This window comes from Anas platyrhynchos, chromosome 29 (assembly GCF_047663525.1).
Source record: "Anas platyrhynchos isolate ZD024472 breed Pekin duck chromosome 29, IASCAAS_PekinDuck_T2T, whole genome shotgun sequence".
NCBI classification, from domain to species: Eukaryota; Metazoa; Chordata; class Aves; order Anseriformes; family Anatidae; genus Anas; species Anas platyrhynchos.
The window spans coordinates 6,081,398-6,151,226 of record NC_092615.1 but is presented as its reverse complement, the minus strand read 5'-3'; positions in this window follow the sequence as shown (position 1 = coordinate 6,151,226).

Below are 69,829 nucleotides of genomic sequence, written 5' to 3'. Positions count from 1 at the left end.
GAGTTTTCAATCGTCTCCCATGCCGGCTAGGGCTATGTTTAGTGTTGCTCGGAAACAGCGAACCAGGAGGGTCCAGTTGCATGTGGGGCTGCATAAAGGCTCCCCTGGGGAGTTCACTTGTACCCAAAGCCTTGCTTTGGGGGCACTTTTGGATGGTCGAATGGGGCTTGTAGCATGTTTTCTGGGGCCCGATTTTTCAGTCGTCTGCCATGCGGGCCAGGGTTATATTTAGGGTTGCTGTGAAAGAGCGAATACGGAGGGTCCAGTTGCATGTGGGGCTGCATAAAGGCTCCCCTGGGGAGTTCAGATGTACCCAAAGCCTTCCTTTGGGGGCACTTCTGGATGGGTGAATGGGGCATGAAATGCATTTTCTGGAGCCCGAGTTTTCAGTCTTCTGCCATGGTGGCTAGGTGTATATTTAGGGTTGCTGTAAACAGCGAACCCGGAGGGTCCAGTTGCATGTGGGGCTGCGTAAAGGCTCCCCTGGGGAGTTCAGATGTACCCAAAGCCTTCCTTTGGGGGCACTTTTGGATGGGCGAATGGAGCTCGTAACACATTTTCTGTGGCTCAAACTTTCAGTCGACTGCCAGGCGTGCTAGGGTTATATTTAGGCTTGCGGTGAAAGAGTGAACCCGGAGGGTCTAGTTGCATGTGGGGCTGCCTAAAGGCTCCCCTGGGGAGTTCAGTTGTACCCAAAGCCTTCCTTTGGGGGCACTTCTGGATGGGTGAATGGGGCTTGAAACACTTTTTCTGTGGCCCGAGTTTTTAGTCATCTGCCATGCTGGCTAGGGTTATATTTAGTGTTGCTGTAAAGAGCGAAGACGGAGGGTCCAGTTGCATGTGGGGCTGCGTAAAGGCTCCCCTGGGGAGTTCACTTGTACCCAAAGCCTTTCTCTGGGGGCACTTCTGGATGGGCGAATTAAGCTTTTAATGCATTTTCTCTGGCTTGAACTTTCAGTCGACTGCCTGGCGTGCTAGGGCTATATTTAAGCTTGCGGTGAAAGAGTGAACCCGGAGGGTCCAGTTGCATGTGGGGCTGCATAAAGGCTCCCCTGGGGAGTTCACTTGTACCCAAAGCCTTCCTTTGGGGGCACTTCTGGATGGGCGAATGGGGCTCGTAACACATTTTCTGTGGCCCGAGCTTTCAGTCGACTTCCAGGCGTGCTAGGGCTATATTTAAGCTTGCAGTGAAAGAGTGAACCCGGAGGGTCCACTTGCATGTGGGGCTGCATAAAGGCTCCCCTGGGGAGTTCAGCTGTACCCAAAGCCTTCCTTTGGGGGCACTTCTGGATGGGTGAATGGGGATTGAAACGCATTTTCTGGAGCCCGAGTTTTCAGTCTTCTGCCATGGTGACTAGGGGTATATTTAGGGTTGCTCCTAAACAGTGAACAAGGAGGGTCCAGTTGCATGTGGGGCTGCATAAAGGCTCCCCTGGGGTGTTCGGTTGTACCCAAAGCCTTCCTTTGGGGGCACTTCTGGTTGGGCGAAAGGGGCTTGAAACGCTTTTTCTGTGGCCCGAGTTTTCAGTCGACTACCATGCTGGCTAGGGTTATATTTAGGGTTGCTGTAAAGAGCGAACCCGGAGGGTCCAGTTGCATGTGGGGCTGCATAAAGGCTCCCCTGGGGAGTTCAGTTGTACCCAAAGCCTTCCTTTCGGGGCACTTCTGGATGGGTGAATGGGGCTTGAAACGCTTTTTCTGTGGCCCGAGTTTTCAGTTTTCTGCCATGCTGGCTAGTGTTACATTTAGGGTTGCTTGTAAACAGCGAACACGGGGGGTCCAGTTGCGTATGGGCCTGCATAAAGGCTCCCCTGGGGAGTTCAGTTGTACCCAAAGCCTTCCTTTGGGGGCACTTTGGGATGGTCGAATGGGGCTTGTAGCACGTTTTCTGGGGCCCGAGTTTTCAATCGTCTCCCATGCCGGCTAGGGCTATGTTTAGTGTTGCTCGGAAACAGCGAACCAGGAGGGTCCAGTTGCATGTGGGGCTGCATAAAGGCTCCCCTGGGGAGTTCACTTGTACCCAAAGCCTTGCTTTGGGGGCACTTTTGGATGGTCGAATGGGGCTTGTAGCATGTTTTCTGGGGCCCGATTTTTCAGTCGTCTGCCATGCGGGCCAGGGTTATATTTAGGGTTGCTGTGAAAGAGCGAATACGGAGGGTCCAGTTGCATGTGGGGCTCCATAAAGGCTCCCCTGGGGAGTTCACTTGTACCCAAAGCCTTCCTTTGGGGGCACTTCTGGATGGGCGAAAGGGGCTTGAGACGCTTTTTCTGTGGCCCGAGTTTTCAGTCTTCTGCCATGCTGGCTAGGGTTATATTTAGGGTTGCTGTAAAGGGCGAACACGGACGGTCCAGTTGCATGTGGGGCTGCGTAAAGGCTCCCCTGGGGAGTTCAGATGTACCCAAAGCCTTCCTTTGGGGGCACTTCTGGATGGGTGAATGGGGTTGAAACGCATTTTCTGGAGCCCGAGTTTTCAGTCGACTGCCATGGTGGCTAGGGGTATATTTAGGGTTGCTCGGAAACAGCGAACCAGGAGGGTCCAGTTGCATGTGGGGCTGCATAAAGGCTCCCCTGGGGAGTTCACTTGTACCCAAAGCCTTCCTTTGGGGGCACTTTTGGATGGTCGAATGGGGCTTGTAGCATGTTTTCTGGGGCCCGATTTTTCAGTCGTCTGCCATGCGGGCCAGGGTTATATTTAGGGTTGCTGTGAAAGAGCGAATACGGAGGGTCCAGTTGCATGTGGGGCTGCATAAAGGCTCCCCTGGGGAGTTCACTTGTACCCAAAGCCTTCCTTTGGGGGCACTTCTGGATGGGCGAATTAGGCTTTTAACGCATTTTCTGGGGCCCGAGTTTTCAGTCGACTGCCAGGCGGGCCAGGGCTATATTTAGGGTTGCTGTGAAAGAGCGAATACTGAGGGTCCAGTTGCATGTGGGGCTGCGTTAAGGCTCCCCTGGGGAGTCCAGTTGTACCCAAAGCCTTCCTTTGGGGGCACTTTTGGATTGTCCAAGGGGAATCGCAATGCGTTTTCTGAGGCCCGCATTTTCAGTCTTCTGCCATTGCGCCGAGGTCTATATTTAGGCTTGCGGTGAAAGAGTGAACCCGGAGGGTCCAGTTGCATGTGGGGCTGCGTAAAGGCTCCCCTGGGGAGTTCAGATGTACGCAAAGCCTTCCTTTCGGGGCACTTTTGGATGGTCGAATGGGGCTCGTAAGTTATTTTCTATGGCCCGAACTTTCAGTCGACTGCCAGGCGTGCTAGGGCTATATTTAGGCTTGCGGTGAAAGAGTGAACCCGGAGGGTCCAGTTGCATGTGGGGCTGCATAAAGGCTCCCCTGGGGAGTTCAGTTGTACCCAAAGCCTTCCTTTGGGGGCACTTCTGGATGGGTGAATGGGGCTTGAAATGCATTTTCTGGAGCCCGAGTTTTCAGTCTTCTGCCATGGTGGCTAGGTGTATATTTAGGGTTGCTCGTAAACAGTGAACAAGGAGGGTCCAGTTGCATGTGGGGCTGCGTAAAGGCTCCCCTGGGGAGTTCAGTTGTACCCAAAGCCTTCCTCTGGGGGCAATTTTGGATGGGCGAATTAGGCTTTTAACATTTTTTTTGGGGCCCGAGTTTTCAGTCGACTGCCAGGCGGGCAAGGGCTATATTTAGGGTTGCTGTGAAAGAGTGAACCCGGAGGGTCCAGTTGCATGTGGTGCTGCATAAATGCTCCCCTGGGGAGTTCACTTGTACCCAAAGCCTTCCTCTGGGGGCATTTCTGGATGGGTGAATGGGGCTTGAAACGCTTTTTCTGTGGCCCGAGTTTTCAGTTTTCTGCCATGCTGGCTAGTGTTATATATAGGGTTGCTTGTAAACAGCGAACACGGGGGGTCCAGTTGCGTATGGGCCTGCATAAAGGCTCCCCTGGGGAGTTCACTTGTACCCAAAGCCTTCCTTTGGGGGCACTTTTGGATGGGTGAATGGGGCTTGAAACGCATTTTCTGGAGCCCGATTTTTCAGTCGTCTGCCATGCGGGCCAGGGATATATTTAGGGTTGCTGTGAAAGAGCGAATACGGAGGGTCCAGTTGCATGTGGGGCTGCATAAAGGCTCCCCTGGGGAGTTCACTTGTACCCAAAGCCTTCCTCTGGGGACACTTCTGGATGGGCGAATTAATCTTTTAATGCATTTTCTGTGGCTTGAACTTTCAGTCGACTGCCAGGCGTGCTAGGGCTATATTTAAGCTTGCGGTGAAAGAGTGAACCCGGAGGGTCCACTTGCATGTGGGGCTGCATAAAGGCTCCCCTGGGGAGTTCAGCTGTACCCAAAGCCTTCCTTTGGGGGCACTTCTGGATGGGTGAATGGGGCTTGAAACGCATTTTCTGGAGCCCGAGTTTTCAGTCGTCTGCCATGCGGGCCAGGGATATATTTAGGGTTGCTGTGAAAGAGCGAATACGGAGGGTCCAGTTGCATGTGGGGCTGCATAAAGGCTCCCCTGGGGAGTTCAGTTGTACCCAAAGCCTTCCTCTGGGGACACTTCTGGATGGGCGAATTAATCTTTTTATGCATTTTCTGTGGCTTGAACTTTCAGTCGACTGCCAGGCGTGCTAGGGCTATATTTAAGCTTGCGGTGAAAGAGTGAACCCGGAGGGTCCACTTGCATGTGGGGCTGCATAAAGGCTCCCCTGGGGAGTTCAGCTGTACCCAAAGCCTTCCTTTGGGGGCACTTCTGGATGGGTGAATGGGGATTGAAACGCATTTTCTGGAGCCCGAGTTTTCAGTCTTCTGCCATGGTGGCTAGGGGTATATTTAGGGTTGCTCGTAAACAGTGAACAAGGAGGGTCCAGTTGCATGTGGGGCTGCATAAAGGCTCCCCTGGGGAGTTCAGTTGTACCCAAAGCCTTCCTTTGGGGGCACTTCTGGATGGGCGAAAGGGGCTTGAAACGCTTTTTCTGTGGCCCGAGTTTTCAGTCGACTGCCATGCTGGCTAGGGTTATATTTAGGGTTGCTGTAAAGAGCGAACCCGGAGAGTCCAGTTGCATGTGGGGCTGCATAAAGGCTCCCCTGGGGAGTTCAGTTGTACCCAAAGCCTTCCTTTGGGGGCACTTCTGGATGGGTGAATGGGGCTTGAAACGCATTTTCTGTGGCCCGAGTTTTCAGTTTTCTGCCATGCTGGCTAGTGTTACATTTAGGGTTGCTTGTAAACAGCGAACACGGGGGGTCCAGTTGCGTATGGGCCTGCATAAAGGCTCCCCTGGGGAGTTCACTTGTACCCAAAGCCTTGCTTTGGGGGCACTTTTGGATGGTCGAATGGGGCTTGTAGCATGTTTTCTGGGGCCCGATTTTTCAGTCGTCTGCCATGCGGGCCAGGGTTATATTTAGGGTTGCTGTGAAAGAGCGAATACGGAGGGTCCAGTTGCATGTAGGGCTGCATAAAGGCTCCCCTGGGGAGTTCACTTGTACCCAAAGCCTTCCTTTGGGGGCACTTCTGGATGGGCGAATTAGGCTTTTAACGCATTTTCTGGGGCCCGAGTTTTCAGTCGACTGCCAGGCGGGCCAGGGCTATATTTAGGGTTGCTGTGAAAGAGCGAATACTGAGGGTCCAGTTGCATGTGGGGCTGCGTAAAGGCTCCCCTGGGGAGTTCACTTGTACCCAAAGCCTTCCTTTGGGGGCACTTCTGGATGGGCGAAAGGGGCTTGAAACGCATATTTTGGAGCCCGAGTTTTCAGTCTTCTGCCATGGTGGCTAGGGTTATATTTAGGCTTGTTGTAAAGAGCGAACACGGAGGGTCCAGTTGCATGTGGGGCTGCGTAAAGGCTCCCCTGGGGAGTTCAGATGTACGCAAAGCCTTCCTTTCGGGGCACTTTTGGATGGTCGAATGGGGCTCGTAAGTTATTTTCTATGGCCCGAACTTTCAGTCGACTGCCAGGCGTGCTAGGGCTATATTTAGGCTTGCGGTGAAAGAGTGAACCCGGAGGGTCCAGTTGCATGTGGGGCTGCATAAAGGCTCCCCTGGGGAGTTCAGTTGTACCCAAAGCCTTCCTTTGGGGGCACTTCTGGATGGGTGAATGGGGCTTGAAATGCATTTTCTGGAGCCCGAGTTTTCAGTCTTCTGCCATGGTGGCTAGGTGTATATTTAGGGTTGCTCGTAAACAGTGAACAAGGAGGGTCCAGTTGCATGTGGGGCTGCGTAAAGGCTCCCCTGGGGAGTTCAGTTGTACCCAAAGCCTTCCTCTGGGGGCAATTTTGGATGGGCGAATTAGGCTTTTAACATTTTTTTTGGGGCCCGAGTTTTCAGTCGACTGCCAGGCGGGCAAGGGCTATATTTAGGGTTGCTGTGAAAGAGTGAACCCGGAGGGTCCAGTTGCATGTGGTGCTGCATAAATGCTCCCCTGGGGAGTTCACTTGTACCCAAAGCCTTCCTCTGGGGGCATTTCTGGATGGGTGAATGGGGCTTGAAACGCTTTTTCTGTGGCCCGAGTTTTCAGTTTTCTGCCATGCTGGCTAGTGTTATATATAGGGTTGCTTGTAAACAGCGAACACGGGGGGTCCAGTTGCGTATGGGCCTGCATAAAGGCTCCCCTGGGGAGTTCACTTGTACCCAAAGCCTTCCTTTGGGGGCACTTTTGGATGGACGAATGGGGCTTGTAGCACGTTTCCTGGGGCCCGATTTTTCAGTCGTCTGCCATGTGGGCCAGGGATATATTTAGGGTTGCTGTGAAAGAGCGAATACGGAGGGTCCAGTTGCATGTGGGGCTGCATAAAGGCTCCCCTGGGGAGTTCACTTGTACCCAAAGCCTTCCTCTGGGGACACTTCTGGATGGGCGAATTAATCTTTTAATGCATTTTCTGTGGCTTGAACTTTCAGTCGACTGCCAGGCGTGCTAGGGCTATATTTAAGCTTGCGGTGAAAGAGTGAACCCGGAGGGTCCACTTGCATGTGGGGCTGCATAAAGGCTCCCCTGGGGAGTTCAGCTGTACCCAAAGCCTTCCTTTGGGGGCACTTCTGGATGGGTGAATGGGGATTGAAACGCATTTTCTGGAGCCGGGGTTTTCAGTCTTCTGCCATGGTGGCTAGGGGTATATTTAGGGTTGCTCGTAAACAGCGAACAAGGAGGGTCCAGTTGCATGTGGGGCTGCGTAAAGGCTCCCCTGGGGAGTTCAGTTGTACCCAAAGCCTTCCTCTGGGGGCAATTTTGGATGGGCGAATTAGGCTTTTAACATTTTTTTTGGGGCCCGAGTTTTCAGTCGACTGCCAGGCGGGCAAGGGCTATATTTAGGGTTGCTGTGAAAGAGTGAACCCGGAGGGTCCAGTTGCATGTGGTGCTGCATAAATGCTCCCCTGGGGAGTTCACTTGTACCCAAAGCCTTCCTCTGGGGGCATTTCTGGATGGGTGAATGGGGCTTGAAACGCTTTTTCTGTGGCCCGAGTTTTCAGTTTTCTGCCATGCTGGCTAGTGTTATATATAGGGTTGCTTGTAAACAGCGAACACGGGGGGTCCAGTTGCGTATGGGCCTGCATAAAGGCTCCCCTGGGGAGTTCACTTGTACCCAAAGCCTTCCTTTGGGGGCACTTTTGGATGGGTGAATGGGGCTTGAAACGCATTTTCTGGAGCCCGATTTTTCAGTCGTCTGCCATGCGGGCCAGGGATATATTTAGGGTTGCTGTGAAAGAGCGAATACGGAGGGTCCAGTTGCATGTGGGGCTGCATAAAGGCTCCCCTGGGGAGTTCACTTGTACCCAAAGCCTTCCTCTGGGGACACTTCTGGATGGGCGAATTAATCTTTTAATGCATTTTCTGTGGCTTGAACTTTCAGTCGACTGCCAGGCGTGCTAGGGCTATATTTAAGCTTGCGGTGAAAGAGTGAACCCGGAGGGTCCACTTGCATGTGGGGCTGCATAAAGGCTCCCCTGGGGAGTTCAGCTGTACCCAAAGCCTTCCTTTGGGGGCACTTCTGGATGGGTGAATGGGGCTTGAAACGCATTTTCTGGAGCCCGAGTTTTCAGTCGTCTGCCATGCGGGCCAGGGATATATTTAGGGTTGCTGTGAAAGAGCGAATACGGAGGGTCCAGTTGCATGTGGGGCTGCATAAAGGCTCCCCTGGGGAGTTCACTTGTACCCAAAGCCTTCCTCTGGGGACACTTCTGGATGGGCGAATTAATCTTTTTATGCATTTTCTGTGGCTTGAACTTTCAGTCGACTGCCAGGCGTGCTAGGGCTATATTTAAGCTTGCGGTGAAAGAGTGAACCCGGAGGGTCCACTTGCATGTGGGGCTGCATAAAGGCTCCCCTGGGGAGTTCAGCTGTACCCAAAGCCTTCCTTTGGGGGCACTTCTGGATGGGTGAATGGGGATTGAAACGCATTTTCTGGAGCCCGAGTTTTCAGTCTTCTGCCATGGTGGCTAGGGGTATATTTAGGGTTGCTCGTAAACAGTGAACAAGGAGGGTCCAGTTGCATGTGGGGCTGCATAAAGGCTCCCCTGGGGAGTTCAGTTGTACCCAAAGCCTTCCTTTGGGGGCACTTCTGGATGGGCGAAAGGGGCTTGAAACGCTTTTTCTGTGGCCCGAGTTTTCAGTCGACTGCCATGCTGGCTAGGGTTATATTTAGGGTTGCTGTAAAGAGCGAACCCGGAGAGTCCAGTTGCATGTGGGGCTGCATAAAGGCTCCCCTGGGGAGTTCAGTTGTACCCAAAGCCTTCCTTTGGGGGCACTTCTGGATGGGTGAATGGGGCTTGAAACGCATTTTCTGTGGCCCGAGTTTTCAGTTTTCTGCCATGCTGGCTAGTGTTACATTTAGGGTTGCTTGTAAACAGCGAACACGGGGGGTCCAGTTGCGTATGGGCCTGCATAAAGGCTCCCCTGGGGAGTTCACTTGTACCCAAAGCCTTGCTTTGGGGGCACTTTTGGATGGTCGAATGGGGCTTGTAGCATGTTTTCTGGGGCCCGATTTTTCAGTCGTCTGCCATGCGGGCCAGGGTTATATTTAGGGTTGCTGTGAAAGAGCGAATACGGAGGGTCCAGTTGCATGTAGGGCTGCATAAAGGCTCCCCTGGGGAGTTCACTTGTACCCAAAGCCTTCCTTTGGGGGCACTTCTGGATGGGCGAATTAGGCTTTTAACGCATTTTCTGGGGCCCGAGTTTTCAGTCGACTGCCAGGCGGGCCAGGGCTATATTTAGGGTTGCTGTGAAAGAGCGAATACTGAGGGTCCAGTTGCATGTGGGGCTGCGTAAAGGCTCCCCTGGGGAGTTCACTTGTACCCAAAGCCTTCCTTTGGGGGCACTTCTGGATGGGCGAAAGGGGCTTGAAACGCATATTTTGGAGCCCGAGTTTTCAGTCTTCTGCCATGGTGGCTAGGGTTATATTTAGGCTTGTTGTAAAGAGCGAACACGGAGGGTCCAGTTGCATGTGGGGCTGCGTAAAGGCTCCCCTGGGGAGTTCAGATGTACGCAAAGCCTTCCTTTCGGGGCACTTTTGGATGGTCGAATGGGGCTCGTAAGTTATTTTCTATGGCCCGAACTTTCAGTCGACTGCCAGGCGTGCTAGGGCTATATTTAGGCTTGCGGTGAAAGAGTGAACCCGGAGGGTCCAGTTGCATGTGGGGCTGCATAAAGGCTCCCCTGGGGAGTTCAGTTGTACCCAAAGCCTTCCTTTGGGGGCACTTCTGGATGGGTGAATGGGGCTTGAAATGCATTTTCTGGAGCCCGAGTTTTCAGTCTTCTGCCATGGTGGCTAGGTGTATATTTAGGGTTGCTCGTAAACAGTGAACAAGGAGGGTCCAGTTGCATGTGGGGCTGCGTAAAGGCTCCCCTGGGGAGTTCAGTTGTACCCAAAGCCTTCCTCTGGGGGCAATTTTGGATGGGCGAATTAGGCTTTTAACATTTTTTTTGGGGCCCGAGTTTTCAGTCGACTGCCAGGCGGGCAAGGGCTATATTTAGGGTTGCTGTGAAAGAGTGAACCCGGAGGGTCCAGTTGCATGTGGTGCTGCATAAATGCTCCCCTGGGGAGTTCACTTGTACCCAAAGCCTTCCTCTGGGGGCATTTCTGGATGGGTGAATGGGGCTTGAAACGCTTTTTCTGTGGCCCGAGTTTTCAGTTTTCTGCCATGCTGGCTAGTGTTATATATAGGGTTGCTTGTAAACAGCGAACACGGGGGGTCCAGTTGCGTATGGGCCTGCATAAAGGCTCCCCTGGGGAGTTCACTTGTACCCAAAGCCTTCCTTTGGGGGCACTTTTGGATGGACGAATGGGGCTTGTAGCACGTTTCCTGGGGCCCGATTTTTCAGTCGTCTGCCATGCGGGCCAGGGATATATTTAGGGTTGCTGTGAAAGAGCGAATACGGAGGGTCCAGTTGCATGTGGGGCTGCATAAAGGCTCCCCTGGGGAGTTCACTTGTACCCAAAGCCTTCCTCTGGGGACACTTCTGGATGGGCGAATTAATCTTTTAATGCATTTTCTGTGGCTTGAACTTTCAGTCGACTGCCAGGCGTGCTAGGGCTATATTTAAGCTTGCGGTGAAAGAGTGAACCCGGAGGGTCCACTTGCATGTGGGGCTGCATAAAGGCTCCCCTGGGGAGTTCAGCTGTACCCAAAGCCTTCCTTTGGGGGCACTTCTGGATGGGTGAATGGGGATTGAAACGCATTTTCTGGAGCCGGGGTTTTCAGTCTTCTGCCATGGTGGCTAGGGGTATATTTAGGGTTGCTCGTAAACAGTGAACAAGGAGGGTCCAGTTGCATGTGGGGCTGCATAAAGGCTCCCCTGGGGAGTTCAGTTGTACCCAAAGCCTTCCTTTGGGGGCACTTCTGGATGGGCGAAAGGGGCTTGAAACGCTTTTTCTGTGGCCCGAGTTTTCAGTCGACTGCCATGCTGGCTAGGGTTATATTTAGGGTTGCTGTAAAGAGCGAACCCGGAGAGTCCAGTTGCATGTGGGGCTGCATAAAGGCTCCCCTGGGGAGTTCAGTTGTACCCAAAGCCTTCCTTTCGGGGCACTTCTGGATGGGTGAATGGGGCTTGAAACGCATTTTCTGTGGCCCGAGTTTTCAGTTTTCTGCCATGCTGGCTAGTGTTACATTTAGGGTTGCTTGTAAACAGCGAACACGGGGGGTCCAGTTGCGTATGGGCCTGCATAAAGGCTCCCCTGGGGAGTTCACTTGTACCCAAAGCCTTGCTTTGGGGGCACTTTTGGATGGTCGAATGGGGCTTGTAGCATGTTTTCTGGGGCCCGATTTTTCAGTCGTCTGCCATGTGGGCCAGGGTTATATTTAGGGTTGCTGTGAAAGAGCGAATACGGAGGGTCCAGTTGCATGTGGGGCTGCATAAAGGCTCCCCTGGGGAGTTCACTTGTACCCAAAGCCTTCCTTTGGGGGCACTTCTGGATGGGCGAATTAGGCTTTTAACGCATTTTCTGGGGCCCGAGTTTTCAGTCGACTGCCAGGCGGGCCAGGGCTATATTTAGGGTTGCTGTGAAAGAGCGAATACTGAGGGTCCAGTTGCATGTGGGGCTGCATAAAGGCTCCCCTGGGGAGTTCACTTGTACCCAAAGCCTTCCTTTGGGGGCACTTCTGGATGGGCGAAAGGGGCTTGAAACGCATATTTTGGAGCCCGAGTTTTCAGTCTTCTGCCATGGTGGCTAGGGTTATATTTAGGCTTGTTGTAAAGAGCGAACACGGAGGGTCCAGTTGCATGTGGGGCTGCGTAAAGGCTCCCCTGGGGAGTTCAGATGTACGCAAAGCCTTCCTTTCGGGGCACTTTTGGATGGTCGAATGGGGCTCGTAAGTTATTTTCTATGGCCCGAACTTTCAGTCTTCTGCCAGGCGTGCTAGGGCTATATTTAGGCTTGCGGTGAAAGAGTGAACCCGGAGGGTCCAGTTGCATGTGGGGCTGCATAAAGGCTCCCCTGGGGAGTTCAGTTGTACCCAAAGCCTTCCTTTGGGGGCACTTCTGGATGGGTGAATGGGGCTTGAAATGCATTTTCTGGAGCCCGAGTTTTCAGTCTTCTGCCATGGTGGCTAGGTGTATATTTAGGGTTGCTCGTAAACAGTGAACAAGGAGGGTCCAGTTGCATGTGGGGCTGCGTAAAGGCTCCCCTGGGGAGTTAAGTTGTACCCAAAGCCTTCCTCTGGGGGCAATTTTGGATGGGCGAATTAGGCTTTTAACATTTTTTTTGGGGCCCGAGTTTTCAGTCGACTGCCAGGCGGGCAAGGGCTATATTTAGGGTTGCTGTGAAAGAGTGAACCCGGAGGGTCCAGTTGCATGTGGGGCTGCATAAATGCTCCCCTGGGGAGTTCACTTGTACCCAAAGCCTTCCTCTGGGGGCATTTCTGGATGGGTGAATGTGGCTTGAAACGCTTTTTCTGTGGCCCGAGTTTTCAGTTTTCTGCCATGCGGGCCAGGGATATATTTAGGGTTGCTGTGAAAGAGCGAATACGGAGGGTCCAGTTGCATGTGGGGCTGCATAAAGGCTCCCCTGGGGAGTTCACTTGTACCCAAAGCCTTCCTCTGGGGACACTTCTGGATGGGCGAATTAATCTTTTAATGCATTTTCTGTGGCTTGAACTTTCAGTCGACTTCCAGGCGTGCTAGGGCTATATTTAAGCTTGCGGTGAAAGAGTGAACCCGGAGGGTCCACTTGCATGTGGGGCTGCATAAAGGCTCCCCTGGGGAGTTCAGCTGTACCCAAAGCCTTCCTTTGGGGGCACTTCTGGATGGGTGAATGGGGATTGAAACGCATTTTCTGGAGCCCGAGTTTTCAGTCGTCTGCCATGCGGGCCAGGGATATATTTAGGGTTGCTGTGAAAGAGCGAATACGGAGGGTCCAGTTGCATGTGGGGCTGCATAAAGGCTCCCCTGGGGAGTTCACTTGTACCCAAAGCCTTCCTCTGGGGACACTTCTGGATGGGCGAATTAATCTTTTAATGCATTTTCTGTGGCTTGAACTTTCAGTCGACTGCCAGGCGTGCTAGGGCTATATTTAAGCTTGCGGTGAAAGAGTGAACCCGGAGGGTCCACTTGCATGTGGGGCTGCATAAAGGCTCCCCTGGGGAGTTCAGCTGTACCCAAAGCCTTCCTTTGGGGGCACTTCTGGATGGGTGAATGGGGATTGAAACGCATTTTCTGGAGCCCGAGTTTTCAGTCTTCTGCCATGGTGGCTAGGGGTATATTTAGGGTTGCTCGTAAACAGTGAACAAGGAGGGTCCAGTTGCATGTGGGGCTGCATAAAGGCTCCCCTGGGGAGTTCAGTTGTACCCAAAGCCTTCCTTTGGGGGCACTTCTGGATGGGCGAAAGGGGCTTGAAACGCTTTTTCTGTGGCCCGAGTTTTCAGTCGACTGCCATGCTGGCTAGGGTTATATTTAGGGTTGCTGTAAAGAGCGAACCCGGAGAGTCCAGTTGCATGTGGGGCTGCATAAAGGCTCCCCTGGGGAGTTCAGTTGTACCCAAAGCCTTCCTTTGGGGGCACTTCTGGATGGGTGAATGGGGCTTGAAACGCATTTTCTGTGGCCCGAGTTTTCAGTTTTCTGCCATGCTGGCTAGTGTTACATTTAGGGTTGCTTGTAAACAGCGAACACGGGGGGTCCAGTTGCGTATGGGTCTGCATAAAGGCTCCCCTGGGGAGTTCACTTGTACCCAAAGCCTTGCTTTGGGGGCACTTTTGGATGGTCGAATGGGGCTTGTAGCACGTTTTCTCGGGCCCGAATTTTCAGTCTTCTGCCATGGTGGCTAGGGGTATATTTAGGGTTGCTCGTAAACAGTGAACAAGGAGGGTCGAGTTGCATGTGGGGCTGCGTATAGGCTCCCCTGGGGAGTTCAGTTGTACCCAAAGCCTTCCTCTGGGGGCACTTTGGGATGGTCCAAGGGGAATCGCAATGCATTTAATGAGGCCTGCTTTTTCAGTCTTCTCCCTTTGCGCCGAGGGCTATATTTAGGCTTGCGGTGAAAGAGTGAACCCGGAGGGTCCAGTTGCATGTGGGGCTGCATAAAGGCTCCCCTGGGGAGTTCACTTGTACCCAAAGCCTTCCTTTGGGGGCACTTCTGGATGGGCGAATGGGGCTTGTAGCATGTTTTCTGGGGCCCGATTTTTCAGTCGTCTGCCATGCGGGCCAGGGTTATATTTAGGGTTGCTGTGAAAGAGCGAATACGGAGGGTCCAGTTGCATGTGGGGCTGCATAAAGGCTCCCCTGGGGAGTTCAGTTGTACCCAAAGCCTTCCTTTGGGGGCACTTCTGGATGGGCGAAAGGGGCTTGAAACGCTTTTTCTGTGGCCCGAGTTTTCAGTCTTCTACCATGGTGGCTAGGGTTATATTTAGGGTTGCTGTAAAGGGCGAACACGGACGGTCCAGTTGCATGTGGGGCTGCGTAAAGGCTCCCCTGGGGAGTTCACTTGTACCCAAAGCCTTCCTTTGGGGGCACTTCTGGATGGGTGAATGGGGCTTGAAACGCATTTTCTGGAGCCTGAGTTTTCAGTCTTCTGCCATGCTGGCTAGGGGTATATTTAGGGTTGCTCGTAAATAGTGAACAAGGAGGGTCCAGTTGCATGTGGGGCTGCATAAAGGCTCCCCTGGGCAGTTCAGTTGTACCCAAAGCCTTCCTCTGGGGGCACTTTTGAATAGGCGAATTAGGCTTTTAATGCATTTTCTGGGGCCCGAGTTTTCAGTCGACTGCCAGGCGGGCCAGGGCTATATTTAGGGTTGCTGTGAAAGAGTGAACCCGGAGGGTCCAGTTGCATGTGGAGCTGCGTTAAGGCTCCCCTGGGGAGTTCAGTTGTACCCAAAGCCTTCCTTTGGGGGCACTTCTGGATGGTCCAAGGCTAATCGCAATGCGTTTTCTGAGGCCCGCTTTTTCAGTCTTCTCCCATTGTGCAGAGGGCTATATTTAGGCTTGCGGTGAAAGAGCGAACCCGGAGAGTCCAGTTGCATGTGGGGCTTCATAAAGGCTCCCCTGGGGAGTTCAGTTGTACCCAAAGCCTTCCTTTGGGGGCACTTCTGGATGGGTGAATGGGGCTTGAAACGCATTTTCTGGAGCCCGAGTTTTCAGACTTCTGCCATGGTGGCTAGGGGTATATTTAGGGTTGCTCGTAAACAGTGAACCCGGAGGGTCCAGTTGCATGTGGGGCTGCGTAAAGGCTCCCCTGGGGAGTTCAGATGTACCCAAAGCCTTCCTTTGGGGGCACTTTTGGATGGGCGAATGGGGCTCGTAACACATTTTCTGTGGCCCGAGCTTTCAGTCGACTGCCAGGCGTGCTAGGGCTATATTTAGGCTTGCGGTGAAAGAGTGAACCCGGAGGGTCCAGTTACATGTGGGGCTGCATAAAGGCTTCCCTGGGGAGTTCACTTGTACCCAAAGCCTTCCTTTGGGGGCACTTCTGGGTGGGTGAAAGGGGCGTGAAACACATTTTATGGAGCCCGAGTTTTCAGTCTTCTGCCATGGTGGCTAGGTTTATATTTAGGGTTGCTCGTAAACAGTGAACAAGGAGGGTCGAGTTGCATGTGGGGCTGCGTTAAGGCTCCCCTGGGGAGTTCACTTGTACCCAAAGCCTTCCTTTGGGGTAACTTCTGGATGGTCCAAGGGGAATCGCAATACATTTTCCGAGGCCCGCTTTTTCAGTCTTCTCCCATTGCGCCGAGGGCTATGTATAGGCTTGCGGTGAAAGAGTGAACCCGGAGGGTCCAGTTGCATGTGGGGCTGCATGAAGGCTCCCCTGGGGAGTTCAGTTGTACCCAAAGCCTTCCTTTGGGGGCACTTCTGGATGGGCGAAAGGGGCTTGAAACGCTTTTTCTGTGGCCCGAGTTTTCAGTCTTCTGCCATGCTGGCTAGGTTTATATTTAGGGTTGCTGTGAAAGGGCGAATATGGAGGGTCCAGTTGCATGTGGGGCTGCATAAAGGCTCCCCTGGGGAGTTCAGATGTACCCAAAGCCTTCCTTTGGGGGCACTTCTGGATGGGTGAATGGGGCATGAAATGCATTTTCTGGAGCCCGAGTTTTCAGTCTTCTGCCATGGTGGCTAGGTGTATATTTAGGGTTGCTGTAAACAGCGAACCCGGAGGGTCCAGTTGCATGTGGGGCTGCGTAAAGGCTCCCCTGGGGAGTTCAGATGTACCCAAAGCCTTCCTTTGGGGGCACTTTTGGATGGGCGAATGGAGCTCGTAACACATTTTCTGTGGCTCAAACTTTCAGTCGACTGCCAGGCGTGCTAGGGTTATATTTAGGCTTGCGGTGAAAGAGTGAACCCGGAGGGTCTAGTTGCATGTGGGGCTGCCTAAAGGCTCCCCTGGGGAGTTCAGTTGTACCCAAAGCCTTCCTTTGGGGGCACTTCTGGATGGGTGAATGGGGCTTGAAACACTTTTTCTGTGGCCCGAGTTTTTAGTCATCTGCCATGCTGGCTAGGGTTATATTTAGTGTTGCTGTAAAGAGCGAAGACGGAGGGTCCAGTTGCATGTGGGGCTGCGTAAAGGCTCCCCTGGGGAGTTCACTTGTACCCAAAGCCTTTCTCTGGGGGCACTTCTGGATGGGCGAATTAAGCTTTTAAGCATTTTCTCTGGCTTGAACTTTCAGTCGACTGCCTGGCGTGCTAGGGCTATATTTAAGCTTGCGGTGAAAGAGTGAACCCGGAGGGTCCAGTTGCATGTGGGGCTGCATAAAGGCTCCCCTGGGGAGTTCAGTTGTACCCAAAGCCTTCCTTTGGGGGCACTTCTGGATGGGCGAATGGGGCTCGTAACACATTTTCTGTGGCCCGAGCTTTCAGTCGACTGCCAGGCGTGCTAGGGCTATATTTAAGCTTGCAGTGAAAGAGTGAACCCGGAGGGTCCACTTGCATGTGGGGCTGCATAAAGGCTCCCCTGGGGAGTTCAGCTGTACCCAAAGCCTTCCTTTGGGGGCACTTCTGGATTGGTGAATGGGGATTGAAACGCATTTTCTGGAGCCCGAGTTTTCAGTCTTCTGCCATGGTGACTAGGGGTATATTTAGGGTTGCTCGTAAACAGTGAACAAGGAGGGTCCAGTTGCATGTGGGGCTGCATAAAGGCTCCCCTGGGGAGTTCAGTTGTACCCAAAGCCTTCCTTTGGGGGCACTTCTGGATGGGCGAAAGGGGCTTGAAACGCTTTTTCTGTGGCCCGAGTTTTCAGTCGACTACCATGCTGGCTAGGGTTATATTTAGGGTTGCTGTAAAGAGCGAACCCGGAGGGTCCAGTTGCATGTGGGGCTGCATAAAGGCTCCCCTGGGGAGTTCAGTTGTACCCAAAGCCTTCCTTTCGGGGCACTTCTGGATGGGTGAATGGGGCTTGAAACGCTTTTTCTGTGGCCCGAGTTTTCAGTTTTCTGCCATGCTGGCTAGTGTTACATTTAGGGTTGCTTGTAAACAGCGAACACGGGGGGTCCAGTTGCGTATGGGCCTGCATAAAGGCTCCCCTGGGGAGTTCAGTTGTACCCAAAGCCTTCCTTTGGGGGCACTTTGGGATGGTCGAATGGGGCTTGTAGCACGTTTTCTGGGGCCCGATTTTTCAGTCGTCTGCCATGGTGGCTAGGGGTATATTTAGGGTTGCACGTAAACAGTGAACAAGGAGGGTCGAGTTGCATGTGGGGCTGCGTATAGGCTCCCCTGGGGAGTTCAGTTGTACCCAAAGCCTTCCTCTGGGGGCACTTTGGGATGGTCCAAGGGGAATCGCAATGCATTTAATGAGGCCTGCTTTTTCAGTCTTCTCCCTTTGCGCCGAGGGCTATATTTAGGCTTGCGGTGAAAGTGTTAACCCGGAGGGTCCAGTTGCATGTGGGGCTGCGTAAAGGCTCCCCTGGGGAGTTCAGATGTACCCAAAGCCTTCCTTTGGGGGCACTTCTGGATGGGTGAATGGGGCATGAAACGCATTTTCTGGAGCCCGAGTTTTCAGTCTTCTGCCATGCTGGCTAGGGCTATATTTAGGCTTGCGGTGAAAGAGTGAACCCGGAGGGTCCAGTTGCATGTGGGGCTGCGTAAAGGCTCCCCTGGGGAGTTCAGTTGTACCCAAAGGCTTCCTCTGGGGGCACTTTTGGATGGGCAAAATGGGATCGGAAAGCGTTTTCTGGGGCCCGAGTTTTCAATCGTCTCCCATGCCGGCTAGGGCTATGTTTAGTGTTGCTCGGAAACAGCGAACCAGGAGGGTCCAGTTGCATGTGGGGCTGCATAAAGGCTCCCCTGGGGAGTTCACTTGTACCCAAAGCCTTCCTTTGGGGGCACTTTTGGATGGTCGAATGGGGCTTGAAGCATGTTTTCTGGGGCCCGATTTTTCAGTCGTCTGCCATGCGGGCCAGGGTTATATTTAGGGTTGCTGTGAAAGAGCGAATACGGAGGGTCCAGTTGCATGTGGGGCTCCATAAAGGCTCCCCTGGGGAGTTCACTTGTACCCAAAGCCTTCCTTTGGGGGCACTTCTGGATGGGCGAATTAGGCTTTTAACGCATTTTCTGGGGCCCGAGTTTTCAGTCGACTGCCAGGCGGGCCAGGGCTATATTTAGGGTTGCTGTGAAAGAGCGAATACTGAGGGTCCAGTTGCATGTGGGGCTGCGTTAAGGCTCCCCTGGGGAGTCCAGTTGTACCCAAAGCCTTCCTTTGGGGGCACTTCTGGATGGGCGAATTAGGCTTTTAACGCATTTTCTGGGGCCCGAGTTTTCAGTCGACTGCCAGGCGGGCCAGGGCTATATTTAGGCTTGCGGTGAAAGAGTGAACCCGGAGGGTCCAGTTGCATGTGGGGCTGCGTAAAGGCTCCCCTGGGGAGTTCAGATGTACGCAAAGCCTTCCTTTCAAGGCACTTTTGGATGGTCGAATGGGGCTCGTAAGTTATTTTCTATGGCCCGAACTTTCAGTCGACTGCCAGGCGTGCTAGGGCTATATTTAGGCTTGCGGTGAAAGAGTGAACCCGGAGGGTCCAGTTGCATGTGGGGCTGCATAAAGGCTCCCCTGGGGAGTTCAGTTGTACCCAAAGCCTTCCTTTGGGGGCACTTCTGGATGGGTGAATGGGGCTTGAAATGCATTTTCTGGAGCCCGAGTTTTCAGTCTTCTGCCATGGTGGCTAGGTGTATATTTAGGTTTGCTCGTAAACAGTGAACAAGGAGGGTCCAGTTGCATGTGGGGCTGCGTAAAGGCTCCCCTGGGGAGTTCAGTTGTACCCAAAGCCTTCCTCTGGGGGCAATTTTGGATGGGCGAATTAGGCTTTTAACATTTTTTTTGGGGCCCGAGTTTTCAGTCGACTGCCAGGCGGGCAAGGGCTATATTTAGGGTTGCTGTTAAAGAGTGAACCCGGAGGGTCCAGTTGCATGTGGTGCTGCATAAATGCTCCCCTGGGGAGTTCACTTGTACCCAAAGCCTTCCTCTGGGGGCATTTCTGGATGGGTGAATGGGGCTTGAAACGCATTTTCTGTGGCCCGAGTTTTCAGTTTTCTGCCATGCTGGCTAGTGTTATATATAGGGTTGCTTGTAAACAGCGAACACGGGGGGTCCAGTTGCGTATGGGCCTGCATAAAGGCTCCCCTGGGGAGTTCACTTGTACCCAAAGCCTTCCTTTGGGGGCACTTCTGGATGGGTGAATGGGGCTTGAAACGCATTTTCTGGAGCCCGAGTTTTCAGTCGTCTGCCATGCGGGCCAGGGATATATTTAGGGTTGCTGTGAAAGAGCGAATACGGAGGGTCCAGTTGCATGTGGGGCTGCATAAAGGCTCCCCTGGGGAGTTCACTTGTACCCAAAGCCTTCCTCTGGGGACACTTCTGGATGGGCGAATTAATCTTTTAATGCATTTTCTGTGGCTTGAACTTTCAGTCGACTGCCAGGTGTGCTAGGGCTATATTTAAGCTTGCGGTGAAAGAGTGAACCCGGAGGGTCCACTTGCATGTGGGGCTGCATAAAGGCTCCCCTGGGGAGTTCAGCTGTACCCAAAGCCTTCCTTTGGGGGCACTTCTGGATGGGTGAATGGGGATTGAAACGCATTTTCTGGAGCCCGAGTTTTCAGTCTTCTGCCATGGTGGCTAGGGGTATATTTAGGGTTGCTCGTAAACAGTGAACAAGGAGGGTCCAGTTGCATGTGGGGCTGCATAAAGGCTCCCCTGGGGAGTTCAGTTGTACCCAAAGCCTTCCTTTGGGGGCACTTCTGGATGGGCGAAAGGGGCTTGAAACGCTTTTTCTGTGGCCCGAGTTTTCAGTCGACTGCCATGCTGGCTAGGGTTATATTTAGGGTTGCTGTAAAGAGCGAACCCGGAGAGTCCAGTTGCATGTGGGGCTGCATAAAGGCTCCCCTGGGGAGTTCAGTTGTACCCAAAGCCTTCCTTTGGGGGCACTTCTGGATGGGTGAATGGGGCTTCAAACGCATTTTCTGTGGCCCGAGTTTTCAGTTTTCTGCCATGCTGGCTAGTGTTACATTTAGGGTTGCTTGTAAACAGCGAACACGGGGGGTCCAGTTGCGTATGGGCCTGCATAAAGGCTCCCCTGGGGAGTTCACTTGTACCCAAAGCCTTGCTTTGGGGGCACTTTTGGATGGTCGAATGGGGCTTGTAGCATGTTTTCTGGGGCCCGATTCTTCAGTCGTCTGCCATGCGGGCCAGGGTTATATTTAGGGTTGCTGTGAAAGAGCGAATACGGAGGGTCCAGTTGCATGTAGGGCTGCATAAAGGCTCCCCTGGGGAGTTCACTTGTACCCAAAGCCTTCCTTTGGGGGCACTTCTGGATGGGCGAATTAGGCTTTTAACGCATTTTCTTGGGCCCGAGTTTTCAGTCGACTGCCAGGCGGGCCAGGGCTATATTTAGGGTTGCTGTGAAAGAGCGAATACTGAGGGTCCAGTTGCATGTGGGGCTGCGTAAAGGCTCCCCTGGGGAGTTCACTTGTACCCAAAGCCTTCCTTTGGGGGCACTTCTGGATGGGCGAAAGGGGCTTGAAACGCATATTTTGGAGCCCGAGTTTTCAGTCTTCTGCCATGGTGGCTAGGGTTATATTTAGGCTTGTAGTAAAGAGCGAACACGGAGGGTCCAGTTGCATGTGGGGCTGCGTAAAGGCTCCCCTGGGGAGTTCAGATGTACCCAAAGCCTTCCTTTCGGGGCACTTTTGGATGGTCGAATGGGGCTCGTAAGTTATTTTCTATGGCCCGAACTTTCAGTCGACTGCCAGGCGTGCTAGGGCTATATTTAGGCTTGCGGTGAAAGAGTGAACCCGGAGGGTCCAGTTGCATGTGGGGCTGCATAAAGGCTCCCCTGGGGAGTTCAGTTGTACCCAAAGCCTTCCTTTGGGGGCACTTCTGGATGGGTGAATGGGGCTTGAAATGCATTTTCTGGAGCCCGAGTTTTCAGTCTTCTGCCATGGTGGCTAGGTGTATATTTAGGGTTGCTCGTAAACAGTGAACAAGGAGGGTCCAGTTGCATGTGGGGCTGCGTAAAGGCTCCCCTGGGGAGTTCAGTTGTACCCAAAGCCTTCCTCTGGGGGCAATTTTGGATGGGCGAATTAGGCTTTTAACATTTTTTTGGGGGCCCGAGTTTTCAGTCGACTGCCAGGCGGGCAAGGGCTATATTTAGGGTTGCTGTGAAAGAGTGAACCCGGGGGGTCCAGTTGCATGTGGGGCTGCATAAATGCTCCCCTGGGGAGTTCACTTGTACCCAAAGCCTTCCTCTGGGGGCATTTCTGGATGGGTGAATGTGGCTTGAAACGCTTTTTCTGTGGCCCGAGTTTTCAGTTTTCTGCCATGCTGGCTAGTGTTATATATAGGGTTGCTTGTAAACAGCGAACACGGGGGGTCCAGTTGCGTATGGGCCTGCATAAAGGCTCCCCTGGGGAGTTCACTTGTACCCAAAGCCTTCCTTTGGGGGCACTTTTGGATGGACGAATGGGGCTTGTAGCACGTTTCCTGGGGCCCGATTTTTCAGTCGTCTGCCATGCGGGCCAGGGATATATTTAGGGTTGCTGTGAAAGAGCGAATACGGAGGGTCCAGTTGCATGTGGGGCTGCATAAAGGCTCCCCTGGGGAGTTCACTTGTACCCAAAGCCTTCCTCTGGGGACACTTCTGGATGGGCGAATTAATCTTTTAATGCATTTTCTGTGGCTTGAACTTTCAGTCGACTTCCAGGCGTGCTAGGGCTATATTTAAGCTTGCGGTGAAAGAGTGAACCCGGAGGGTCCACTTGCATGTGGGGCTGCATAAAGGCTCCCCTGGGGAGTTCAGCTGTACCCAAAGCCTTCCTTTGGGGGCACTTCTGGATGGGTGAATGGGGATTGAAACGCATTTTCTGGAGCCCGAGTTTTCAGTCGTCTGCCATGCGGGCCAGGGATATATTTAGGGTTGCTGTGAAAGAGCGAATACGGAGGGTCCAGTTGCATGTGGGGCTGCATAAAGGCTCCCCTGGGGAGTTCACTTGTACCCAAAGCCTTCCTCTGGGGACACTTCTGGATGGGCGAATTAATCTTTTAATGCATTTTCTGTGGCTTGAACTTTCAGTCGACTGCCAGGCGTGCTAGGGCTATATTTAAGCTTGCGGTGAAAGAGTGAACCCGGAGGGTCCACTTGCATGTGGGGCTGCATAAAGGCTCCCCTGGGGAGTTCAGCTGTACCCAAAGCCTTCCTTTGGGGGCACTTCTGGATGGGTGAATGGGGATTGAAACGCATTTTCTGGAGCCCGAGTTTTCAGTCTTCTGCCATGGTGGCTAGGGGTATATTTAGGGTTGCTCGTAAACAGTGAACAAGGAGGGTCCAGTTGCATGTGGGGCTGCATAAAGGCTCCCCTGGGGAGTTCAGTTGTACCCAAAGCCTTCCTTTGGGGGCACTTCTGGATGGGCGAAAGGGGCTTGAAACGCTTTTTCTGTGGCCCGAGTTTTCAGTCGACTGCCATGCTGGCTAGGGTTATATTTAGGGTTGCTGTAAAGAGCGAACCCGGAGAGTCCGTTTGCATGTGGGGCTGCATAAAGGCTCCCCTGGGGAGTTCAGTTGTACCCAAAGCCTTCCTTTGGGGGCACTTCTGGATGGGTGAATGGGGCTTGAAACGCATTTTCTGTGGCCCGAGTTTTCAGTTTTCTGCCATGCTAGCTAGTGTTACATTTAGGGTTGCTTGTAAACAGCGAACACGGGGGGTCCAGTTGCGTATGGGCCTGCATAAAGGCTCCCCTGGGGAGTTCACTTGTACCCAAAGCCTTGCTTTGGGGGCACTTTTGGATGGTCGAATGGGGCTTGTAGCACGTTTTCTCGGGCCCGAATTTTCAGTCTTCTGCCATGGTGGCTAGGGGTATATTTAGGGTTGCTCGTAAACAGTGAACAAGGAGGGTCGAGTTGCATGTGGGGCTGCGTATAGGCTCCCCTGGGGAGTTCAGTTGTACCCAAAGCCTTCCTCTGGGGGCACTTTGGGATGGTCCAAGGGGAATCGCAATGCATTTAATGAGGCCTGCTTTTTCAGTCTTCTCCCTTTGCGCCGAGGGCTATATTTAGGCTTGCGGTGAAAGAGTGAACCCGGAGGGTCCAGTTGCATGTGGGGCTGCATAAAGGCTCCCCTGGGGAGTTCACTTGTACCCAAAGCCTTCCTTTGGGGGCACTTTTGGATGGGCGAATGGGGCTCGTAACACATTTTCTGTGGCCCGATTTTTCAGTCGTCTGCCATGCGGGCCAGGGTTATATTTAGGGTTGCTGTGAAAGAGCGAATACGGAGGGTCCAGTTGCATGTGGGGCTGCATAAAGGCTCCCCTGGGGAGTTCAGTTGTACCCAAAGCCTTCCTTTGGGGGCACTTCTGGATGGGCGAAAGGGGCTTGAAACGCTTTTTCTGTGGCCCGAGTTTTCAGTCTTCTACCATGGTGGCTAGGGTTATATTTAGGGTTGCTGTAAAGGGCGAACACGGACGGTCCAGTTGCATGTGGGGCTGCGTAAAGGCTCCCCTGGGGAGTTCAGATGTACCCAAAGCCTTCCTTTGGGGTCACTTTTGGATGGGCGAATGGGGCTCGCAACACATTTTCTGTGGCCTGAGCTTTCAGTCGACTGCCATGGTGGCTAGGGGTATATTTAGGGTTGCTTGTAAACAGTGAACAAGGAGGGTCCAGTTGCATGTGGGGCTGCATAAAGGCTCCCCTGGGGAGTTCACTTGTACCCAAAGCCTTCCTTTGGGGGCACTTCTGGATGGGTGAATGGGGCTTGAAACGCATTTTCTGGAGCCCGAGTTTTCAGTCTTCTGCCATGGTGGCTAGGGGTATATTTAGGGTTGCTTGTAAACAGTGAACAAGGAGGGTCCAGTTGCATGTGGGGCTGCATAAAGGCTCCCCTGGGGAGTTCACTTGTACCCAAAGCCTTCCTTTGGGGGCACTTCTGGATGGGCGAAAGGGGCTTGAAACGCTGTTTCTGTGGCCCGAGTTTTCAGTCTTCTGCCATGCTGGCTAGGGTTATATTTAGGGTTGCTGTAAAGAGTGAACACGGAGGGTCCAGTTGCATGTGGGGCTGCGTAAAGGCTCCCCTGGGGAGTTCACTTGTACCCAAAGCCTTCCTCTGGGGGAACTTTTGGATGGGCGAATTGGGCTTTTAATGCATTTTCTGGGGCCCGAGTTTTCAGTCGACTGCCAGGCAGGCCAGGGCTATATTTAGGGTTGCTGTGAAAGAGCGAATACGGAGGGTCCAGTTGCATGTGGGGCTGCGTTAAGGCTCCCCTGGGGAGTCCAGTTGTACCCAAAGCCTTCCTTTGGGGGCACTTTGGGATGGTTCAAGGGGAATCGCAATGCGTTTTCTGAGGCCCGCTTTTTCAGTCTTCTCCCATTGTGCAGAGGGCTATATTTAGGCTTCCGGTGAAAGAGTGAACCCGGAGGGTCCAGTTGCATGTGGGGCTGCATAAAGGCTCCCCTGGGGAGTTCAGATGTACCCAAAGCCTTCCTTTGGGGGCAGTTTTGGATGGGCGAATGGGGCTCGTAACACATTTTCTGTGGCCCGAGCTTTCAGTCGACTGCCAGGCGTGCTAGGGCTATATTTAGGCTTGCGGTGAAAGAGTGAACCCGGAGGGTCCAGTTGCATGTGGGGCTGCATAAAGGCTCCCCTGGGGAGTTCAGTTGTACCCAAAGCCTTCCTTTGGGGGCACTTCTGGATGGGCGAAAGGGGCTTGAAACGCTTTTTCTGTGGCCCGAGTTTTCAGTCGACTGCCATGCTGGCTAGGGTTATATTTAGGGTTGCTGTAAAGAGCGAACCCGGAGAGTCCAGTTGCATGTGGGGCTGCATAAAGGCTCCCCTGGGGAGTTCACTTGTACCCAAAGCCTTCCTTTGGGGGCACTTTGGGATGGTCGAATGGGGCTTGTAGCACGTTTTCTGGGGCCCGATTTTTCAGTCGTCTGCCATGGTGGCTAGGGGTATATTTAGGGTTGCACGTAAACAGTGAACAAGGAGGGTCGAGTTGCATGTGGGGCTGCGTATAGGCTCCCCTGGGGAGTTCAGTTGTACCCAAAGCCTTCCTCTGGGGGCACTTTGGGATGGTCCAAGGGGAATCGCAATGCATTTAATGAGGCCTGCTTTTTCAGTCTTCTCCCTTTGCGCCGAGGGCTATATTTAGGCTTGCGGTGAAAGAGTGAACCCGGAGGGTCCAGTTGCATGTGGGGCTGCATAAAGGCTCCCCTGGGGAGTTCACTTGTACCCAAAGCCTTCCTTTGGGGGCACTTCTGGATGGGCGAATGGGGCTTGTAGCATGTTTTCTGGGGCCCGATTTTTCAGTCGTCTGCCATGCGGGCCAGGGTTATATTTAGGGTTGCTGTGAAAGAGCGAATACGGAGGGTCCAGTTGCATGTGGGGCTGCATAAAGGCTCCCCTGGGGAGTTCACTTGTACCCAAAGCCTTCCTTTGGGGGCACTTCTGGATGGGCGAAAGGGGCTTGAAACGTTTTTTCTGTGGCCCGAGTTTTCAGTCTTCTACCATGGTGGCTAGGGTTATATTTAGGGTTGCTGTAAAGGGCGAACAAGGACGGTCCAGTTGCATGTGGGGCTGCATAAAGGCTCCCCTGGGGAGTTCAGATGTACCCAAAGCCTTCCTTTGGGGGCACTTTTGGATGGGCGAATGGGGCTCGTAACACATTTTCTGTGGCCTGAGCTTTCAGTCGACTGCCATGGTGGCTAGGGGTATATTTAGGGTTGCTTGTAAACAGTGAACAAGGAGGGTCCAGTTGCATGTGGGGCTGCATAAAGGCTCCCCTGGGGAGTTCACTTGTACCCAAAGCCTTCCTTTGGGGGCACTTCTGGATGGGTGAATGGGGCTTGAAACGCATTTTCTGGAGCCCGAGTTTTCAGTCTTCTGCCATGGTGGCTAGGGGTATATTTAGGGTTGCTTGTAAACAGTGAACAAGGAGGGTCCAGTTGCATGTGGGGCTGCATAAAGGCTCCCCTGGGGAGTTCACTTGTACCCAAAGCCTTCCTTTGGGGGCACTTCTGGATGGGCGAAATGGGCTTGAAACGCTGTTTCTGTGGCCCGAGTTTTCAGTCTTCTGCCATGCTGGCTAGGGTTATATTTAGGGTTGCTGTAAAGAGTGAACACGGAGGGTCCAGTTGCATGTGGGGCTGCGTAAAGGCTCCCCTGGGGAGTTCACTTGTACCCAAAGCCTTCCTCTGGTGGCACTATTGGATGGGCGAATTGGGCTTTTAATGCATTTTCTGGGGCCCGAGTTTTCAGTCGACTGCCAGGCGGGCCAGGGCTATATTTAGGATTGCTGTGAAAGATCGAATACGGAAGGTCCAGTTGCATGTGGAGCTGCGTTAAGGATCCCCTGGGGAGTCCAGTTGTACCCAAAGCCTTTCTTTTGGGGGCACTTTGGGATGGTCCAAGGGGAATCACAATGCTTTTTCTGAGGCCCGCTTTTTCAGTCTTCTCCCATTGTGCAGAGGGCTATATTTAGGCTTGCGGTGAAAGAGTGAACCCGGAGGGTCCAGTTGCATGTGGGGCTGCATAAAGGCTCCCCTGGGGAGTTCAGATGTACCCAAAGCCTTCCTTTGTGGGCACTTTTGGATGGGCGAATGGGGCTCGTAACACATTTTCTGTGGCCCGAGCTTTCAGTCGACTGCCAGGCGTGCTAGGGCTATATTTAGGCTTGCGGTGAAAGAGTGAACCCGGAGGGTCCAGTTGCATGTGGGGCTGCATAAAGGCTCCCCTGGGGAGTTCACTTGTACCCAAAGCCTTCCTTTGGGGGCACTTCTGGATGGGTGAATGGGGCGTGAAACGCATTTTCTGGAGCCCGAGTTTTCAGTCTTCTGCCATGGTGCCTAGAGGTATATTTAGGGTTGCTTGTAAACAGTGAACAAGGAGGGTCCAGTTGCATGTGGGGCTGCGTAAGGGCTCCCCTGGGGAGTTCAGTTGTACCCAAAGCCTTCCTCTGGGGGCACTTTTGGGTGGGCGAATTAGGCTTTTAACGCATTTTCTGGGGCCCGAGTTTTCAGTCGACTGCCAGGCGGGCCAGGGCTATATTTAGGGTTGCTGTGAAAGAGCGAATACGGAGGGTCCAGTTGCATGTGGGGCTGCATAAAGGCTCCCCTGGGGAGTTCACTTGTACCCAAAGCCTTCCTTTGGGGGCACTTCTGGATGGTCGAATGGGGCTTGTAGCACGTTTTCTGGGGCCCGATTTTTCAGTCGTCTTCCATGCGGGCCAGGGCTATATTTAGGGTTGCTGTGAAAGAGCGAATACAGAGGGTCCAGTTGCATGTGGGGCTGCATAAAGGCTCCCCTGGGGAGTTCAGATGTACCCAAAGCCTTCCTTTGGGGGCACTTTTGGATGGGTGAATGGGGCTCGTAACACATTTTCTGTGGCCTGAGCTTTCAGTCGACTGCCAGGCGTGCTAGGGCTATATTTAGGCTTGCGGTGAAAGAGTGAACCCGGAGGGTCCAGTTGCATGTGGGGCTGCATAAAGGCTCCCCTGGGGAGTTCACTTGTACCCAAAGCCTTCCTCTGGGGGCACTTTTGGATGGGCAAAATGGGCTCGGAAAGCGTTTTCTGGGGCCCGAGTTTTCAATCGTCTCCCATGCCGGCTAGGGCTATGTTTAGTGTTGCTCGGAAAGAGCGAACCCGGAGGGTCCAGTTGCATGTGGGGCTGCATAAAGGCTCCCCTGGGGAGTTCACTTGTACCCAAAGCCTTCGTTTGTGGGCACTTTTGGATGGTCGAATGGGGCTTGTAGCACGTTTTCTGGGGCCCGATTTTTCAGTCGTCTTCCATGCGGGCCAGGGCTATATTTAGGGTTGCTGTGAAAGAGCGAATACGGAGGGTCCAGTTGCATGTGGGGCTGCCTAAAGGCTCCCCTGGGGAGTTCAGATGTACCCAAAGCCTTCCTTTGGGGGCACTTTTGGATGGGCGAATGGGGCTCGTAACACATTTTCTGTGGCCTGAGCTTTCAGTCGACTGCCAGGCGTGCTAGGGCTATATTTAGGCTTGCGGTGAAACAGTGAACCCGGAGGGTCCAGTTGCATGTGGGGCTGCATAAAGGCTCCCCTGGGGAGTTCACTTGTACCCAAAGCCTTCCTTTGGGGCACTTCTGGATGGGTGAATGTGGCTTTTAACGCATTTTCTGTGGCCCGAGTTTTCAGTTTTCTGCCATGCTGGCTAGTGTTATATTTAGGGTTGCTTGTAAACAGCGAACACGGGGGGTCCAGTTGCGTATGGGCCTGCATAAAGGCTCCCCTGGGGAGTTCACTTGTACCCAAAGCCTTCCTTTGGGGGCACTTCTGGATGGGTGAATGGGGCTTGAAACGCATTTTCTGGAGCCCGAGTTTTCAGTCTTCTGCCATGGTGGCTAGGGGTATATTTAGGGTTGCTTGTAAACAGTGAACAAGGAGGGTCCAGTTGCATGTGGGGCTGCATAAAGGCTCCCCTGGGGAGTTCAGCTGTACACAAAGCCTTCCTTTGGGGGCACTTCTGGATGGGTGAATGGGGATTGAAACGCATTTTCTGGAGCCCGAGTTTTCAGTCGTCTGCCATGCGGGCCAGGGATATATTTAGGGTTGCTGTGAAAGAGCGAATACGGAGGGTCCAGTTGCATGTGGGGCTGCATAAAGGCTCCCCTGGGGAGTTCACTTGTACCCAAAGCCTTCCTCTGGGGACACTTCTGGATGGGCGAATTAATCTTTTAATGCATTTTCTGTGGCTTGAACTTTCAGTCGACTGCCAGGCGTGCTAGGGCTATATTTAAGCTTGCGGTGAAAGAGTGAACCCGGAGGGTCCACTTGCATGTGGGGCTGCATAAAGGCTCCCCTGGGGAGTTCAGCTGTACCCAAAGCCTTCCTTTGGGGGCACTTCTGGATGGGTGAATGGGGATTGAAACGCATTTTCTGGAGCCCGAGTTTTCAGTCTTCTGCCATGGTGGCTAGGGGTATATTTAGGGTTGCTCGTAAACAGTGAACAAGGAGGGTCCAGTTGCATGTGGGGCTGCATAAAGGCTCCCCTGGGGAGTTCAGTTGTACCCAAAGCCTTCCTTTGGGGGCACTTCTGGATGGGCGAAAGGGGCTTGAAACGCTTTTTCTGTGGCCCGAGTTTTCAGTCGACTGCCATGCTGGCTAGGGTTATATTTAGGGTTGCTGTAAAGAGCGAACCCGGAGAGTCCAGTTGCATGTGGGGCTGCATAAAGGCTCCCCTGGGGAGTTCAGTTGTACCCAAAGCCTTCCTTTGGGGGCACTTCTGGATGGGTGAATGGGGCTTGAAACGCATTTTCTGTGGCCCGAGTTTTCAGTTTTCTGCCATGCTAGCTAGTGTTACATTTAGGGTTGCTTGTAAACAGCGAACACGGGGGGTCCAGTTGCGTATGGGCCTGCATAAAGGCTCCCCTGGGGAGTTCACTTGTACCCAAAGCCTTGCTTTGGGGGCACTTTTGGATGGTCGAATGGGGCTTGTAGCACGTTTTCTCGGGCCCGAATTTTCAGTCTTCTGCCATGGTGGCTAGGGGTATATTTAGGGTTGCTCGTAAACAGTGAACAAGGAGGGTCGAGTTGCATGTGGGGCTGCGTATAGGCTCCCCTGGGGAGTTCAGTTGTACCCAAAGCCTTCCTCTGGGGGCACTTTGGGATGGTCCAAGGGGAATCGCAATGCATTTAATGAGGCCTGCTTTTTCAGTCTTCTCCCTTTGCGCCGAGGGCTATATTTAGGCTTGCGGTGAAAGAGTGAACCCGGAGGGTCCAGTTGCATGTGGGGCTGCATAAAGGCTCCCCTGGGGAGTTCACTTGTACCCAAAGCCTTCCTTTGGGGGCACTTTTGGATGGGCGAATGGGGCTCGTAACACATTTTCTGTGGCCCGATTTTTCAGTCGTCTGCCATGCGGGCCAGGGTTATATTTAGGGTTGCTGTGAAAGAGCGAATACGGAGGGTCCAGTTGCATGTGGGGCTGCATAAAGGCTCCCCTGGGGAGTTCAGTTGTACCCAAAGCCTTCCTTTGGGGGCACTTCTGGATGGGCGAAAGGGGCTTGAAACGCTTTTTCTGTGGCCCGAGTTTTCAGTCTTCTACCATGGTGGCTAGGGTTATATTTAGGGTTGCTGTAAAGGGCGAACACGGACGGTCCAGTTGCATGTGGGGCTGCGTAAAGGCTCCCCTGGGGAGTTCAGATGTACCCAAAGCCTTCCTTTGGGGTCACTTTTGGATGGGCGAATGGGGCTCGCAACACATTTTCTGTGGCCTGAGCTTTCAGTCGACTGCCATGGTGGCTAGGGGTATATTTAGGGTTGCTTGTAAACAGTGAACAAGGAGGGTCCAGTTGCATGTGGGGCTGCATAAAGGCTCCCCTGGGGAGTTCACTTGTACCCAAAGCCTTCCTTTGGGGGCACTTCTGGATGGGTGAATGGGGCTTGAAACGCATTTTCTGGAGCCCGAGTTTTCAGTCTTCTGCCATGGTGGCTAGGGGTATATTTAGGGTTGCTTGTAAACAGTGAACAAGGAGGGTCCAGTTGCATGTGGGGCTGCATAAAGGCTCCCCTGGGGAGTTCACTTGTACCCAAAGCCTTCCTTTGGGGGCACTTCTGGATGGGCGAAAGGGGCTTGAAACGCTGTTTCTGTGGCCCGAGTTTTCAGTCTTCTGCCATGCTGGCTAGGGTTATATTTAGGGTTGCTGTAAAGAGTGAACACGGAGGGTCCAGTTGCATGTGGGGCTGCGTAAAGGCTCCCCTGGGGAGTTCACTTGTACCCAAAGCCTTCCTCTGGGGGAACTTTTGGATGGGCGAATTGGGCTTTTAATGCATTTTCTGGGGCCCGAGTTTTCAGTCGACTGCCAGGCAGGCCAGGGCTATATTTAGGGTTGCTGTGAAAGAGCGAATACGGAGGGTCCAGTTGCATGTGGGGCTGCGTTAAGGCTCCCCTGGGGAGTCCAGTTGTACCCAAAGCCTTCCTTTGGGGGCACTTTGGGATGGTTCAAGGGGAATCGCAATGCGTTTTCTGAGGCCCGCTTTTTCAGTCTTCTCCCATTGTGCAGAGGGCTATATTTAGGCTTCCGGTGAAAGAGTGAACCCGGAGGGTCCAGTTGCATGTGGGGCTGCATAAAGGCTCCCCTGGGGAGTTCAGATGTACCCAAAGCCTTCCTTTGGGGGCAGTTTTGGATGGGCGAATGGGGCTCGTAACACATTTTCTGTGGCCCGAGCTTTCAGTCGACTGCCAGGCGTGCTAGGGCTATATTTAGGCTTGCGGTGAAAGAGTGAACCCGGAGGGTCCAGTTGCATGTGGGGCTGCATAAAGGCTCCCCTGGGGAGTTCAGTTGTACCCAAAGCCTTCCTTTGGGGGCACTTCTGGATGGGCGAAAGGGGCTTGAAACGCTTTTTCTGTGGCCCGAGTTTTCAGTCGACTGCCATGCTGGCTAGGGTTATATTTAGGGTTGCTGTAAAGAGCGAACCCGGAGAGTCCAGTTGCATGTGGGGCTGCATAAAGGCTCCCCTGGGGAGTTCACTTGTACCCAAAGCCTTCCTTTGGGGGCACTTTGGGATGGTCGAATGGGGCTTGTAGCACGTTTTCTGGGGCCCGATTTTTCAGTCGTCTGCCATGGTGGCTAGGGGTATATTTAGGGTTGCACGTAAACAGTGAACAAGGAGGGTCGAGTTGCATGTGGGGCTGCGTATAGGCTCCCCTGGGGAGTTCAGTTGTACCCAAAGCCTTCCTCTGGGGGCACTTTGGGATGGTCCAAGGGGAATCGCAATGCATTTAATGAGGCCTGCTTTTTCAGTCTTCTCCCTTTGCGCCGAGGGCTATATTTAGGCTTGCGGTGAAAGAGTGAACCCGGAGGGTCCAGTTGCATGTGGGGCTGCATAAAGGCTCCCCTGGGGAGTTCACTTGTACCCAAAGCCTTCCTTTGGGGGCACTTCTGGATGGGCGAATGGGGCTTGTAGCATGTTTTCTGGGGCCCGATTTTTCAGTCGTCTGCCATGCGGGCCAGGGTTATATTTAGGGTTGCTGTGAAAGAGCGAATACGGAGGGTCCAGTTGCATGTGGGGCTGCATAAAGGCTCCCCTGGGGAGTTCACTTGTACCCAAAGCCTTCCTTTGGGGGCACTTCTGGATGGGCGAAAGGGGCTTGAAACGTTTTTTCTGTGGCCCGAGTTTTCAGTCTTCTACCATGGTGGCTAGGGTTATATTTAGGGTTGCTGTAAAGGGCGAACAAGGACGGTCCAGTTGCATGTGGGGCTGCATAAAGGCTCCCCTGGGGAGTTCAGATGTACCCAAAGCCTTCCTTTGGGGGCACTTTTGGATGGGCGAATGGGGCTCGTAACACATTTTCTGTGGCCTGAGCTTTCAGTCGACTGCCATGGTGGCTAGGGGTATATTTAGGGTTGCTTGTAAACAGTGAACAAGGAGGGTCCAGTTGCATGTGGGGCTGCATAAAGGCTCCCCTGGGGAGTTCACTTGTACCCAAAGCCTTCCTTTGGGGGCACTTCTGGATGGGTGAATGGGGCTTGAAACGCATTTTCTGGAGCCCGAGTTTTCAGTCTTCTGCCATGGTGGCTAGGGGTATATTTAGGGTTGCTTGTAAACAGTGAACAAGGAGGGTCCAGTTGCATGTGGGGCTGCATAAAGGCTCCCCTGGGGAGTTCACTTGTACCCAAAGCCTTCCTTTGGGGGCACTTCTGGATGGGCGAAAGGGGCTTGAAACGCTTTTTCTGTGGCCCGAGTTTTCAGTCGACTGCCATGCTGGCTAGGGTTATATTTAGGGTTGCTGTAAAGAGCGAACCCGGAGAGTCCAGTTGCATGTGGGGCTGCATAAAGGCTCCCCTGGGGAGTTCACTTGTACCCAAAGCCTTCCTTTGGGGGCACTTTGGGATGGTCGAATGGGGCTTGTAGCACGTTTTCTGGGGCCCGATTTTTCAGTCGTCTGCCATGGTGGCTAGGGGTATATTTAGGGTTGCACGTAAACAGTGAACAAGGAGGGTCGAGTTGCATGTGGGGCTGCGTATAGGCTCCCCTGGGGAGTTCAGTTGTACCCAAAGCCTTCCTTTGGGGGCACTTTGGGATGGTCCAAGGGGAATCGCAATGCATTTAATGAGGCCTGCTTTTTCAGTCTTCTCCCTTTGCGCCGAGGGCTATATTTAGGCTTGCGGTGAAAGAGTGAACCCGGAGGGTCCAGTTGCATGTGGGGCTGCATAAAGGCTCCCCTGGGGAGTTCACTTGTACCCAAAGCCTTCCTTTGGGGGCACTTCTGGATGGGCGAATGGGGCTTGTAGCATGTTTTCTGGGGCCCGATTTTTCAGTCGTCTGCCATGCGGGCCAGGGTTATATTTAGGGTTGCTGTGAAAGAGCGAATACGGAGGGTCCAGTTGCATGTGGGGCTGCATAAAGGCTCCCCTGGGGAGTTCACTTGTACCCAAAGCCTTCCTTTGGGGGCACTTCTGGATGGGCGAAAGGGGCTTGAAACGTTTTTTCTGTGGCCCGAGTTTTCAGTCTTCTACCATGGTGGCTAGGGTTATATTTAGGGTTGCTGTAAAGGGCGAACAAGGACGGTCCAGTTGCATGTGGGGCTGCATAAAGGCTCCCCTGGGGAGTTCAGATGTACCCAAAGCCTTCCTTTGGGGGCACTTTTGGATGGGCGAATGGGGCTCGTAACACATTTTCTGTGGCCTGAGCTTTCAGTCGACTGCCATGGTGGCTAGGGGTATATTTAGGGTTGCTTGTAAACAGTGAACAAGGAGGGTCCAGTTGCATGTGGGGCTGCATAAAGGCTCCCCTGGGGAGTTCACTTGTACCCAAAGCCTTCCTTTGGGGGCACTTCTGGATGGGTGAATGGGGCTTGAAACGCATTTTCTGGAGCCCGAGTTTTCAGTCTTCTGCCATGGTGGCTAGGGGTATATTTAGGGTTGCTTGTAAACAGTGAACAAGGAGGGTCCAGTTGCATGTGGGGCTGCATAAAGGCTCCCCTGGGGAGTTCACTTGTACCCAAAGCCTTCCTTTGGGGGCACTTCTGGATGGGCGAAATGGGCTTGAAACGCTGTTTCTGTGGCCCGAGTTTTCAGTCTTCTGCCATGCTGGCTAGGGTTATATTTAGGGTTGCTGTAAAGAGTGAACACGGAGGGTCCAGTTGCATGTGGGGCTGCGTAAAGGCTCCCCTGGGGAGTTCACTTGTACCCAAAGCCTTCCTCTGGTGGCACTATTGGATGGGCGAATTGGGCTTTTAATGCATTTTCTGGGGCCCGAGTTTTCAGTCGACTGCCAGGCGGGCCAGGGCTATATTTAGGATTGCTGTGAAAGATCGAATACGGAAGGTCCAGTTGCATGTGGAGCTGCGTTAAGGATCCCCTGGGGAGTCCAGTTGTACCCAAAGCCTTTCTTTTGGGGGCACTTTGGGATGGTCCAAGGGGAATCACAATGCTTTTTCTGAGGCCCGCTTTTTCAGTCTTCTCCCATTGTGCAGAGGGCTATATTTAGGCTTGCGGTGAAAGAGTGAACCCGGAGGGTCCAGTTGCATGTGGGGCTGCATAAAGGCTCCCCTGGGGAGTTCAGATGTACCCAAAGCCTTCCTTTGTGGGCACTTTTGGATGGGCGAATGGGGCTCGTAACACATTTTCTGTGGCCCGAGCTTTCAGTCGACTGCCAGGCGTGCTAGGGCTATATTTAGGCTTGCGGTGAAAGAGTGAACCCGGAGGGTCCAGTTGCATGTGGGGCTGCATAAAGGCTCCCCTGGGGAGTTCACTTGTACCCAAAGCCTTCCTTTGGGGGCACTTCTGGATGGGTGAATGGGGCGTGAAACGCATTTTCTGGAGCCCGAGTTTTCAGTCTTCTGCCATGGTGCCTAGAGGTATATTTAGGGTTGCTTGTAAACAGTGAACAAGGAGGGTCCAGTTGCATGTGGGGCTGCGTAAGGGCTCCCCTGGGGAGTTCAGTTGTACCCAAAGCCTTCCTCTGGGGGCACTTTTGGGTGGGCGAATTAGGCTTTTAACGCATTTTCTGGGGCCCGAGTTTTCAGTCGACTGCCAGGCGGGCCAGGGCTATATTTAGGGTTGCTGTGAAAGAGCGAATACGGAGGGTCCAGTTGCATGTGGGGCTGCATAAAGGCTCCCCTGGGGAGTTCACTTGTACCCAAAGCCTTCCTTTGGGGGCACTTCTGGATGGTCGAATGGGGCTTGTAGCACGTTTTCTGGGGCCCGATTTTTCAGTCGTCTTCCATGCGGGCCAGGGCTATATTTAGGGTTGCTGTGAAAGAGCGAATACAGAGGGTCCAGTTGCATGTGGGGCTGCATAAAGGCTCCCCTGGGGAGTTCAGATGTACCCAAAGCCTTCCTTTGGGGGCACTTTTGGATGGGTGAATGGGGCTCGTAACACATTTTCTGTGGCCTGAGCTTTCAGTCGACTGCCAGGCGTGCTAGGGCTATATTTAGGCTTGCGGTGAAAGAGTGAACCCGGAGGGTCCAGTTGCATGTGGGGCTGCATAAAGGCTCCCCTGGGGAGTTCACTTGTACCCAAAGCCTTCCTCTGGGGGCACTTTTGGATGGGCAAAATGGGCTCGGAAAGCGTTTTCTGGGGCCCGAGTTTTCAATCGTCTCCCATGCCGGCTAGGGCTATGTTTAGTGTTGCTCGGAAAGAGCGAACCCGGAGGGTCCAGTTGCATGTGGGGCTGCATAAAGGCTCCCCTGGGGAGTTCACTTGTACCCAAAGCCTTCGTTTGTGGGCACTTTTGGATGGTCGAATGGGGCTTGTAGCACGTTTTCTGGGGCCCGATTTTTCAGTCGTCTTCCATGCGGGCCAGGGCTATATTTAGGGTTGCTGTGAAAGAGCGAATACGGAGGGTCCAGTTGCATGTGGGGCTGCCTAAAGGCTCCCCTGGGGAGTTCAGATGTACCCAAAGCCTTCCTTTGGGGGCACTTTTGGATGGGCGAATGGGGCTCGTAACACATTTTCTGTGGCCTGAGCTTTCAGTCGACTGCCAGGCGTGCTAGGGCTATATTTAGGCTTGCGGTGAAACAGTGAACCCGGAGGGTCCAGTTGCATGTGGGGCTGCATAAAGGCTCCCCTGGGGAGTTCACTTGTACCCAAAGCCTTCCTTTGGGGCACTTCTGGATGGGTGAATGTGGCTTTTAACGCATTTTCTGTGGCCCGAGTTTTCAGTTTTCTGCCATGCTGGCTAGTGTTATATTTAGGGTTGCTTGTAAACAGCGAACACGGGGGGTCCAGTTGCGTATGGGCCTGCATAAAGGCTCCCCTGGGGAGTTCACTTGTACCCAAAGCCTTCCTTTGGGGGCACTTCTGGATGGGTGAATGGGGCTTGAAACGCATTTTCTGGAGCCCGAGTTTTCAGTCTTCTGCCATGGTGGCTAGGGGTATATTTAGGGTTGCTTGTAAACAGTGAACAAGGAGGGTCCAGTTGCATGTGGGGCTGCATAAAGGCTCCCCTGGGGAGTTCACTTGTACCCAAAGCCTTCCTTTGGGGGCACTTCTGGATGGGCGAAAGGGGCTTGAAACGCTGTTTCTGTGGCCCGAGTTTTCAGTCTTCTGCCATGCTGGCTAGGGTTATATTTAGGGTTGCTGTAAAGAGTGAACACGGAGGGTCCAGTTGCATGTGGGGCTGCGTAAAGGCTCCCCTGGGGAGTTCACTTGTACCCAAAGCCTTCTTCTGGGGGAACTTTTGGATGGGCGAATTGGGCTTTTAATGCATTTTCTGGGGCCCGAGTTTTCAGTCGACTGCCAAACAGGCCAGGGCTATATTTAGGGTTGCTGTGAAAGAGCGAATACGGAGGGTCCAGTTGCATGTGGGGCTGCGTTAAGGCTCCCCTGGGGAGTCCAGTTGTACCCAAAGCCTTCCTTTGGGGGCACTTTGGGATGGTTCAAGGGGAATCGCAATGCGTTTTCTGAGGCCCGCTTTTTCAGTCTTCTCCCATTGTGCAGAGGGCTATATTTAGGCTTCCGGTGAAAGAGTGAACCCGGAGGGTCCAGTTGCATGTGGGGCTGCATAAAGGCTCCCCTGGGGAGTTCAGATGTACCCAAAGCCTTCCTTTGGGGGCAGTTTTGGATGGGCGAATGGGGCTCGTAACACATTTTCTGTGGCCCGAGCTTTCAGTCGACTGCCAGGCGTGCTAGGGCTATATTTAGGCTTGCGGTGAAAGAGTGAACCCGGAGGGTCCAGTTGCATGTGGGGCTGCATAAAGGCTCCCCTGGGGAGTTCAGTTGTACCCAAAGCCTTCCTTTGGGGGCACTTCTGGATGGGCGAAAGGGCCTTGAAACGCTTTTTCTGTGGCCCGAGTTTTCAGTCGACTGCCATGCTGGCTAGGGTTATATTTAGGGTTGCTGTAAAGAGCGAACCCGGAGAGTCCAGTTGCATGTGGGGCTGCATAAAGGCTCCCCTGGGGAGTTCACTTGTACCCAAAGCCTTCCTTTGGGGGCACTTTGGGATGGTCGAATGGGGCTTGTAGCACGTTTTCTGGGGCCCGATTTTTCAGTCGTCTGCCATGGTGGCTAGGGGTATATTTAGGGTTGCACGTAAACAGTGAAGAAGGAGGGTCGAGTTGCATGTGGGGCTGCGTATAGGCTCCCCTGGGGAGTTCAGTTGTACCCAAAGCCTTCCTCTGGGGGCACTTTGGGATGGTCCAAGGGGAATCGCAATGCATTTAATGAGGCCTGCTTTTTCAGTCTTCTCCCTTTGCGCCGAGGGCTATATTTAGGCTTGCGGTGAAAGAGTGAACCCGGAGGGTCCAGTTGCATGTGGGGCTGCATAAAGGCTCCCCTGGGGAGTTCACTTGTACCCAAAGCCTTCCTTTGGGGGCACTTCTGGATGGGCGAATGGGGCTTGTAGCATGTTTTCTGGGGCCCGATTTTTCAGTCGTCTGCCATGCGGGCCAGGGTTATATTTAGGGTTGCTGTGAAAGAGCGAATACGGAGGGTCCAGTTGCATGTGGGGCTGCATAAAGGCTCCCCTGGGGAGTTCACTTGTACCCAAAGCCTTCCTTTGGGGGCACTTCTGGATGGGCGAAAGGGGCTTGAAACGCTTTTTCTGTGGCCCGAGTTTTCAGTCTTCTACCATGGTGGCTAGGGTTATATTTAGGGTTGCTGTAAAGGGCGAACAAGGAGGGTCCAGTTGCATGTGGGGCTGCATAAAGGCTCCCCTGGGGAGTTCACTTGTACCCAAAGCCTTCCTTTGGGGGCACTTCTGGATGGGTGAATGGGGCTTGAAACGCATTTTCTGGAGCCCGAGTTTTCAGTCTTCTGCCATGGTGGCTAGGGGTATATTTAGGGTTGCTTGTAAACAGTGAACAAGGAGGGTCCAGTTGCATGTGGGGCTGCATAAAGGCTCCCCTGGGGAGTTCACTTGTACCCAAAGCCTTCCTTTGGGGGCACTTCTGGATGGGCGAAATGGGTTTGAAACGCTGTTTCTGTGGCCCGAGTTTTCAGTCTTCTGCCATGCTGGCTAGGGTTATATTTAGGGTTGCTGTAAAGAGTGAACACGGAGGGTCCAGTTGCATGTGGGGCTGCGTAAAGGCTCCCCTGGGGAGTTCACTTGTACCCAAAGCCTTCCTCTGGTGGCACTATTGGATGGGCGAATTGGGCTTTTAATGCATTTTCTGGGGCCCGAGTTTTCAGTCGACTGCCAGGCGGGCCAGGGCTATATTTAGGATTGCTGTGAAAGATCGAATACGGAAGGTCCAGTTGCATGTGGAGCTGCGTTAAGGATCCCCTGGGGAGTCCAGTTGTACCCAAAGCCTTCCTTTGGGGGCACTTTGGGATGGTCCAAGGGGAATCACAATGCTTTTTCTGAGGCCCGCTTTTTCAGTCTTCTCCCATTGTGCAGAGGGCTATATTTAGGCTTGCGGTGAAAGAGTGAACCCGGAGGGTCCAGTTGCATGTGGGGCTGCATAAAGGCTCCCCTGGGGAGTTCAGATGTACCCAAAGCCTTCCTTTGGGGGCAGTTTTGGATGGGCGAATGGGGCTCGTAACACATTTTCTGTGGCCCGAGCTTTCAGTCGACTGCCAGGCGTGCTAGGGCTATATTTAGGCTTGCGGTGAAAGAGTGAACCCGGAGGGTCCAGTTGCATGTGGGGCTGCATAAAGGCTCCCCTGGGGAGTTCACTTGTACCCAAAGCCTTCCTTTGGGGGCACTTCTGGATGGGTGAATGGGGCGTGAAACGCATTTTCTGGAGCCCGAGTTTTCAGTCTTCTGCCATGGTGCCTAGAGGTATATTTAGGGTTGCTTGTAAACAGTGAACAAGGAGGGTCCAGTTGCATGTGGGGCTGCGTAAGGGCTCCCCTGGGGAGTTCAGTTGTACCCAAAGCCTTCCTCTGGGGGCACTTTTGGGTGGGCGAATTAGGCTTTTAACGCATTTTCTGGGGCCCGAGTTTTCAGTCGACTGCCAGGCGGGCCAGGGCTATATTTAGGGTTGCTGTGAAAGAGCGAATACGGAGGGTCCAGTTGCATGTGGGGCTGCATAAAGGCTCCCCTGGGGAGTTCAGATGTACCCAAAGCCTTCCTTTGGGGGCACTTTTGGATGGGTGAATGGGGCTCGTAACACATTTTCTGTGGCCTGAGCTTTCAGTCGACTGCCAGGCGTGCTAGGGCTATATTTAGGCTTGCGGTGAAAGAGTGAACCCGGAGGGTCCAGTTGCATGTGGGGCTGCATAAAGGCTCCCCTGGGGAGTTCACTTGTACCCAAAGCCTTCGTTTGTGGGCACTTTTGGATGGTCGAATGGGGCTTGTAGCACGTTTTCTGGGGCCCGATTTTTCAGTCGTCTTCCATGCGGGCCAGGGCTATATTTAGGGTTGCTGTGAAAGAGCGAATACAGAGGGTCCAGTTGCATGTGGGGCTGCATAAAGGCTCCCCTGGGGAGTTCAGATGTACCCAAAGCCTTCCTTTGGGGGCACTTTTGGATGGGTGAATGGGGCTCGTAACACATTTTCTGTGGCCTGAGCTTTCAGTCGACTGCCAGGCGTGCTAGGGCTATATTTAGGCTTGCGGTGAAAGAGTGAACCCGGAGGGTCCAGTTGCATGTGGGGCTGCATAAAGGCTCCCCTGGGGAGTTCACTTGTACCCAAAGCCTTCCTCTGGGGGCACTTTTGGATGGGCAAAATGGGCTCGGAAAGCGTTTTCTGTGGCCCGAGTTTTCAATCGTCTCCCATGCCGGCTAGGGCTATGTTTAGTGTTGCTCGGAAAGAGCGAACCCGGAGGGTCCAGTTGCATGTGGGGCTGCATAAAGGCTCCCCTGGGGAGTTCACTTGTACCCAAAGCCTTCGTTTGTGGGCACTTTTGGATGGTCGAATGGGGCTTGTAGCACGTTTTCTGGGGCCCGATTTTTCAGTCGTCTTCCATGCGGGCCAGGGCTATATTTAGGGTTGCTGTGAAAGAGCGAATACGGAGGGTCCAGTTGCATGTGGGGCTGCCTAAAGGCTCCCCTGGGGAGTTCAGATGTACTCAAAGCCTTCCTTTGGGGGCACTTTTGGATGGGCGAATGGGGCTCGTAACACATTTTCTGTGGCCTGAGCTTTCAGTCGACTGCCAGGCGTGCTAGGGCTATATTTAGGCTTGCGGTGAAACAGTGAACCCGGAGGGTCCAGTTGCATGTGGGGCTGCATAAAGGCTCCCCTGGGGAGTTCACTTGTACCCAAAGCCTTCCTTTGGGGCACTTCTGGATGGGTGAATGTGGCTTTTAACGCATTTTCTGTGGCCCGAGTTTTCAGTTTTCTGCCATGCTGGCTAGTGTTATATTTAGGGTTGCTTGTAAACAGCGAACACGGGGGGTCCAGTTGCGTATGGGCCTGCATAAAGGCTCCCCTGGGGAGTTCACTTGTACCCAAAGCCTTCCTTTGGGGGCACTTCTGGATGGGTGAATGGGGCTTGAAACGCATTTTCTGGAGCCCGAGTTTTCAGTCTTCTGCCATGGTGGCTAGGGGTATATTTAGGGTTGCTTGTAAACAGTGAACAAGGAGGGTCCAGTTGCATGTGGGGCTGCATAAAGGCTCCCCTGGGGAGTTCACTTGTACCCAAAGCCTTCCTTTGGGGGCACTTCTGGATGGGCGAAAGGGGCTTGAAACGCTGTTTCTGTGGCCCGAGTTTTCAGTCTTCTTCCATGCTGGCTAGGGTTATATTTAGGGTTGCTGTAAAGAGTGAACACGGAGGGTCCAGTTGCATGTGGGGCTGCGTAAAAGCTCCCCTGGGGAGTTCACTTGTACCCAAAGCCTTCCTCTGGGGGAACTTTTGGATGGGCGAATTGGGCTTTTAATGCATTTTCTGGGGCCCGAGTTTTCAGTCGACTGCCAAACAGGCCAGGGCTATATTTAGGGTTGCTGTGAAAGAGCGAATACGGAGGGTCCAGTTGCATGTGGGGCTGCGTTAAGGCTCCCCTGGGGAGTCCAGTTGTACCCAAAGCCTTCCTTTGGGGGCACTTTGGGATGGTTCAAGGGGAATCGCAATGCGTTTTCTGAGGCCCGCTTTTTCAGTCTTCTCCCATTGTGCAGAGGGCTATATTTAGGCTTGCGGTGAAAGAGTGAACCCGGAGGGTCCAGTTGCATGTGGGGCTGCATAAAGGCTCCCCTGGGGAGTTCAGATGTACCCAAAGCCTTCCTTTGGGGGCAGTTTTGGATGGGCGAATGGGGCTCGTAACACATTTTCTGTGGCCCGAGCTTTCAGTCGACTGCCAGGCGTGCTAGGGCTATATTTAGGCTTGCGGTGAAAGAGTGAACCCGGAGGGTCCAGTTGCATGTGGGGCTGCATAAAGGCTCCCCTGGGGAGTTCAGTTGTACCCAAAGCCTTCCTTTGGGGGCACTTCTGGATGGCGAAAGGGGCTTGAAACGCTTTTTCTGTGGCCCGAGTTTTCAGTCGACTGCCATGCTGGCTAGGGTTATATTTAGGGTTGCTGTAAAGAGCGAACCCGGAGAGTCCAGTTGCATGTGGGGCTGCATAAAGGCTCCCCTGGGGAGTTCACTTGTACCCAAAGCCTTCCTTTGGGGGTACTTTGGGATGGTCGAATGGGGCTTGTAGCACGTTTTCTGGGGCCCGATTTTTCAGTCGTCTGCCATGGTGGCTAGGGGTATATTTAGGGTTGCTCGTAAACAGTGAACAAGGAGGGTCGAGTTGCATGTGGGGCTGCGTATAGGCTCCCCTGGGGAGTTCAGTTGTACCCAAAGCCTTCCTCTGGGGGCACTTTGGGATGGTCCAAGGGGAATCGCAATGCATTTAATGAGGCCTGCTTTTTCAGTCTTCTCCCTTTGCGCCGAGGGCTATATTTAGGCTTGCGGTGAAAGAGTGAACCCGGAGGGTCCAGTTGCATGTGGGGCTGCATAAAGGCTCCCCTGGGGAGTTCACTTGTACCCAAAGCCTTCCTTTGGGGGCACTTCTGGATGGGCGAATGGGGCTTGTAGCATGTTTTCTGGGGCCCGATTTTTCAGTCGTCTGCCATGCGGGCCAGGGTTATATTTAGGGTTGCTGTGAAAGAGCGAATACGGAGGGTCCAGTTGCATGTGGGGCTGCATAAAGGCTCCCCTGGGGAGTTCACTTGTACCCAAAGCCTTCCTTTGGGGGCACTTCTGGATGGGCGAAAGGGGCTTGAAACGCTTTTTCTGTGGCCCGAGTTTTCAGTCTTCTACCATGGTGGCTAGGGTTATATTTAGGGTTGCTGTAAAGGGCGAACAAGGACGGTCCAGTTGCATGTGGGGCTTCGTAAAGGCTCCCCTGGGGAGTTCAGATGTACCCAAAGCCTTCCTTTGGGGGCACTTTTGGATGGGCGAATGGGGCTCGTAACACATTTTCTGTGGCCTGAGCTTTCAGTCGACTGCCATGGTGGCTAGGGGTATATTTAGGGTTGCTTGTAAACAGTGAACAAGGAGGGTCCAGTTGCATGTGGGGCTGCATAAAGGCTCCCCTGGGGAGTTCACTTGTACCCAAAGCCTTCCTTTGGGGGCACTTCTGGATGGGTGAATGGGGCTTGAAACGCATTTTCTGGAGCCCGAGTTTTCAGTCTTCTGCCATGGTGGCTAGGGGTATATTTAGGGTTGCTTGTAAACAGTGAACAAGGAGGGTCCAGTTGCATGTGGGGCTGCATAAAGGCTCCCCTGGGGAGTTCACTTGTACCCAAAGCCTTCCTTTGGGGGCACTTCTGGATGGGCGAAATGGGCTTGAAACGCTGTTTCTGTGGCCCGAGTTTTCAGTCTTCTGCCATGCTGGCTAGGGTTATATTTAGGGTTGCTGTAAAGAGTGAACACGGAGGGTCCAGTTGCATGTGGGGCTGCGTAAAGGCTCCCCTGGGGAGTTCACTTGTACCCAAAGCCTTCCTCTGGTGGCACTTTTGGATGGGCTAATTGGGCTTTTAATGCATTTTCTGGGGCCCGAGTTTTCAGTCGACTGCCAGGCGGGCCAGGGCTATATTTAGGATTGCTGTGAAAGATCGAATACGGAAGGTCCAGTTGCATGTGGAGCTGCGTTAAGGATCCCCTGGGGAGTCCAGTTGTACCCAAAGCCTTCCTTTGGGGGCACTTTGGGATGGTCCAAGGGGAATCACAATGCTTTTTCTGAGGCCCGCTTTTTCAGTCTTCTCCCATTGTGCAGAGGGATATATTTAGGCTTGCGGTGAAAGAGTGAACCCGGAGGGTCCAGTTGCATGTGGGGCTGCATAAAGGCTCCCCTGGGGAGTTCAGATGTACCCAAAGCCTTCCTTTGTGGGCACTTTTGGATGGGCGAATGGGGCTCGTAACACATTTTCTGTGGCCCGAGCTTTCAGTCGACTGCCAGGCGTGCTAGGGCTATATTTAGGCTTGCGGTGAAAGAGTGAACCCGGAGGGTCCAGTTGCATGTGGGGCTGCATAAAGGCTCCCCTGGGGAGTTCACTTGTACCCAAAGCCTTCCTTTGGGGGCACTTCTGGATGGGTGAATGGGGCGTGAAACGCATTTTCTGGAGCCCGAGTTTTCAGTCTTCTGCCATGGTGCCTAGAGGTATATTTAGGGTTGCTTGTAAACAGTGAACAAGGAGGGTCCAGTTGCATGTGGGGCTGCATAAAGGCTCCCCTGGGGAGTTCACTTGTACCCAAAGCCTTCCTTTGGGGGCACTTCTGGATGGGCGAAAGGGGCTTGAAACGCTTTTTCTGTGGCCCGAGTTTTCAGTCTTCTGCCATGCTGGCTAGGGCTATATTTAGGGTTGCTGTAAAGAGCGAACACGGAGGGTCCAGTTGCATGTGGGGCTGCGTAAGGGCTCCCCTGGGGAGTTCAGTTGTACCCAAAGCCTTCCTCTGGGGGCACTTTTGGGTGGGCGAATTAGGCTTTTAACGCATTTTCTGGGGCCCGAGTTTTCAGTCGACTGCCAGGCGGGCCAGGGCTATATTTAGGGTTGCTGTGAAAGAGCGAATACGGAGGGTCCAGTTGCATGTGGGGCTGCATAAAGGCTCCCCTGGGGAGTTCAGATGTACCCAAAGCCTTCCTTTGGGGGCACTTTTGGATGGGTGAATGGGGCTCGTAACACATTTTCTGTGGCCTGAGCTTTCAGTCGACTGCCAGGCGTGCTAGGGCTATATTTAGGCTTGCGGTGAAAGAGTGAACCCGGAGGGTCCAGTTGCATGTGGGGCTGCATAAAGGCTCCCCTGGGGAGTTCACTTGTACCCAAAGCCTTCGTTTGTGGGCACTTTTGGATGGTCGAATGGGGCTTGTAGCACGTTTTCTGGGGCCCGATTTTTCAGTCGTCTTCCATGCGGGCCAGGGCTATATTTAGGGTTGCTGTGAAAGAGCGAATACAGAGGGTCCAGTTGCATGTGGGGCTGCATAAAGGCTCCCCTGGGGAGTTCAGATGTACCCAAAGCCTTCCTTTGGGGGCACTTTTGGATGGGTGAATGGGGCTCGTAACACATTTTCTGTGGCCTGAGCTTTCAGTCGACTGCCAGGCGTGCTAGGGCTATATTTAGGCTTGCGGTGAAAGAGTGAACCCGGAGGGTCCAGTTGCATGTGGGGCTGCATAAAGGCTCCCCTGGGGAGTTCACTTGTACCCAAAGCCTTCCTCTGGGGGCACTTTTGGATGGGCAAAATGGGCTCGGAAAGCGTTTTCTGGGGCCCGAGTTTTCAATCGTCTCCCATGCCGGCTAGGGCTATGTTTAGTGTTGCTCGGAAAGAGCGAACCCGGAGGGTCCAGTTGCATGTGGGGCTGCATAAAGGCTCCCCTAGGGAGTTCAGTTGTACCCAAAGCCTTCGTTTGTGGGCACTTTTGGATGGTCGAATGGGGCTTGTAGCACGTTTTCTGGGGCCCGATTTTTCAGTCGTCTTCCATGCGGGCCAGGGCTATATTTAGGGTTGCTGTGAAAGAGCGAATACGGAGGGTCCAGTTGCATGTGGGGCTGCATAAAGGCTCCCCTGGGGAGTTCACTTGTACCCAAAGCCTTACTTTGGGGGCACTTTTGGATGGTCGAATGGGGCTTGTAGCACGTTTTCTGGGGCCCGAGCTTTCAGTCGTCTGCCATGCGGGCCAGGGTTATATTTAGGGTTGCTTTGAAAGAGCGAATACGGAGGGTCCAGTTGCATGTGGGGCTGCATAAAGGCTCCCCTGGGGAGTTCAGTTGTACTCAAAGCCTTCCTTTGGGGGCACTTCTGGATGGGCGAAAGGGGCTTGAAACGCTTTTTCTGTGGCCCGAGTTTTCAGTCTTCTGCCATGCTGGCCAGGGTTATATTTAGGGTTGCTGTAAAGAGCGAACACGGAGGGTCCAGTTGCATGTGGGGCTGCGTAAAGGCTCCCCTGGGGAGTTCAGTTGTACCCAAAGCCTTCCTTTGGGGGCACTTCTGGATGGTCCAAGGAGAATCACAATGCTTTTTCTGAGGCCCGCTTTTTCAGTCTTCTCCCATTGTGCAGAGGGCTATATTTAGGCTTGCGGTGAAAGAGTGAACCCGGAAGGTCCAGTTGCATGTGGGGCTGCATAAAGGCTCCCCTGGGGAGTTCAGATGTACCCAAAGCCTTCCTTTGGGGGCAGTTTTGGATGGGCGAATGGGGCTCGTAACACATTTTCTGTGGCCCGAGCTTTCAGTCGACTGCCAGTCGTGCTAGGGCTATATTTAGGCTTGCGGTGAAAGAGTGAACCCGGAGGGTCCAGTTGCATGTGGGGCTGCATAAAGGCTCCCCTGGGGAGTTCAGTTGTACCCAAAGCCTTCCTCTGGGGGCACTTTTGGATGGGCAAAATGGGCTCGGAAAGCGTTTTCTGGGGCCCGAGTTTTCAATCGTCTCCCATGCCGGCTAGGGCTATGTTTAGTGTTGCTCGGAAACAGCGAACCAGGAGGGTCCAGTTGCATGTGGGGCTGCATAAAGGCTCCCCTGGGGAGTTCACTTGTACCCAAAGCCTTCGTTTGTGGGCACTTTTGGATGGTCGAATGGGGCTTGTAGCACGTTTTCTGGGGCCCGATTTTTCAGTCGTCTGCCATGCGGGCCAGGGCTATATTTAGGGTTGCTGTGAAAGAGCGAATACGGAGGGTCCAGTTGCATGTGGGGCTGCATAAAGGCTCCCCTGGGGAGTTCACTTGTACCCAAAGCCTTCCTTTGGGGGCACTTCTGGATGGGCGAATGGGGCTCGTAACACATTTTCTGTGGCCCGAGCTTTCAGTCGACTGCCAGGCGGGCCAGGGCTATATTTAGGGTTGCTGTGAAAGAGTGAACCCGGAGGGTCCAGTTGCATGTGGGGCTGCATAAAGGCTCCCCTGTGGAGTTCACTTGTACCCAAAGCCTTCCTTTAGGGGCACTTCTGGATGGGTGAATGGGGCTTGAAAAGTATTTTCTGGAGCCCGAGTTTTCAGCCTTCTGCCATGGTGCCTAGGGGTATATTTAGGGTTGCTTGTAAACAGTGAACAAGGTGGGTCCAGTTGCATGTGGGGCTGCATAAAGGCTCCCCTGGGGAGTTCACTTGTACCCAAAGCCTTCCTTTGGGGGCACTTCTGGATGGGCGAAATGGGCTTGAAACTCTTTTTCTCTGGCCCGAGTTTTCAGATTTCTGCCATGCTGGCTAGTGTTATATTTAGGGTTGCTTGTAAACAGCGAACACGGGGGGTCCAGTTGCGTATGGGCCTGCATAAAGGCTCCCCTGGGGAGTTCATTTGTACCCAAAGCCTTCCTTTGGGGGCACTTCTGGATGGTCGAATGGGGCTTGTAACACGTTTTCTGGGGCCCGATTTTTCAGTCGTCTGCCATGGGGGCCAGGGTTATATTTAGGGTTGCTGTGAAAGAGCGAATACGGAGGGTCCAGTTGCATGTGGGGCTGCATAAAGGCTCCCTTGGGGAGTTCAGATGTACCCAAAGCCTTCCTCTGGGGGCATTTTTGAATGGGCGAATTAGGCTTTTAATGCATTTTCTGGGGCCCGAGTTTTCAGTCGACTGCCAGGCGGGCCAGGGCTATATTTAGGGTTGCTGTGAAAGAGCGAATACTGAGGGTCCAGTTGCATGTGTAGCTGCGTTAAGGCTCCCCTGGGGAGTCCAGGTGTACCCAAAGTCTTTTTTTGGGGGCACTTTTGGATGGTCCAAGGGGAATCGCATTGCGTTTTCTGAGGCCCGCTTTTTCAGTCTTCTCCCATTGTGCAGAGGGCTATATTTAGGCTTGCGGTGAAAGAGTGAACCCGGAGGGTCCAGTTGCATGTGGGGCTGCATAAAGGCTCCCCTGGGGAGTTCAGTTGTACCCAAAGCCTTCCTTTGGGGGCACTTCTGGATGGGTGAATGGGGCTTGAAACGCTTTTTCTGTGGCCCGAGTTTTTAGTTTTCTTCAATGTTGGCTAGTGTTATATTTAGGGTTGCTTGTAAACAGCGAACACGGGGGGTCCAGTTTCGTATGGGCCTACATAAAGGCTCCACTGGGGAGTTGATTTGTACCCAAAGCCTTCCTTTGGGGGCACTTTTGGATGGGTGAATGGGGCTTGTAGCACGTTTTCTGGGGCCCGATTTTTCAGTCGTCTTCCATGCGAGCCAGGGATATATTTAGGGTTGCTGTAAACGAGCGAATACGGAGGGTCCAGTTGCATGTGTGGCTGCATAAAGGCTCCCCTGGGGAGTTCAGTTGTACCCAAAGCCTTCCTCTGGGGGCCCTTTTGGATGGGCGAATTAGGCTTTTAACGCATTTTCTGGGGCCCGTGTTTTCAGTTTTCTGCCATGTCGGCTAGTGTTATATTTAGGGTTGCTGTGAAAGAGCGAATACGGAGGGTCCAGTTGCATGTGGGGCTGCGTAAAGGCTCCCCTGGGGAGTTCAGTTGTACACAAAGCCTTCCTTTGGGGGCACTTCTGGATGGGCGAAAGGGGCTTGAAACGCTTTTTCTGTGGCCCGAGTTTTCAGTCTTCTGCCATGGTGGCTAGGGGTATATTTAGGGTTGCTGTAAAGTGCGAACACGGAGGGTCCAGTTGCATGTGGGGCTGCGTAAAGGCTCCCCTGGGGAGTTCAGATGTACCCAAAGCCTTCCTCTGGTGGCACTTTTGGATGGGCGAATTAGGCTTTTAATGCATTTTCTGGGGCCCGAGTTTTCAGTCGACTGCCAGGCGGGCCAGGGCTATATTTAGGTTTGCTGTGAAAGAGCGAATACGGAGGGTCCAGTTGCATGTGGGGCTGCGTTAAGGCTCCCCTGGGGAGTTCAGTTGTACCCAAAGCCTTCCTTTGGGGGCACTTCTGGATGGTCCAAGGGGAATCGCAATGCGTTTTCTGAGGCCCGCTTTTTCAGTCTTCTCCCATTGCGCCGAGGGCTATATTTAGGCTTGCGGTGAAAGAGTGAACCCGGAGAGTCCAGTTGCATGTGGGGCTGCATAAAGGCTCCCCTGGGGAGTTCAGTTGTACCCAAAGCCTTCCTTTGGGGGCACTTTTGGATGGGCGAATGGGGCTCGTAACACATTTTCTGTGGCCCGAGCTTTCAGTCTTCTGCTATAGTGGCTAGGGGTATATTTAGGGTTGCTCGTAAACAGTGAACAAGGAGGGTCCAGTTGCATGTGGGGCTGCATAAAGGCTCCCCTGGGGAGTTCAGTTGTACCCAAAGCCTTCCTCTGGGGGCACTTTTGAATGGGCGAATTAGGCTTTTAACGCATTTTCTGGGGCCCGAGTTTTCAGTCGACTGCCAGGCGGGCCAGGGTTATATTTAGGGTTGCTGTGAAAGAGTGAACCCGGAGGGTCCAGTTGCATGTGGGACTCCATAAAGGCTCCCCTGGGGAGTTCAGTTGTACCCAAAGCCTTCCTTTCGGGGCACTTCTGGATGGGTGAATGTGGCTTGAAACGCTTTTTCTGTGGCCCGAGTTTTCAGTTTTCTGCCATTCTGGCTAGTGTTATATTTAGGGTTGCTGTGAAAGAGCGAATACGGAGGGTCCAGTTGCATGTGGGGCTGCGTAAAGGCTCCCCTGGGGAGTTCAGTTGTACCCAAAGCCTTCCTTTGGGGGCACTTCTGGATGGGCGAATGGGGCTCGTAACACATTTTCTGTGGCCCGAGCTTTCAGTCGACTGCCAGGCGTGCTAGGGTTATATTTAGGCTTGCGGTGAAAGAGTGAACCCGGAGGGTCCAGTTGCATGTGGGGCTGCATAAAGGCTCCCCTGGGGAGTTCAGTTGTACCCAAAGCCTTCCTTTGGGGGCACTTCTGGATGGGCGAAAGGGCCTTGAAACGCTTTTTCTGTGGCCCGAGTTTTCAGTCTTCTGCCATGGTGGCTAGGGGTATATTTAGGGTTGCTCGTAAACAGTGAACAAGGAGGGTCCAGTTGCATGTGGGGCTGCGTAAAGGCTCCCCTGGGGAGTTCAGTTGTACCCAAAGCCTTCCTCTGGGGGCACTTTTGGATGGACGAATTAGGCTTTTAATGCATTTTCTGGGGCCCGAGTTTTCAGTCGACTGCCAGGCGGGACAGGGCTATATTTAGGGTTGCTGTGAAAGAGCGAATACGGAGGCTCCAGTTGCATGTGGGGCTGCGTTAAGGCTCCCCTGGGGAGTTCCGTTGTACCCAAAGCCCATCTTTCGTGCAGGGGACTCTCCAGGGGAGCCTTTACGCAGCCCCACATGCAACTGGACCCTCCGTATTCATGCTTTCCGAGCAAGCCTATACATAGCTCTAGCTGGCATCGGAGATGACTGAAAAATCGGGTCCCTGAAAACGCGTTCTGAGCCGCTTTGGACCATCCAAGAGTGCCCCCAAAAGGAAGGCTTTGGGTACCAGTGAATCCCCAGAGGATTCTTCACACAGCCCCACATACCACTGAACCCTCTGTGTTCGCTCTTTCTGAGCAACCCGAAACATTCCCCTACCTGGAATCTGAGACGAATTCAAAACAGGGCCTCAGAAAACGCATTGAAAGACCCTTTTACCCAACCAATAATGCCCCCAAAGGAAGGCTCTGGGTAGAACTGAACTCCCCTGGGGAGCCTTCTCGCAGCCCCACATGATACTGGACCCTTTCTGTTTCCTGTTTCTGAACTTCCCGAAACATATCCCTACCCGGCATGGGAGAGGAATTTAAAATATGCTCCGAGAAAATGCGTTCAATGCCCCTTTCACCCGTCCAAACGTGTGCCCTTAGAAAGGCTTTGGGTATAACTAAACTCCTCAGGGGAGCCTTCACACAGCCCCACATGCAACTGGACCCTCTGTGTTCGATCTTTCAGAGCAACCCGAATCATAGCCCTAGTCGGTATGGGAGAGGATTTGAAAATACGGCCCCAGAAAACGCATTCAAAGACATTTTCGCCTATCCAAAAGTGCCCCCAAAAGAAGGCTTTTGGTACAACTGAACTCCCCAGGGGACCTTCACACAGCCTGAAAAATTGGGCCCCAGAAAACGCGTTCATTTAAGGATATGGTGAGTGGGTTAGGTTAATGTTTTGGGTTCTGGTTAGGTTTAGATTAGGGTGAGAGTATTAGCGTTAGGTTAAGGGATAGTGTTAGAGAATTAGGTTCAGTGTAAGGGTAAGTTTTAGGTTTAGTGTAACTTTTTTTAGCGTAAGGTTAAAGGTTATATTTTGGATAAGAGTAAGGGTTAGAGTTAGGGTAAGTGTTAAAGGGAGAGAAAGGGGAAGAGAAAGGGGAATGGAAAGGGGAAGGGGAAGGAGAAGGGTAACGGGAATGGGAATAGGAACGGGAATGGTTAATGTAGTGGCCGTCCCGGGCCGGGGTTCAGTCCCATGCGGATGGGAGGCTTGCCGTCCCGAGCTCCCGGGTGCCTCCGTACGGAGGCGAGGAAGCAGACCGTCCCGAGAACCTTGACGCAGGTCGTGGGCAACGTGTGTGCTAGCCGCACCGGGGTCCGCGTCCCGTCTCGGGCGGACTGGGGACAACGATCCCAAGACACGGTTGTCCGGCCACGAGCGGCATGAAAGCCAGACTTGCCGCGAAGCGTCAGGCTGTCGTTCAACGGGTCGGAGTTACGCCGTCCCTGGGACCGGGGATTCAGACAGTCCAGAGCGACAGTCGTCCGGATATGGTCCGTGGGCTCCGGTCCTGGGTGTCGTGTGTGCTAGCCGCGCCGGGGTCCGGGTCCCGTCTCGGGCGGACTGGGGACAACGATCCCAAGACACGGTTGTCCGGCCACGAGCGGCATGAAAGCCAGACTTGCCGCGAAGCGTCAGGCTGTCGTTCCCCGGGTCGGAGTTACGCCGTCCCTGGGACCGGGGATTCAGAGAGTCCAGAGCGGCAGTCGTCCGGATGTGGTCCGTGGGCTCCGGTCCTGGGTGACGTGTGTGCTAGCCGCGCCGGGGTCCGGGTCCCGCCTTGGGCGACTCGACGAAAGTGACCACAAGACACGGGTGACCGGCCACAAGCGGTTTGGGTGCCAGCCTTGCCACGAAGCAGGAGGCTGTGTTCCGTTCGCTCGGCAACTGTCCGTCCCGGAGCGTCCGCCGTCCTTCCCGAACGCTAAGACTCCGGTCCTGGGAGACGTGTATGCTAGCCGCGCAAGGGTAAGAATCCCGTTTCGGGTGAATTGGGGACAACGATCCCATGACACGGTTGTCCGGCCACGAGCGGCATGGGAGCCAGACTTCCCGCGAAGCGTCAGGCTGTCCTACGCCGGCTCGTGAGCTGGCAGTCGCGGGGACATGGGGTTCTGTCCTCTCCGGAGCAGCAGCCGTCCATCCCGAACAGCCACGCTCCGGTCCTGGGCGACGTTTGTGCTAGCCGCACCGGGGTCCGGGTCCTGCCTTAGGCGGCTGGACTAAAGTGATCGCAAGACACGGGTGACCGGCCACAACCGTTGTGGGTGCCAGCCTTGCCGCGAAGCAGGAGGCTGTCCTCCGCCGGCTCGTGGGCTGGCAGTTGCGGGGACATGGGGTTCTGTCCTCTCCGGAGCGGCAGCCGTCCATCCCGAACACCCACGCTCCTATCCTGGGCCACGTGTGTGCTAGTCGCACCGGGGTCCGGGTCCCGCCTTGGGCGGCTGGACTAAAGTGATCGCAAGACACGGGTGACCGGACACAAGCGCGGTGGCTGCCAGCCGTGTCGAGAAGTGGAGGCTGTCGTTCAGCGGCTCGGCGTTACGCCGTCCCGGGGACCGGGGATTCAGACAGTCCAGAGCGGCAGTCGTCCGGATATGGTCCGTGGGCTCCGGTCCTGGGTGTCGTGTGTGCTAGCCGCGCCGGGGTCCAGGTCCCGTCTCGGGCGGACTGGGGACAACGATCCCAAGACACGGTTGTCCGGCCACGAGCGGCATGAAAGCCAGACTTGCCGCGAAGCGTCAGGCTGTCGTTCCCCGGGTCGGAGTTACGCCGTCCCTGGGACCGGGGATTCAGAGAGTCCAGAGCGGCAGTCGTCCGGATGTGGTCCGTGGGCTCCGGTCCTGGGTGACGTGTGTGCTAGCCGCGCCGGGGTCCGGGTCCCGCCTTGGGCGACTCGACGAAAGTGACCACAAGACACGGGTGACCGGCCACAAGCGGTTTGGGTGCCAGCCTTGCCGCGAAGCAGGAGGCTGTGTTCCGTTCGCTCGGCAACTGTCCGTCCCGGAGCGTCCGCCGTCCTTCCCGAACGCTAAGACTCCGGTCCTGGGAGACGTGTATGCTAGCCGCGCAAGGGTAAGAATCCCGTTTCGGGTGAATTGGGGACAACGATCCCATGACACGGTTGTCCGGCCACGAGCGGCATGGGAGCCAGACTTGCCGCGAAGCGTCAGGCTGTCCTACGCCGGCTCGTGAGCTGGCAGTCGCGGGGACATGGGGTTCTGTCCTCTCCGGAGCAGCAGCCGTCCGTCCCGAACAGCCACGCTCCTATCCTGGGCGACGTGTGTGCTAGCCGAACTAGGACCCGGTCGTACCTCTGTCGGCTCCGCAATTTCGATCGCAGGACACGAGTGTCCCTCCACGGGCAGCGTGGGTCCGGCTTCCCGAGCCCTTTGGCTCCATCCTGGGTGTCGTGTTTGCTAGCCGCGCCGGGGTCCGGGTCCCATTTCGGGCGCCTCGGGAAGGAGATCGTACGACACGGTTGTCCGGCCACAAGCGCTGTGGCTGCCAGCCGTGTCGAGAAGTGGAGGCTGTCGTTCAGCGGCTAGGCGTTACGCCGTCCCGGGGACCGGGGATTCAGACAGTCCAGAGCGGCAGTCGTCCGGATGTGGTCCGTGGGCTCCGGTCCTGGGTGTCGTGTGTGCACCGGGGTGAGACACCCCAAACGGGGGGTGGACCCCTTGCCCTGTCGCCGTCGGGCTGAGGGAGGGGATCTGGGAGCTGAGGAGGAGTGGAGACAGGTCCCTGTGCGACGTGGCAGGCGATGCCCTCCCCCTCCGGCCCCACCTTCCCAGGTGCCCTTACAAAACAGGTTTGAGGCCCTGGAGATTGAGAGACCGGTAGCTGAGGAAGAGATAGAAAGTGTTCCCAGGAGGATGCCTAGGGCGAGGAGGTCGACTCCACGCATCAGAACTGCCTCCACCAAGAAAGAAAGAAGGGTGATTGTCGTGGGAGACTCTGTCCTTAGGGGGACAGAGGGCCCTATTTGTCGGCCTGACCCTACCCGTAGGGAAGTCTGCTGCCTCCCTGGGGCCAGGGTCAGGGACGTGGCCAGGAAGCTCCCCAACCTGGTGCGCCCCTCTGATTATTATCCGCTCCTGATAATCCAGGCGGGCACTGATGACATTGACAACAGAAGCCTGAAGGCTATCAAAAGAGACTTTAGGGGACTGGGACGGTTAGTGGACGGAGCAGGAGTGCAAGTAGTTTTTTCGTCCGTCCCTACGTTGACAGGAAGGGGTACGGAGAGGACAACGAAAGCCCACCTGTTAAACACGTGGCTCCGGGGCTGGTGCCTACGCAGAAATCTTGGGTTTTTCGACCATGGGGCAGTTTACTCAGCACCTGGTCTGGTGGCCGTAGACGGGTCCCTATCCTTTAGGGGAAAAAGGATCCTGGGCCAGGAGCTGGCGGGGCTCATTGATAGGGCTTTAAACTAGGTAAGAAGGGGGATGGGGCTGGAGCGAGGACTGTTGGGGCTGTACCAGGGGGAGCAGTGGCAAGGCCGGAGGATAAGGTAAAGGCCCAGCTGAAGTGCATCTACACCAATGCACGCAGCATGGGTAACAAACAGGAGGAGCTGGAAGCCATCGTGCAGCGGGCAGGCTACGACTTGGTTGCCATCACGGAAACGTGGTGGGACCAGTCTCATGACTGGAGTGCTGCGATGCCTGGCTATAGGCTCTTCAGAAGGGACAGGCAGCATGGAAGGGGTGGCGGTGTGGCTCTCTATATTAGAGAGTCTTTCGATGTTGTAGAACTCGAGGCTAGGAATGACAAGATCGAGTCCCTTTGGGTTAGGATCGGCAAGGACAACAAGGCTAGTGTCCTGGTCGGGGTCTGCTATAGACCGCCGAACCAGGATGAGGAGACGGATGAGGAGTTCTACAGGCAGCTGACAGAAGTTGCGAAATCGTCAGCGCTTGTACTCGTGGGGGACTTCAACTTCCCAGACATATCCTGGAAGCACAACACAGCCCAGAGGAAGCAGTCTAGGAGGTTTCTGGAGAAAGTGGAAGATAGCTTCCTGACGCAGCTGATTAGTGAACCTACCAGGGGTGGTGCCCTGCTAGACCTTCTCTTCACAAACAGAGAAGGACTGGTGGAGGATGTGATTGTCGGGAACAGTCTTGGGCAGAGTGACCACGAAATGGTGGAGTTCTCTATTCTTGGCGGGGCCAGGAAGGGAACCAGTAAAACCACTGTATTGGACTTTCGGAGGGCTGACTTTAGGCTGCTCAGGACACTGGTTGGTGGAGTCCCATGGGAGGCGGTTCTGAAGGGCAGAGGGGTTCAGGAAGGCTGGGTGCTATTCAAGAGGCAAATCCTAATGGCACAGGAGCGGTCTATCCCCATGTGCCCAAAGATGAGCCAGCGGGGAAGACGACCAGCCTGGCTCAACAGAGAATTGTGGCTTGAGCTTAGGAGGAAAAAGAGGGTTTATAATCTTTGGAAAATTGGGCAGGCCACCAGGGAGGACTATAAGGATGTAGCGAGGCTGTGCAGGGACAAAATTAGGAAGGCCAAAGCTCATCTGGAGCTCAAGCTGGCTACTGCCGTTAAAGATAACAAAAAACGCTTTTATAAATACATCAACACAAAAAGGAGGACTAAGGAGAATCTCCATCCTTTACTGGATGCGGGGGGAAACTTAGTTACAAGAGATGAGGAAAAGGCGGAGGTGCTCAATACCTTCTTTGCCTCAGTCTTTAGTGGTAAAACCGGTTGCTCTCTGGATACCCAGTACCCAGAACTGGTGCAAGGGGACGGGGAGCAGGATGTGGCCCTCACCATCCACGAAGAACTGGTTGGTGACCTGCTACGGCACTTGGATGTGCACAAGTCGATGGGGCCGGATGGGATCCACCCAAGAGTACTGAGAGAACTGGCAGAGGAGCTGGCCAAGCCCCTATCCATCATTTATCAGCAGTCCTGGCTATCGGGGGAGGTCCCAGCTGACTGGCGGCTAGCAAACGTGACGCCCATCTACAAGAAGGGCTGGAGGGCAGACCCGGGGAACTACAGGCCGGTCAGTTTGACCTCAGTACCAGGGAAGCTCATGGAGCAGATCCTCTTGGGAGTCATCATGCGGCACTTGAAGGGCAAGCAGGCGATCAGGCCCAGTCAGCATGGGTTTATGGAAGGCAGATCCTGCTTGACGAACCTGATCTCCTTCTACGACAAAGTGACGCGCTGGGTGGACGAGGGAAAGGCTGTGGATGTGGTCTACCTTGACTTCAGCAAGGCTTTTGACACCGTTTCCCACAGCATTCTCCTCAAGAAACTGGCTGCTCTTGGCTTGGACTGGCGCACGCTTCGTTGGGTTAGAAACTGGCTGGATAGCCGGGCCCAGAGAGTTGTGGTAAATGGAGCCAAGTCCAGTTGGAGGCCAGTCACTAGTGGCGTCCCCCAGGGCTCGGTGCTGGGGCCGGTCCTCTTTAACATCTTCATCAATGATCTGGATGAGGGCATTGAGTGCACCCTCAGTAAGTTTGCAGATGACACCAAGCTAGGTGCGTGTGTCGATCTGCTCGAGGGTAGGAAGGCTCTGCAGGAGGATCTGGATAGGCTGCACCGATGGGCTGAGGTCAACTGTATGAAGTTTAACAAGGCCAAGTGCCGGGTCCTGCACCTGGGGCGCAATAACCCCAAGAAGAGCTACAGGCTGGGAGAGGAATGGCTGGAGAGCTGCCAGGCAGAGAAGGACCTGGGAGTGATGGTGGACAGTCGGCTGAATATGAGCCAGCAGTGTGCTCAGGTGGCCAAGAAGGCCAACGGCATCCTGGCTTGTATCAGAAACACCGTGACCAGCAGGGCTGGGGAGGTGATCGTCCCCCTGTACTCGGCTCTGGTGAGGCCGCACCTCGAGTACTGTGTTCAGTTCTGGGCCCCTCGCTACAAGAAGGACATCGAGGTGCTTGAGCGGGTCCAGAGAAGGGCGACGAAGCTGGTGAGGGGCCTGGAGAGCAAGTCCTATGAGGAGCGGCTGAAGGAGCTGGGCTTGTTCAGCCTAGAGAAAAGGAGGCTCAGGGGTGACCTTATCACTCTGTATAAGTATATTAAAGGAGGCTCTAGCGAGATGGGGGTTGGCCTGTTCTCCCATGTGCCTGGTGACAGGACGAGGGGGAATGGGCTAAAGTTGCGCCAGGGGAGTTTTAGGTTAGATGTTAGGAAGAATTTCTTTACTGAAAGGGTTGTTAGACATTGGAACAGGCTGCCCAGGGAGGTGGTTGAGTCACCATCCCTGGAAGTCTTCAAAAGACGTTTAGATGTAGAACTTAGGGATATGGTTTAGTGGGGACTGTTAGTGTTAGGTCAGAGGTTGGACTCGATGATCTTGAGGTCTCTTCCAACCTAGAGATTCTGTGATTCTGTGATTCTGTGCTAGCCGCACCGGGGTCCGGGTCCCGCCTTGGGCGGCTCGACAAAAGTGATCGCAAGACACGGGTGACCGGCCACAAGCGCTGTGGCTGCCAGCCGTGTCGAGAAGTGGAGGCTGTCGTTCAGCGGCTCGGCGTTACGCCGTCCCGGGGACCGGGGATTCAGACAGTCCAGAGCGGCAGTCGTCCGGTTGTGGTCCGTGGGCTCCGGTCCTGGGTATCGTGTGTGCTAGTCGCGCCGGGGTCCGGGTCCCGCCTTGGGCGGCTCGACAGAAGTGATCGCAAGACGGGGTGACCGGCCACAAGCGTTGTTGCTGCCAGACTTGCCGCGAAGCAGGCGGCTGTGTTCCGTTCGCTCGGCAACTGTCCCTCCCAGAGCGGCCGCCGTCCTTCCCGAACAGCCACGCTCCGGTCCTGGCCGACGTTTGTGCTAGCGGCACCGGGGTCCGGGTCCCGCCTTGGGCGGCTCGACAAAAGTGATCGCAAGACACGGGTGACCGGCCACAAGCGCTGTGGCTGCCAGCCGTGTCGAGAAGTGGAGGCTGTCGTTCAGCGGCTCGGCGTTACGCCGTCCCGGGGACCGGGGATTCAGACAGTCCAGAGCGGCAGTCGTCCGGTTGTGGTCCGTGGGCTCCGGTCCTGGGTATCGTGTGTGCTAGTCGCGCCGGGGTCTGGGTCCCGCCTTGGGCGGCTCGACAGAAGTGATCGCAAGACGGGGTGACCGGCCACAAGCGTTGTTGCTGCCAGACTTGCCGCGAAGCAGGCGGCTGTGTTCCGTTCGCTCGGCAACTGTCCCTCCCGGAGCGGCCGCCGTCCTTCCCGAACAGCCACGCTCCGGTTCTGGGCGACGTTTGTGCTAGCCGCACCGGGGTCCGGGTCCTGCCTTAGGCGGCTGGACTAAAGTGATCGCAAGACACGGGTGACCGGCCACAACCGTTGTGGGTGCCAGCCTTGCCGCGAAGCAGGCGGCTGTGTTCCGTTCGCTCGGCAACTATCTGTCCCGGAGCGGCCGCCGTCCTTCCCGAACAGCCACGCTCCGGTCCTGGGCGACGTTTGTGCTAGCCGCACCGGGGTCTGGGTCCTGCCTTAGGCGGCTGGACTAAAGTGATCGCAAGACACGGGTGACCGGCCACAAGCGGTATGGCTGCCAGCCTTGCCGCGAAGCAGGAGGATGTCCTCCGCCGGCTCGTGGGCTGGCAGTCGCGGGGACATGGGGTTCTGTCCTCTCCGGAGCGGCAGCCGTCCGTCCCGAACACCCACGCTCCGGTCCTGGGCGATGTGTGTGCTAGCCGAACTAGGACCCGGTCGAAACTCTGTCGGCTCCGCTATTTCGATCGCAGGAAACGTGTGTCCCTCTACGGGCTGCGTCGGTCCGGCTTCCAGAGCCCCTAGGCTCCGGTCCTGCGCGACGTGTGTGCTAGCCGCGCCGGGGTCCGGGTCCCGTCTCGGGCGGACTGGGGACAACGATCCCAAGACACGGTTGTCCGGCCACGAGCGGCATGAAAGCCAGACTTGCCGCGAAGCGTCAGGCTGTCGTTCCCCGGGTCGGAGTTACACCGTCCCTGGGACCGGGGATTCAGACAATCCAGAGCGGCAGTCGTCCGGATGTGGTCCGTGGGCTCCGGTCCTGGGTGTCGTGTGTGCTAGCCGCGCCGGGGTCCGGGTCCCGCCCTGAGCGGCTCGACAGAAGTGATCGCAGGACACGGGTGACCGGCCACAATCGGTGTGAGTGCCAGACTTGCCGCGAAGCAGGAGGCTGTGTTCCGTTCGCTCGGCAACTATCCGTCCCAGAGCGGCCGCCGTCCTTCCCGAAAAGCCACGCTCCGGTCCTGGCCGACGTTTGTGCTAGCCGCACCGGGGTCCGGGTCCTGCCTTAGGCGGCTGGACGAAAGTGATCGCAAGACAGGGGTGACCGGCCACAATCGGTGTGGGTGCCAGCCTTGCCGCGTAGCAGGAGGCTGTCCTCCGCCGGCTCGTGGGCTGGCAGTCGCGGGGACATGGGGTTCTGTCCTCTCCGGAGCGGCAGCCGTCCGTCCCGAACACCCACGCTCCGGTCCTGGGCGATGTGTGTGCTAGCCGAACTAGGACCCGGTCGGACCTCGGTCGGCTCCGCTATTTCGATCGCAGGAAACGTGTGTCCCTCTACGGGCTGCGTCGGTCCGGCTTCCCGAGCCCGTAGGCTCCGGTCCTGCGCGACGTTTGTACTAGCCGCGCCAGGGTCCGGGTCCCGTCTCGGGCGGACTGGGGACTACGATCCCAAGACACGGTTGTCCGGCCACGAGCGGCATGGGAGCCAGACTTGCTACGAAGCGTCAGGCTGTCCTACGCCGGCTCATGGGGTGGCAGTGAAAGAGCGAATAAGGAGGCTCCATTGGCATGTGGGGCTGCGTGAAGGCTCCCCTGGGGAGTTTACTTGTACCCAAGAAAACGCCTTACAAGACCCATTCGCCCATCCAAAAGTGCCCACAAAAAAAGGCTTTGGGTACATCTGAACTCCCCACGGGAGCCTTTATGAAGCCCCACATGCAACTGGACCCTCCGCGTTCACTCTTTCACCGCAAGACTAAATATATACCTCTGCGCAATGGGAGAAGGATGAAAAATCGTGCCTCAGAATACGCAATGCGATTCCCCCTTTGCCCATCCGAAAGTGCCCCCAAAGGAAGGCTTTGGGTACAAGTGAACTCCCCAGGGGAGCCTAAACGCAGCCCCACTTGCAACTGGACCCTCCGGGTTCGCTGTTTCCGAGCAACAACAAAGACAGCCCTAGCCGGCATGGCAGACGACTGAAAACTCGGGCCCCCGAAAATGCGTTACAAGCCCCATTCGCCCATCCAAAAGTACCCCCAAAGGAAGGCTTTGGGTACAACTGAACTCCCCAGGAGAGCCTTTACGCAGCCCCACATGCAACTGGACCCTCCGGGTTCGCTGTTTCCGAGCAACACTATATATAGCCCTAGCTGGCATTGGAGACGACTGAAAACTCGGGCCTCAGAAAACGCATTCCGAGCCCCCTTCGCCCATTCAAAAGTGCCCCCAGAGGAAGGCTTTGAGTACAAGTGAACTCCCCAGGGGAGCCTATATGCAGCCCCACATGCAACTGGACCCTCCGCTTTTGCTGTTTACGAGCAACCCTAAATATATCAGTAGCCAGCATGGCAGAAGACTGAAAACTCGGGCCACAGAAAAAGCGTTTCAAGCCCCATTCACCCATCCAGACGTGCCCCCAAAGGAAGGCTTTGGGTACAAGTGAACTCCCCAGGGGAGCCTTTATGCAGCCCCACATGCAACTGGACCCTCCGTGTTCGCTGTTTCACAGCAACCCTAAATATAACACTGGCCGTCATGGCAGACGACTGAAAACTCGGGCCCCCGAAAACGTGTTACAAGCCCCATTCGCCCATCCAAAAGTGCCCCCAAAGGAAGGCTTTGGGTACAAGTGAACTCCCCAGGGGAGCCTTTATGCAGCCCCACATGCAACTGGACCCTCCGTATTCACTACTTCACAACAACCCTAAATATAACACTCGCCGTCATGGCAGACGACTGAAAAATCGGGCCCAAGAAAATGCGTTACAAGCCCCATTCGCCCATCCAAAAGTGCCCCCAAAGGAAGGCTTTGGGTACAAGTGAACTCCCCAGGGGAGCCTTTATGCAGCCCCACATGCAACTGGACCCTCCGTATTCGCTCTTTCACAGCAACCCTAAATATAACCCTGCCCCGCATGGCAGACGACTGAAAAATCGGGCCCAGAATACGCGTTTCAAGCCCCATTCGCCCATCCAAAAGTGCCCCCAAAGGAAGGTTTAGTTACAAGTGAACTCCCCAGGGGAACCTTTATGCAGCCCCACATGCAACTGGACCCTCCGGGTTCACTCTTTCACCGCAAGCCTAAATATAGCCCTCGGCGCAATGGGAGAAGTCTGAAAAAGCGGGCCTCAGAAAACGCATTGCGATTCCCCTTGGACCATTTAAAAGTGCCCCCAAAGGAAGGCTTTGGGTACAAGTGAACTCCCCAGGGGAGCCTTTATGCAGCCCCACATGCAACTGGACCCTCCGGGTTCGCCCTTTCCGAGCAACACTAAATATAACCCTAGCCGGCATTGGAGACGACTGAAAACTCGGGCCCCAGAAAATGCATTCCAAGCCCCTTTCGCCCATCCAAAAGTGCCCCCAAAGGAAAGCTTTGAGTACAAGTGAACTCCCCAGGGGAGCCTTTATGCAGCCCCACATGCAACTGGACCCTCCGTTTTTGCTGTTTACGAGCAACCCTAAGTATATCAGTAGCCAGCATGGCAGAAGACTGAAAACTCGGGCCACAGAAAAAGCGTTTCAAGCCCCATTCACCCATCCAGAAGTGCCCCCAAAGGAAGGCTTTGGGTACAACTAACTCCCCAGGGGAGCCTTTATGCAGCCCCACATGCAACTGGACCCTCCGGGTTCGCTCTTTCACAGCAACCCTAAACATAACACTGGCCCGCATGACAGACGACTGAAAACTCGGGCCCCAGAAAACGCATTACAAGACCCATTCGCCCATCAAAAAGTGCCCCCAAAGGAAGGCTTTGGGTACAACTGAACTGCCCAGGGGAGCGTTTATGCAGCCCCACATGCAACTGGACCCTCCGTGTTCGCTCTATCGGAGCAACACTAAACATAGCCCTAGCCGGCATTGGAGACGACTGAAAACTCGGGCCCCAGAAAACTCATTCGAAGCCCCTTTCGACCATCTAAAAGTGCCCCCAAAGGAAGGCTTTGGGTACAAGTGAACTCCCCAGGGGAGCCTTTATTCAGCCCCACATGCAACTGGACCCTCCAGGTTCACTCTTTCACTGCAAGCCTAAATATAGCCCGCGGCGCAATGGGAGAAGACTGAAAAAGCAAGCCTCAGAAAACGCATTGCGATTCCCCTTGGACCATACAAAAGTACCCCTAAAGGAAGTTTTAGTTACAAGTGAACTCCCCAGGGGAGCCTTTATGCAGCCCCACATGCAGCTGGACCCTCCGGGTTCGCTCTTTCCGAGCAACACTAAATATAGCACTAGCCGGCATTGGGGAGAACTGAAAACTCGAGCCGCAGAAAATGTGTTAGAAGCCCCATTCGCCCATACAAAAGTGCCCCCAAAGGAAGGCTTTGGGTACAACTGAACTCCCCAGGGGAGCCTTTACGCAGCCCCACATGCAACTGGACCCTCCGGGTTCGCTCTTTCACTGCAAGCCTAAATATATCTCTCGGCGCAATGGGAGAAGACTGAAAAATCGGGCCTCAGAATACGCATTGCGATTCCCCATTTGCCCATCCAAAAGTGCCCCCAGAGGATGGTTTATTTCCAAGTGAACTCCCCAGGGGAGCCTTTATGCAGCCCCACATGCAACTGGACCCTCCGTATTCGCTCTTTCACAGCAACTCTATATATATTCCTGGCCGTCATGGCAGTCGACTGAAAAATCGGGCCCCAGAAAACGCGTTACAAGCCCCATTCGCCCATCCAAAAGTGCCCCCAAAGGAAGGCTTTGGGTACAACTGAACTCCCCAGGGGAGCCTTTATGCAGCCCCACAGGCAACTAGACCCTCCGTGTTCGCTCTTTCCGAGCAACACTAAATATAACACTAGCCGTCATGGCAGACGACTGAAAACTCGGGCCCCAGAAAATGCATTCCAAGCCCCTTTCGCCCATCCAGAAGTGCACCCAAAGGAAGGCTTTGGGTACATCTGAACTCCCCAGGAGAGCCTTTATGCAGCCTCACAAGCAACTGGACCCTTCTTTTTCGCTCTTTCAGTGCAAGCATATTATATATCCCTCGGCGCAATGGGAGAAGACTGAAAAATCGGGCCTCAGAATACGCATTGCGATTCCTCTTTTTCCCATCCAAAAGTTCCCCCAAAGGAAGGCTTTGGGTACAAGTGAACTCCCCAGGGGAGCCTTTATGCAGCCCCACATGCAACTGGACCCTCCGTATTCGCTCTTTCACAGCAACACTAAATATATCCCTGGTCCGCCTGGAAGTCGACTAAAAACTCGATCCCCAGAAAATGAGTTACAAGCCCCATTCGCCCATCCAAAAGTGCCCCCAAAGGAAGGCTTTGGGTACAAGTGAACTCCCCAGGGGAGCCTTTATGCAGCTTCACATACAACTGGACCCTCCGGGTTTGCCCTTTCCGAGCAACACTAAACATACCCCTAGCCGGCATGGGAGACGACTGAAAACTCCGGCACCAGAATACGCATTCCGAGCCCATTTTGCTAATCCAAAGTGCCTCCCAGAGGAAGGCTTTGGGTACATCTGAACTCCCCAGGGGAGCCTTTACGCAGCCCAACATGCAACTGGACCCTCTGGATTCACTCTTTCACTGCAAGCCTAAATATATCCCTAGCCGCAAAGGGAGAAGACTGAAAAAGCGGGCCTCAGAAAACGCGTTACAAGCCCCATTCGCCCAAACAAAAGTGCCCCCAGAGGAAGGCTTTGAGTACAACTGAACTCCCCAGGAGAGCCTTTATGCAGCACCACATGCAGCCTGACCCTTCGAGTTCGCTCTTTCCGAGCAACACTAAATATAGCACTAGTCGGCATTGGAGAGAACTGAAAACTCGAGCCACAGAAAATGCGTTAGAAGCCCCATTCGCCCATCCAAAAGTGCCCCCAAAGGAAGGCTTTGGGTACAACTGAACACCCTATGGGAGCCTTTATGCAGCCCCACATGCAACTGGACCCTCCGCGTTCACTCTTTCACCGCAAGCCTAAATATAGCCCTCGGCGCAATGGGAGAAGACTGAAAAAGCGGGCCTTAGAAAACACATTGCGAGTCTCTTTCGACCATCCAAAAGTGCCCCCAAAGGAAGGCTTTGGGTACAATTGAACACCCTATGGGAGCCTTTATGCAGCCCCACATGCAACTGGACCCTCCGCGTTCACTCTTTCACCGCAAGCCTAAATATAGCCCTCGGCGCAATGGGAGAAGACTGAAAAAGCGGGCCTTAGAAAACACATTGCGAGTCTCTTTCGCCCATCCAAAAGTGCCCCCAAAGGAAGGCTTTGGGTACAACTGAACTGCCCAGGGGAGCCTTTATGCAGCCCCACATGGAACTGGACCCTCTGGGTTCGCTGGTTCCGAGCAACACTATATATAACAATAGCTGGCATTGGAGATGACTGAAAACTCGGGCCCCAGAAAACGCGGTACAAGCCCCATTCGCCCATCCAAAAGTGCCCCCAAAGGAAGGCTTTGGGTACAAGTGAACACCCCAGGGGAGCCATTACGCAGCCACACATGCAACTGGACCCTCCGGGTTCGCTCTTTCACTGCAAGCCTAAATATATCTCTCGGCGCAATGGGAGAAGACTGAAAAATCGGGCCTCAGAATACGCATTGCGATTCCCCATTTGCCCATCCAAAAGTGCCCCCAAAGGAAGGTTTATTTACAAGTGAACTCCCCAGGGGAGCCTTTGTGCAGCCCCACATGCAACTGGACCCTCAGTATTCGCTCTTTCACAGCAACCCTATATATAGTCCTGGAGTCATGGCAGACGACTGAAAAATCGGGCCCCAGAAAACGATTTACAAGCCCCATTCGCCCATCCAAAAGTGCCCCCAAAGGAAGGCTTTGGGTACAAGTGAACTCCCCAGGGGAGCCTTTACGCAGCCCCACATGCAACTGGACCCTCCACGTTCACTCTTTCTACGCAAGCCTAAATATAGCCCAAGCCACAAAGGGAGAAGACTGAAAAAGTGGGCCTCAGAAAACGCATTGCGAGTCTCTTTCGACCATCCAAAAGGGCTCCCAAAGGAAGGCTTTGGGTACAAGTGAACTCCCCAGGGGAGGCTTTATGCAGCCCCACATGCAACTGGACCCTCCGGGTTCGCTGGTTCCGAGCAACACTAAATACAGCCCTAGCTGGCATTGGAGATGACTGAAAAATCGGGCCCCCGAAAACGCATTCCACGCCCATTTCGCCCATCCAAAAGTGCCCCCAAAGGAAGGCTTTGTGTACAAGTGAACTCCCCAGGGGAGCCTTTATGCAGCCCCACATGCAACTGGACCCTCCGGGTTCGCCCTTTCCGAGCAACACTAAATATAACCCTAGCCGGCATTGGAGACGACTGAAAACTCGGGCCCCAGAAAATGCATTCCAAGCCCCTTTCGCCCATCCAAAAGTGCCCCCAAAGGAAAGCTTTGAGTACAAGTGAACTCCCCAGGGAGCCTATATGCAGCCCCACATGCAACTGGACCCTCCGTTTTTGCTGTTTACGAGCAACCCTAAGTATATCAGTAGCCAGCATGGCAGAAGACTGAAAACTCGGGCCACAGAAAAAGCGTTTCAAGCCCCATTCACCCATCCAGAAGTGCCCCCAAAGGAAGGCTTTGGGTACAACTAACTCCCCAGGGGAGCCTTTATGCAGCCCCACATGCAACTGGACCCTCCGGGTTCGCTCTTTCACAGCAACCCTAAACATAACACTGGCCCGCATGGCAGACGACTGAAAACTCGGGCCCCAGAAAACGCATTACAAGACCCATTCGCCCATCAAAAAGTGCCCCCAAAGGAAGGCTTTGGGTACAACTGAACTGCCCAGGGGAGCGTTTATGCAGCCCCACATGCAACTGGACCCTCCGTGTTCGCTCTATCGGAGCAACACTAAACATAGCCCTAGCCGGCATTGGAGACGACTGAAAACTCGGGCCCCAGAAAACTCATTCGAAGCCCCTTTCGACCATCTAAAATGCCCCCAAAGGAAGGCTTTGGGTACAAGTGAACTCCCCAGGGGAGCCTTTATTCAGCCCCACATGCAACTGGACCCTCCAGGTTCACTCTTTCACTGCAAGCCTAAATATAGCCCGCGGCGCAATGGGAGAAGACTGAAAAAGCAAGCCTCAGAAAACGCATTGCGATTCCCCTTGGACCATACAAAAGTACCCCTAAAGGAAGTTTTAGTTACAAGTGAACTCCCCAGGGGAGCCTTTATGCAGCCCCACATGCAGCTGGACCCTCCGGGTTCGCTCTTTCCGAGCAACACTAAATATAGCACTAGCCGGCATTGGGGAGAACTGAAAACTCGAGCCGCAGAAAATGCGTTAGAAGACCCATTCGCCCATCCAAAAGTGCCCCCAAAGGAAGGCTTTGGGTACAACTGAACACCCCAGGGGAGCCATTACGCAGCCCCACATGCAACTGGATCCTCCGAATTCACTCTTTCTACGCAAGCCTAAATATAGCCCTAGCCGCAAAGGGAGAAGACTGAAAAAGGGGGCCTCAGAAAAAGCATTGCGAGTCTCTTTCGACCATGCAAAAGGGCTGCCAAAGGAAGGCTTTGGGTACAGCTGAAATCCCCAGGGGAGCCTTTATGCAGCCCCACATGCAACTGGACCCTCCGGGTTCGCTGGTTCCGAGCAACACTAAATATCCCTAGCTGGCATTGGAGATGACTGAAAAATCGGGCCCCCAAAAACGCGTTACAAGCCCCATTCGCCCTTCCAGAAGTGCCCCCAAAGGAAGGCTTTGTGTACAACTGAACTCCCCAGGGGAGCCTTTACGCAGCCCCACATGCAACTGGACCCTCCGTATTCGCTCTTTCACTGCAAGCCTATACATATCTCTCGGCGCAATGGGAGACGACTGAAAAATCGGGCCCCAGAAAACGCCTTACAAGCCCCATTCGCCCATCCAAAAGTGCCCCCAAAGGAAGGCTTTGGGTACAAGTGAACTCCCCAGGGGAGCCTTTATGCAGCCCCACATGCAACTGGACCCTCCGTTTTTGCTGTTTCACTGCAAGCCTAAATATATCTCTCGGCGCAATGGGAGAAGACTGAAAAAGAGGGCCTCAGAATACGCATTGCGATTCCCCATTTGCCCATCCAAAAGTGCCCCCAAAGGAAGGTTTATTTACAAGTGAACTCTCCAGGGGAGCCTTTATGCAGCCCCACATGCAGCTGGACCCTCCGGGTTCGCTCTTTCACAGCAACACGAAATATAACCCTGGCCAGCATGGCAGAAGACTGAAAACTAGATCCACAGAAAAAGAGCCTCAAGCCCCATTTGCCCATCCAAAAGTGACCCCAAAGGAAGGCTTTGGGTACAAGTGAACTCCCCAGGGGAGCCTTTATGCAGCCCCACATGCAGCTGGACACTCCGGGTTCACTCTTTCCGAGCAACATTAAATATAGCATTAGTCGGCATTGGAGAGAACGGAAAATTTGAGCCGCAGAAAATGCGTTAGAAGATCCATTCGCCCATCCAAAAGTGCCCCCAGAGGAAGGCTTTGGGTACAAGTGAACTCCCCAGGGGAGCCTTTATGCAGCCCCACATGCAACTGGACCCTCCAGGTTCACTCTTTCACCGCAAGCCTAAATGTAGCCCTCGGCGCAATGGGAGAAGACTGAAAAAGCGGGCCTCAGAAAACGCATTGCGATTCCCCTTGGACCATACAAAAGTACCCCTAAAGGAAGTTTTAGTTACAAGTGAACTCCCCAGGGGAGCCTTTATGCAGCCCCACATGCAACTGGACCCTCCAGGTTCACTCTTTCACCGCAAGCCTAAATATAGCCCTAGCCACAAAGGGAGAAGACTGAAAAAGCGGGCCTCAGAAAATACATTGCGAGTCTCTTTCGACCATCCAAAAGGGCTGCCAAAGGAAGGCTTTGGGTACAACTGAAATCCCCAGGGGAGCCTTTATGCAGCCCCACATGCAACTGGACCCTCCGGGTTCGCCCTTTCCGAGCAACACTAAATATAGCCCTATCCGGCATTGGAGACGACTGAAAACTCGGGCCCCAGAAAACACATTCTTAGCCTCATTCACCCATCCAAAAGTGCCCCCAAAGGAAGGCTTTGGGTACATCTGAACTCCCCAGGGGAGCGTATATGCAGCCCCACATGCAACTGGACCCTCAGTTTTTGCTGTTTACGAGCAAACCTAAGTATATCAGTAGCTAACATGGCAGAAGACTGAAAAATCGGGCCCCAGAAAAAGCGTTTCAAGCCCCATTCACCCATCCAGAAGTGCCCCCAAAGGAAGGCTTTGGGTATAACTAACTCCCCAGGGGAGCCTTTATGCAGCCCCACATGCAACTGGACCCTCCGGGTTCGCTCTTTCACAGCTACCCTAAATATAACCCTGGCCCACATGGCAGACGACTGAAAATTCGGGCCCCAGAAAACGCGTTAGAAGCCCCATTCGCCCATCCAAAAGTGCCCCCAAAGGAAGGCTTTGGGTACAACTGAACTGCCCAGGGGAGCCTTTATGCAGCCCCACATGCAACTGGACCCTCCACGTTCACTCTTTCCGAGCAACACTATATATAGCACTAGCCGGCATTGGAGAGAACTGAAAATTCGAGCAGCAGAAAATGCGTTAGAAGACCCATTCGCCCATCAAAAAGTGCCCCCAAAGGAAGGCTTTGGGTACAAGTGAACTGCCCAGGGGAGCCTTTATGCAGCCCCACATGCAACTGGACCCTCCGGGTTCGCTGGTTCCGAGCAACACTAAATACAGCCCTAGCTGGCATTGGAGATGACTGAAAAATCGGGCCCCCGAAAACGCATTCCACGCCCATTTCGCCCATCCAAAAGTGCCCCCAAAGGAAGGCTTTGTGTACAAGTGAACTCCCCAGGGGAGCCTTTATGCAGCCCCACATGCAACTGGACCCTCCGGGTTCGCCCTTTCCGAGCAACACTAAATATAACCCTAGCCGGCATTGGAGACGACTGAAAACTCGGGCCCCAGAAAATGCATTCCAAGCCCCTTTCGCCCATCCAAAAGTGCCCCCAAAGGAAAGCTTTGAGTACAAGTGAACTCCCCAGGGGAGCCTATATGCAGCCCCACATGCAACTGGACCCTCCGTTTTTGCTGTTTACGAGCAACCCTAAGTATATCAGTAGCCAGCATGGCAGAAGACTGAAAACTCGGGCCACAGAAAAAGCGTTTCAAGCCCCATTCACCCATCCAGAAGTGCCCCCAAAGGAAGGCTTTGTGTACAACTAACTCCCCAGGGGAGCCTTTATGCAGCCCCACATGCAACTGGACCCTCCGGGTTCGCTCTTTCACAGCAACCCTAAACATAACACTGGCCCACATGGCAGACGACTGAAAACTCGGGCCCCAGAAAACGCATTACAAGACCCATTCGCCCATCAAAAAGTGCCCCCAAAGGAAGGCTTTGGGTACAACTGAACTGCCCAGGGGAGCGTTTATGCAGCCCCACATGCAACTGGACCCTCCGTGTTCGCTCTAT